The sequence below is a fragment of the Camellia sinensis genome, chromosome 10, assembly GCF_055761805.1.
Source record: "Camellia sinensis isolate YWXY chromosome 10, ASM5576180v1, whole genome shotgun sequence".
Taxonomy (NCBI): domain Eukaryota; kingdom Viridiplantae; phylum Streptophyta; class Magnoliopsida; order Ericales; family Theaceae; genus Camellia; species Camellia sinensis.
In genome coordinates this window covers 180,745,108-180,817,196 of record NC_138970.1, presented here as the reverse complement: position 1 = coordinate 180,817,196, position 72,089 = coordinate 180,745,108, and the positions used below count along the sequence as shown (strand labels likewise).

Here is a 72,089-nt window from a genome sequence, read left to right as displayed (position 1 = left end):
TCAATATGATTGTTATTGATTTAAACACTCAATCTCATCAACAGCATGAATTGCCTATCCACACAAAAACACTTTTATTATAACACAGACTTTTTGTTTCATGATGGACCATGAATTTCTCTGGAAATTTATGCATTTTAAAAGGATGACAATAAACAATTATAAAATACTCTACCACTATTAAAAAGTTGTGTGATTCTTTTATAATTGTGCACCTCCTTTAAATTTTATTTATTTATTTATTTTTTTTCGGTGGTTCAGCTGTCGTTATTCATGCAGGCAAGGAGATTTGTTTATTTGGTTTCATAACTCAGGATTTATTTTTTAAAAAAAATTTTAAAAAAATTTTGTATTTTTTTATTTTATTGAATTTTTTTAATATTTTAAATAATTTTTTTTATTTTTAGATATACCTAACATAAATACAAGTAAAAATATAATATTTGTAAAAAAAATCTTTACAAAAATTCATGAAATATCAAAAATATAAGAAAAATATAAAAATTCAGTATATTTTTCGTGTTCTTGTGTATTTATTGATTTTTTATAAATATTTTACATTTTAAATATATCTAAGTAAGGTATATCTAAACAAGTAAAAAAATTATTTAAAATTTTAAAAATACTTACTAAAAATAAAAAAAAAATTAATTTAAAAAAATTAAATTTAAAAAATTAAAAGTAAACACGGTAAATATTACCATGAAAAGTGAATATTATTACCAGAAGAGTTGTACGAATTTCAAAAGTAACCACACTAGGATAGTATTAGCTCAGTAACCAGATAAATAGACGTTGGTTGGTCGCAAAATGTATTTGTTTTGCAAACGTGGCATCTGGCCCCCACAAATTGGTTTTCCCTTTCATCACCTTAACCTCTTACGCAAACCCCCCATTTGCTTTTTTTACTACACGCGTTTGTACCTGCTACTTAATTCAGGTCTCATTTGGCAATTTATTAGTGTTTTAATTTAGAACTTAAAAAATTATTAAAAGATTAAAAATCTAACAATTTACATTAAAAAGTTAAAAATTTTATTTTATCTCTATATTTTATATATCTTTTCTTAAACAATTAAAAAATCATTTTAAACATACTAATTTTTTTACCTTATATTTTGACCAAAAATAAAAAATTATTCAAATAACCTGTTCGAGTATATGTGAGAGTTGGGCCATGTTAACAATGTTAAGTGGCCGTTTTGCAAAAAAAAAAAATTAGTTGATTTTTTGGAGTTTGGATTTTTTAACTTGGGATTAAAAAGTTTGTTTGGAAATTTTTTTTATCTTTTTTTATTTTTGTGAGGGAAAAAGTAAAATAATTATACTTTGAATGTAACATTTTGTCTTATTAACTTATTTAACCTTTTTTGTATTTTGTGCTTTTTGAGTCCCAACTAGAATAGCCAACGAAGTCTAAACCACAATATAAGAACATGTTTGTTTGGGCGGATTGGATTAGGTTGAATTAGCATTCCCATGACTAATAGTCCTAAGATTACCAATTTCTTTAGATTGTGTATCATATCTTATGTTTGGATTGAGTTAGGATTTTAAAGAGAGATTAGTAATCCAGACTTTGGCTTAGTTTTTGAATTTATATCTCACCTTCTTTTGTAGGATTGAATAATCCATCATATATGGGATATCATACCCGGATAGATTGTTAGTCCATACTTTGATTGTTTAACCAAATATTAAATTAATAATTTTAGTGAAATATTAGTCCAATCTCAAGCACATGTCTACCTAAACAAATATGGCCTAATAATAATATAATAAAAAGTGGACAGTTTGGTGATCTCAATACAAGCATTGCCTTTGACCTAGAGGAGGATGTGAGAATTTTCCTATACCTAAAATAAAATGAAAAATAAAAAGTGGGCATAGTGTAATATGTATGGAATAAATAGTGGTTACAAGGTTAATTCTATTTCTACACACTATTTTTTCTTAATTTATGATATAAGCTGAAAGGTACCACGTTGAGGCCATTTAAGTTATATTTATAGTTTTTGAATTTTGGTTATTTGGTGGAGATGATGTATTTTGTGCACTTGTACAGATTTGGCAAACAACAACGCCAAAATTTGATAGGTCATTTCACACACCAAAAATAAACATTAAATTATACCAAATTCTTTAAAATAACGGTAAGTTCAAGTATCGATCCATAGGGACAAATGAGAAATTAAAATAATTTAATTCTTAAATTCTTAAATTAATTTTGATGAAAAAGATGGTTGTTCATAACCTAATAATAATTAAATTAAACAAAACGAATAAACTAGCAATTATAAATAAATATGAAATTACTGATTTTGGAAAAAAAAAATCTAGGGTAATGAATTCACTACTAGTTACATAAATAAGGTTTCAATTTGAGACTCAATTATGTTACGGTTCGAACTAAATAATACTTCGCAACTACAAGCTCGAAACATTTATCAAGAGAATTAACACGTTCAATGTATAGACACAAACCATTTCAAGTAGTACGAGTCGTTCGCCCTAAACTAGGGTAGCAAAACGACACGTCCCTCGTAGTATGGCTCGTCTCATACCTTGAACATGAAAGAATAGAAAACGATTGTATGGGAAGCATTCAACAATTACAGAAAGCAGAATACTCGAAGAAATAATAGAAAATTATATTATAAAACTTCTTGAGAACCATACAATTGTTCAAACCATTACATAAAAGAAAATCAAAAAGAAAACCTATTTACTTGGCTAAGGTTTCATCAAAACCCTAGAAAGAGGAGCTTAGCCACTCATGGAGGAGTGACAAAAAGTAGAAAAAGAAGAACCCTCCATGGAAATTGCTCTTGAAGCTTGAGAATCTCCTTTTTCCAAACCCTAGTCTCTTCTCTTTTAGAATTTTCAGAACCCTAAGAGCAACCTTTTTTCTTTTTTTTATTCCTAACAGAACAGACTGAAATTTACATGCACCCGACCCTATGTGGGCCGCTCGAACAGTCATAATTTCTGCTGGAGCGGTGTTGGGCCGCACGTGTGGTGGAGCCTGGCCACACGTGCAGTGAGGTAGCAATCTGAGAATTGTCACTACTCGCACAAAGAATCTGCTTTTGTGCCACTTTTTGCTTGAATTTGCGTGCTACTTGCCAAATCTATAGAAGTGCACAAAACACATCATCTCCACTAAATAAACAAAATTCAATGATTATAAATGTAACTTAAGCGGCCTCAATGTAATACCTTTCGGCTTACATCAATTTACACATTTAATGAAATTTTTTCTTAATATAATTTTTCTTAGAATAAAGCTATCAAAATATCCTTATTTCCTTCTACCCAAATCCTAATTCTAAAACACCACAACTATCCTCTATCACCATCGCCACCTCTCTCATCTGCCATTCCCTATCGTCGTCTCTTTCTCCTTTCACCTATGACACTTTCCACAATGAACCATACATTTCCACAAGCTCCCCGCCACAAATCACCCACTTTTGAGGTTAATTTTGGAGGTCTAAGATGGAAGAGAGTTGGAGGGAATGGCAATGATGGTGACAATAGATGGTTGAGAGTGGTGACAACGATGGCGAAAAAGAGTGGATGGATGAAAGAAAAATTAGGGTTTTGAAACTGAATGTGATGGTATTATTGGAATCAAAATGTGTAATGAGATTTTTTATTTTTTTTGTGTATACTGAGAAGGTGTTCATTAAGTGTATGCATTAAAGAGAAGTTATGTATGGAAATAAAATTACTCTAGGTACAAGCATATGTGGTAAAGCCAGTGGAAATACATCACAAACCCCCGCTAATGTTACCACATGTGCTTCTACCCACTATTAATTCAATAAATACTATAATTAATTTTAATTTTTTAATTTACCCTCCATTCACACTATTCATATTCAAATAATATCAAAATATCGCCAATCTTCTTCAACCTCAAATCTTAACCCTTCCTACCGCTGCTACGATCCTCTTCCCTAGTCTGTTTCTGTTTGCGATCCCTCTCTCTTGCCCCGTCATCCCTTGCTCACCCCTCCTCCGCTATCCTCCACCCTCTACGACCATCTATGTCTCCTCACATTTCCACTAAAACCCTAGATTTCTCTCTCGCAACAGGGTATGCGTCGTAGGTGGTAGGGGTTGCAACGGTGAAGGTCGCAAATAGTGAGAGTTAAGATGGTGGCAATGGTTACAATGACGATGGCTATGAGAACGAAAGGTGGTTGGTAGCTAAGAATAGCAACGGGAGATGGCAAGTCGATTGAGGAGGGCATTGATGGTAATGGTGATGGTGACTGGGGTAGTATATATTGAGAAATTAGGTTTTAGGTATTGTTCAAAAAAAAATAATATAATTAAAAATTAAAGAAAATGACGTGTGTTGAGATCAATGGCAGGGTGTAGATAAAAATTTTCGCATCTAAGATTTTAATTCACATGATACTTAACTCCTTTTTCATTAATAACTCATTGGTTATATAGATGAAAAATTAATTTTGTCATCACTTTTACATTAAAATGTATAAAAAAGAATTTCATTTATCTTCATATTTTCACACTGCCTATATTAGTTTCAGTTTCTTCAAACTTATTAAAAGAGATATATTCATATAGTTTTGAAATTATAAAACTTATTATATTTTTTCTAAACTACAAGGATGTCCAATAATTTTATAGTAATGCTAAAAATCATATCAAAGGCTATATTTAAGTGTATATATATACACACAATATAAAGGTTCATTATCGTCAACTTTAAATGGATTAATACACCGAAAAGTAACAAAATCAAAGGTAAGGTATACAAATCATTACCTTTGTCAATTGAGCTATATCTAGTCATACTCACCTTTGGACTCGTCATTTGTAGCTGATGACCTCTCCTCCTCGCATACCTTGTTCCACTATTATACGAATAGTATTTCCTATTGCGGTTTGAGCGGTAAAAGATATCCCTTTTCTTGTACCCGTAAATCTACAAGTACCGGTAAAGGATCAAGAAACTACTCGACTTCTTACATTTGTAACCGTCACGATAGAATTATTGAAATTTGCTTGAACATGAATACCTTCCTTCAGTATTCTGTGTATTGTTTCGTCAATCAATACGATCATTCTTACGTGAACCAATTCTTAGTATAGTCTTTGTCATTTTTTATCATCTCAGAGATAAGAGATATATGGATATATCTATTTGCGTTCAAAACAAATCCGATATTTGTATATCAGGTCTTTTAGATTGCTTAATCACAAGTTGTATTTCAATTTTTTTTTTTTTTTTTACAAGTATATTAAAACTTATTAATTCACTTTGAGATGTCAATTTCCATAAACTTTGCAACTTCTTTGAATTATATGCTTTAATATCTAAACAAAAGTAACATTAAACTTTACAACTTATACTAACACTTATTAATTCATTTTTTAATTGCAAAATACTTTAAAACATAAAAAAAAAAAAAAAAAAAAAGATAAAAAATTAATATTTGCAAGCGGGAAAAAAAAATCTCCAACACTCCATCCACACAAGAGGTAGTTGGAGCCTTTTTGGTCCCCAGTACTACACTAAAATTCCACAATCATTACAATTTTCTTACCATATATAATAAAGAAAACGTTTAAATTTTTTAAAACATTATTCCTAAATTTATCGTAATGATGTAGATTATTGTATATTAAAAATTATTCACTTAAAACTCAACCTCTGTCATGTTAGGATAAATAAATTTTAAAGTAAATTTTAGGAGACCCTAAGGCCCCGTTTGTTTTGGGGTTAAATAGATGGGAGGGGATTAGGATGGAGGTAGAGTTATTAGTGTTGTGTTTGTTTGTAGAGTTGGGGAGGGGATTAGGATGGAGGAGGTGACATAGATGGAGGTTGGAAGGGGGATTGAGATGGAGGAGGTGGAGATGATATTAGAAAAATAGTGAGGGGATTAGAAATTTTTTATTTTTTTTATTTTTTATATATTGGAAATTTTTTTTTAAATATTAGTGTTTAATTTTTTATATTTTTTTATTTGTTTTATTATTTTATATAAAAATAATTTAACAATTCCTACACTAACAACTATCATCAAAACAAACACAATTTTACTTAATCCCCTCACTATCAATCCCCTCACTAATAATCACCTCACTATTAATTTTCTCACTATGAATCCCCTCTATTCTAACTCTGAAAACAAACGGGGCCTAATATTAACCTATCACAGATGTTCAATGCTCACAATTATAACTCACTACCATATTAGGCCGGTTGAATTGACATAACTCAAATCTAAAAGTATTAGAACTCAAACCGCATAAATTGAAATTTTCAACATATATATTAAATATTACAAACTATTGACTATTTTCTCACTATTTAAATTAAATCATATTGCAACATAATATATATTTTATTATTTTGTACACAATTTAAATTATTTTTTTATTATATTTGGCCTTTGTTTTATGTTAGATATTTTTTTAATAAAAATGAAATACACGATTGAAGAGAAAGTTTGAGCATTTAAATTTAGGCAACTTCAGCCTAACTCGATTTTTTTGAGTTAGACTACAACTTTGGTTAAGTAAATTCAAACAAAAGCTAGGCTCAGGTTTATACCAGAGAAATCTCTCTACATTTGGAATTGACCCCTCAACTCAGTCAAACTCATTCAAGTACAGCTGGCTCAATTGTGAGCGACCCAATCCAAATTCATTAACCCTTCGTTTGGGAGCTAGGTTAGTTTTTTGGTTTTTTTAATTATTTTAATTTGAGTTAAAAAGTTTAGTTAGGGAAATTTTTTTTAGTTTTTTTAACTTTTTTTGTGAGAGAAGAGTGTAATGATTATGTATTAGATATGATATTTTGTTTGTTGTGACTAAAATAGCTTATTTTATTTTATGTGACTATTTTAGCTCCAAAATCACTTGCCAAACGCCACCTAATATAATTTGAATTAAACTGTTTAACATGTAAAATACTATGATATCACGTCACAAATTACATTGATTGAAATCATATGATCTAGTCACATATATATTAAAGAAATTTTTTTTTCTAAAAAAATTTGGTACTAACTAAACTATCAATCTATCTATTTTTTTATTTTTAAGTAAATTATCTCACAAATTAAATGATTCAAATTATTTTAAAGAAGGAGTCATTAGCTATCGTGAGTCATGGTCATATAGTTCTCCAAAAATATTGTAATTTGTGGTAGGAGAATAGCATCAAGGGCATGTGATACTCCAATAACTTCTAATAATTATTTTTTTTTTTAATGAGCTTAAAGTGAGACTCAACATAAACTCAAAGAACGAGCTCCTCAAACCTTGTTTGATTTTGAAACTTTCAAAATAATTTTTAAATTATTAATTCGTATTTCTTAGTTTTTGGTGATATTTTTATATTTTAAACAATTTTTTAAAAAAATTTATTAAATCTAAATACACTTAAAAAAAATAAAATGTCAATTTTTTTTTATTTTTTCAAAAATATTTTATTTTTAAGTATATTTAAATTAGATATATTTAAAAAATAAAAATCACTAAAATAACCAAAAAAAAAATTAATTGAAAAATTCAAAACCAAAAGGGTTTACTACACTTTCTACTCCTGAACTCTCGTCAAATTGTCTATTTAATCCTCGATCTATCGATTAAATCTATTTAGTTCTCAAACTATCGATTGAATCTATTAAATTCTTAAAATAATAAATTTAAACCTATTTAGTCTCTAAAATGATTACAAAAATAAAATATTGTTGACACCAGAAATACTATTATTATTATTATTATTATTATTATTATTATTCCAGTACACGTAACACTTTCTTAATCGATCAATAGTAAAGAGTGTTACCCAAAAGACAACCTAAGAGGGGGTGAATTAGGTTTTTACAATTAAAAATAATAATATCCTAATAAAAATTATGACTAGCACAATAGATAAATATAGTTGATGAAATAAAAATAATTAAAATAAGTGTTCTAACAACTATGTCAATTACTGATTTTAGCTCAATAAAAATATGAAATATAGTTACAGCAATTTAAATAAAATAAAGAGATAAAGGAGAGAGAGGCAAACAAATTTATAGTGGCTCAGCTTCAACTCGGCTTACGTCCACTCCTCAAGCTTCACTTGAGATTTTCTACTATACTCTAGCCTCACGGGAGTGCTAGCAATCTCTTTAAAAATGGAGCAATCCTCCACAGATTTTACACAGACTTTCTAAGTCAAGAACACTGAGTGTACTACACTCTTACAAGGTTGAAACTAATGTGTTTTTGCTTTCACAGAAAGTTACAAGAATTATCTCTCAAAGATAGATATAAAAATGAAACTCTGGTTTTTCTATAAACCTCGCACAGGAAAAATGGGCTTAAAACTATACGTCTCAGTGTATAATTTCTAAAAGAGGATGTAAACAAAAATTGAAGAACTTTTCTTAGAGAATTTTTCAGAGAATAGATGTTAGTGATTATAGATCAAAGAATATTTTCTGATTTTTTGTAACTCGTTTACATTAGAGGATTTGGTATATATAATGAAAATTATAACTGTTTATAGCCGTTGTACTCCATCATTACTAATTTGAATATTTTCCACTTAAACCTTTTGAACTATTCATTTGAATTTATAGCCGGTGTACTCAATCATTTCTAATTTGAATATCTTCCACTCGATCATTACTAATTTGAATTTATAGTCGTTTATAGCCTTTATACTCCATCATTACTAATTTGAATATCTTCCACTTGAACCTTTTGAACCTTTTGAGTTATTACTGTGCTGGGCTGTTTGAACCTCTATTTTTAGGCTGTTTGAACTCCTGATTTAATCAAATATTAAATACATTCTAACAATATTTAGGATAAAGGTTTAGATGAAAAATAATGGGACAAAATAAATTTTGATTTTATTTTTCTCTTTCAAATAAATTAAAACATAATTAAATAAATTATCAAAATAAATTTTGGATTCTATTTTTCTCTTTCAAATAAATTAAAACATAATTAAATAAATCATCAAAATAAATAAGTCTAACAATCTTCCTGTTTTTTTATGATGGCACACAATGATGTTTTGATTTGATTTGGAGTAAGAAAAGCTCCCCCTCAAGTCATGCTCCCTGAATTCATTTCTAAAAATATAGGTTAGCACATGTGTAATAAATAAGTTTTAATTAGAAACATAATATGAGACTAAGATATCAAACTATAAATATATAACATCAGATTAGTTTGAAAATAATACCATAATCTGAAAATAATATCATAATACATAACATCATAATTTTCTCCCCCTGTGACATTATCAAAAGGAGATCATAGGTCAGAATCTGGAGAAAGATGAGGAATATGATAGTGATAAATGACATCAAAAAAATAGATAATCAAAACATATATATATATATATATATACACACATACAACTCTCCTGCGTCTCTCTTTTTCCTTCGATAAACGCGTTTGACACGCGGCCTCACTTTTGCGTCATTGGCCGACAAAAGCAGCTCGCTTCGATTGCCGCCCGCCTCAGCTATCTCTCCCAACTTGTCTTTTTATCTTCAGCCTCTTCTCTTCAGCCTACTTCTTAATCACACTCGTCTGTTTCTTCTTCTTCACCATTCTCTTCTATCTCTTCTTCACCACTCTCTTCTGTTTCTTCGCAACTCATTTCCTTTACACATCTCACCTCTAAACCATGGCTTCCTCATCTCGTCCTCTCACTCTGTTTCTAGACCTGAACGATCCCTCAAGTGCTGCTGGGCCGAGTGCCCCCGCGCCTACTCTTCTCAACCTTCCTGTAATGTTGATTGAGCAAATAATGGTTGTGTAATCAGATATTGAAACCAATCATTTCACATTGACGTCATGTATGAAGACAGTGACTGCAGTCACAAAATTGGCGCATCGACTGCAGAACAGAACGAATGAGCTCCACCAGGTCAACGCCCAACTCTCTCTGCTCCAAACATGTACAAGGATGCGCGAGCAGAGATTTGCGCATTGAAGGCCGAAAATAAAGAGTTTAAACGGAAGACCACCTCCATGGCCCGATTTGGAGCAACGTCGTTTTTGGCTTTTGATAGTCAGTGGGGAGTTCTCACTCTCGACGAAAGCATGGGGGCAAGACCTTCAAGGGCCTCCCAAGGTGATAAAAAGAGGAAGAAAACGATGGAAGAGGCGAGTAAGTAAAATCGGCATATGACCGTAAAACAAATAATTTTTTTTTATGTAAATATTTTTATTTTGATCGGCGTATGGCCAAAAGGAAAAAAAAATGAAGGGTGTTTTTTTTTTTTAATATAAATATTGTTATTTTAAGTTTGTTTTTGTTTTCTTCATTTCGGTTTTTATTTTTATGTATATATATATATTTTAAGCACGGAAGATGAAATTAAAGTGAAGAAAATAATAAATAAAAATTAAGCATAATGGCAAAACAGCAAATAAATAAATGAATAAAGGAAATGAAGCCTATTAGTGAAACGGGAAAAAATAAATAATAAAAATAAAAATAAACGAAATTAAGCCTAATAACAAAAATAAAAAAAATCAATGTATGCAAAATTAAATTAAGCTCAAAATGCAGAACAAAAATACATAGTTGTGAATATCAAACTGTTAAGGATAATAAATGTATGAAGGACTTGAGAGCATTCAACTGATATAAATGTTTCCATATCAATGTAGCAATACACATATATCATTTTAATAAAAATTCAAGTTTCACAGTCATAACAAAACTTTTTAAGTAGAAATCGACATTCCATGCTCGCCACGAATAAAATTGAAACGATCCTCGCTTAGGGGTTTTGTGAAAATATCTGCCAATTGCTTATCGGTGTTTATAAATTCAAATACAATATCCCCTTTTTGAACATGATCTCTTAAAAAATGATGTCGAATTTCAATATGTTTTATTCGTGAGTGTTGAACCAAATTTTTGCTTAAATTGATAACACTAGTATTATCACATTTAATAGGGATACGATCATAATGCAAATCAAAGTCCTCCAATTGTTGTTTCATCCAAAGTATTTGGGCACAACAACTTCCGGAAGCTATATATTCAGCTTCGGTCGTTGATAAAGCAACATAATTTTACTTTTTGCTAAACTAAGATACTAATGAGTTACCAAGAAAGTGACAAGTGCCACTGGTGCTTTTTCTATCAAGTTTGCATCCAGCAAAGTCAGCATCCGAGTAACTAATTAAGTCAAATGCAACACCTCTAGGATAAAACAGTCCCAAATTTTGAGTGACAACAAGATATCTAAAAATTCTTTTAACAGCACTGAGATGCGATTCCTTAGGATTTGATTGATATCTAGCACACATACAAACACTAAATATAATATCGGGTCTACTTGCAGTTAAATAAAGAAGTGAGCCGATCATACCTCGATATTTTGTTTGATCAATAGACTTACATTTTTCATCCTTGTCTAGCTTAATGGATGTGTTCATAGGTGTTCCAGCTATTTTTGAGTCATACATACCAAACTTTTTGAGTAGTTCTTTTGTGTACTTAGCTTAGTTGATAAAAATTCCTTCCTTACATTGTTTGATTTGAAGTCCAAGAAAATAATTTAGCTCCCCCATCATGCTCATCTCAAACTCACCTTGCATACATTTAGCAAATTCCTTACACAAGGTTTCATTAGTAGCACCAAATATAATGTCATCCACATATTTGCACAATAAGTGAATCATCATTTTTAGTTTTAACAAAAAGTCTTGTGTCAATCGTTCCTCTAAAAAAATTATTTTCAATCAAAAATTTACTTAATCATTCATACCATGCACGGAATGCTTGTTTCAAACCATATAAACCTTTTGATAGTTTAAAAACATGATTTGGAAAAGCATGACCTTCAAAACCTGGGAGTTGTTTAACATAAACTTCTTCATTTATAAAACCATTAAGAAAGACACTGTTTACATTCATTTGATAAAGTTTGAAATCTCTAAAACATGCAAATGCAAGTAACATACGAATGGCTTCTAATCTAGCAACCGGAGCAAAAGTTTCATCGAAATCAATACATTCTTCTTGATTGTATCCTTGTGCAACAAGTCTAGCCTTGTTTCTTATAATTGTGTCGGATTCATCAAGTTTGTTTCGAAAGATCCATTTGGTACCGGTAATGGTATGATCATTAGGTTTTGGCACAAGTTCCCACACTTTGTTTCTCTCAAATTGGTTAAGCTCTTCATGCATAGCTATCATTCAATGTTCATTGAATTCGGCTTCTTTAAAGTTTTTAGGCTCAATCTGTGAGAGAAAAGCCAAGTTACCACAAATGTTTTTAAGTAAAAAACGAGTTTCAATACCTTTTGTAGGGTCACCTAGGATTAAATCCTTAGGGTGATTATGAACAAGCTTCCATTCTCTTGGCAAATCATCATTGTTTCCTCCTTCTTCTTGAGGTGGGAGAATAAGTTGTTCAATCTCTTTGTTCAACTTACATGTTTGGTTCTCTTTTTGTAGATATTTGAATCTTCCACATTTGGTTCCAAATCTATATTATCACTAACAATTTGTTTTTGAGCAGAGATGTTAGTTTCATCAAATGCCACATGTATAGATTCTTCTACAACAAGAGTTCTTTTATTAAAAACACGATAAGCTTTGCTAGTTAAGGAATAGCCAAGAAAAATTGCTTCATCAGATTTTGAATCAAATTTACCTAAGTTATCCTTACCATTATTATGCACAAAACATTTACAACAAAAAACATGCAAGTAACTAATGTTAGGCTTTCTATCATGCCAAAGTTCATAAAGAGCCTTTTTGAGAATAGGTCTAATTAATGCACGATTTAAAATATAGCATGCGGTGTGAACGGTTTCGGCCCAAAAATATTTAGGAAGATTATTTTCGCAAAGCATTGTTCTACTCATCTCTTCTAAAATTCTATTCTTCCTTTCTACTACACCATTTTGTTGTTGGGGTTCTAGATACTAAAAAATTATGTCCAATACCATGCACATCACAAAACAATTCAAATTTCTCATTTTCAAGTTCTCTACCATGATTGGTTCGAATATTAGTAATAAGAAAGCTTTTTTCATTTTGAATTCTACGACAGAGTTTTGTGAAAGAAGAAAAGGTTTCATCTTTGTGTACTAAAAACATAACCCATGTAAATCTTGAATAATCATCAACAATAACAAGACAATAATGTTTACCACCTAGACTAAATGTCCTTGAGAGACCAAATAAATCCATATGCAATAGTTGCAAAGGTCTAGTTATGAAAATATGAGATTTTGATTTAAATGATGTTTTAGTTTGTTTTTCTTGTTGGCAAGCATTACAAAGATGATCTTTTTCAAATTTAATTTTTGGAAGTCCAATGACCAAATCCTTTTTCAAAAGTTTAGCAATTAAATCCAAATGAGCATGACCAAGTCTTCTATGCCATTATTAACATATAAACATTTAACATCACTAGCATAGAGATCATTAAGATGAAAAACATAAGCATTATCATGGCGATTACCAACGAATAAAGTTTTATGATCATTTGTGTTTTCAATTGTGCAATGTGATTTATCAAAAATAACTCGATTACCTTTATCACATAATTCACTAATACTAAGTAGGTTATGCTTAAGTCCATCAATAAGTAAAACATTTTCAATAGAAGGGTTAGGAGAAATACCGATACTACCAATACCGATGATTTTTCCTTTCTTGTTGTCTCCAAAAGTAACAAATCCTTCATCTTTCGATAATAGTTTAGTAAAGAATGATTTTTCTCCGGTCACGTGTCTGGAACATCCACTATCAAGATACCACTTTGTAACAATCCTCATCACTGTTTACCAATTAACCACTGATTACTGCTAAACTGAGACTGATTGTGATTGATAACTGAAGTAATTGATTGAAATACTGAACTGACTGATTGAAATCTGAAACTGATTGATTGACTGTATCTGTTTAAATGCATTTTTCTATATGTTGATTGTTAATTGATCTGCTCGTGTTTTTATGTTTAAATTGCGAATTAAAGGCCTTATCGGCGGCCGAATCTGAAATTGATTGATCTTCTATGATCGTTAGAATTAATGTGAATTTATGGCATATTTATCTGAAAATTGATTTGGTATGATTAAATTAGATTAAATATTGATAAATTGCATAGTTGGCCTTATTTACATTGGTGCCACCTAGTGGCCCACTACTTGGACTATTGTTGAGCCTTATTACACTCTAACAAGAACATTTCCTCAGCCCCTTTGTCCTTGCTAGCCGACCAAGAGAGAGTGATAGTGAGAATAGTGAATTCAACATAGAGATTTGGCTTGAGTTTTGAAGAATTGAAAGCTTAAGTGCATAATTGAGCCTCTAGACTTGTAATTGAGGAACCTAGGTATGAATTTCATCCTTTTTATTGTGTATTTAAGTTCCTTCTAGCATGGATCATGGTAGTTTAAAGAGCTAAGTCAAGAATTGGTTCATTAATGTTGGATTGGAGCTCATTCCATGCATGCATGTTTGAATTGTTGAATTTTGAGTTGATTCCATGGAGAATTGTCTCATGCATGCTCATGGTTATGTTAAGTCCATGTTTTCATCTTGTTTTTGTAAGAGTTAGCTCATTTGAGCTTGTATTTAAAGCTTTGAAATGATTTAAATTCATGCATGTTTGCATGTTCTTCATATTCATGGAAATTGGTTTGAATTGGATTTATTTGAAACACCCTTGGGCTTTGAATTTACAAATTGAGCTTTGAATCATGTTAAAGTATGAGTTTTGGGATGTTTTTTGGAAAATTGGCCCAAGAGGATCGAAATTTATGGTTTCAAACTTGGTTTTGAGCTTGAGGTTCAAATCTGGAATTTCCAGAATTTGGATTCACGCGCGAGCGGGGTGACTGGCGCTCGAGCGTGGAAATCGTGCTCCCAGCATTTTGTTCTGTTTTGAAATCGGCTCGAGCGGAATAATTGACGCTCGAGCGTGATGTTGTGTTTTATGCTCGAGCGGGTGTCGAGCGCCCAATCGAGCGTGATTTTCACCTATCCAGCACTTTTGACTGTTTTGCAGAACGCTCGAGCGGGTAATTCTACGCTCGAGCGAAAACCTTTGTTTGCATGTCCGCTCGAGCGGAGTAACCTACGCTCGAACGTGACCCCTGTTTTCTGAAAATTCTGAAAATGCTTTTAAAGTGCATCTTTGCATGCTCATCTCATCCTAGGCATTATTAGACCTAGTTTAAGGCATCTTAATGAGGATATAGATGTAGAACCACACCGAGGAAAATTAGGGATTAAGTTGTTATCTTTCCCAACTGTGTAGCTTAGTGTGTGTTCGATCTGTAACTGTGTAGAGTTGGCGACTGGGGACGCGCTCTAGCTTTACTGTAGCCCAGAACTCTGTGAGTAACAACTGTGTAAAGATATGTTCAAAATGATTATCTTCTGAACAATTGAACTGTATTGCTTTCTAAACTGATACTGTTAATTGAATGAATGTATGTCCTATATTCTGAACTGTATTGTGGCATCCTTAGCAACTACTGTTTACTGTTACTGTTACAGAGATCTTTGTCGGTTCCCTTGTTGGAACCACTACTGTTACTGACTGATGGCTATCATTTACTGTTCGGTCTTTTAAGACCTACTGTTTACTGTACTGTTATGCTAATAGATGTACCATATATGACTGAATGACTGAAATACTGATTTAATGAACTGTTTTCATTACTGTAAAGACATTCATTCTTAACCCCTTTACGCATTGTGTTATTCACTGGACTTTAGCTCACTGCTCATAGATATATATAGGTGTACAGGCACCAGACCGTGATTAAAAGCGTCGGGGTAAGCTCCAGTTTTGTCAAGCCAACCACTGTGCCTCACTGTGAGGTTCCGAGCCTGTCAAGTTTTGGCTTAGGGGTGTTTTTAATTTCCCCCTTCTGTCTCTGTAACTGTTTTGGTTACTGTACTGTACTGTTTAATAGGGTTTAGGTCCCTGAACTGAATGATTGTATATATGTACATACTGTTTTTGTTCGACTGTATATATTTGAATGAAAAGTCTTTTTGCATACAGACTGTCACAGCTCATTGGACACTGTTTATTTACTGTATTGGCTTCTGCCAGCCCCTGTACTCTGTATTACTGTATTACTGTTAAGCAGGCATTCGGTAATCTTGGATTACTGGCTAGTTACGGTGCTAAACCCATAGGGGCGGGTTTGGGTCGTGACACACTTCCATTCTTTAGCTTTGGACTTAAAACAAACCTACAAGATGACAATCAAGTGTTGGTTTTTGGTACCAATAGTTTCTTGGGTCCTTCTTGATTATTTTTGTTAGATCCCTTAACAATCCAAATCTTTTTAATTCCCATGTTTATATTATTTTTGAATGGACAAGAAGATATATAATGGCCTTTCTTTCTACAATAATGACAAGTAATATGAGGGTGTGTCATGAGAGGTGCCTTTTCAAAAATTATATTGAGATTATTTTGTTTCTTAATAGGATCATATCCAATGCCCGCTTTATCGAAAACACATCTTTGATTTCTAAGAAGCATGTTGAGATTATTTCTACTTTTTACAAAATTTTCAAGTGTTTTTGTTAAATCATCAACATTGTTTTTTAAATCAGTTTTCTCATTGGAGATGGTATCAAAATCATTTTTCAAAACAATTTTCTCTTTCTTTAATTCTTCTATATTACTAGATAAAGATGCAACAGAATTTTTTAACACCTTATTTTTGGCACAAACTTTTCTAAATTCATCTTGTAGTTCATGGAATGCACTTTCAAGTTCTTCATAAAGAGTAGTTACCTCATCTCGAGTAGAGTCTTCATCTTCAAGAGCCATGAGACATAAGTTGGCTACTTCATTTTCAATTTCATCACTTGAGCTTTCATCTTCACTTTCTCCCCAAGCTGCTACCATGGCCTTTTTGTTTCTTTTGTAATCTTTTCCATGATTCTCCAATTTTGGACAATCCATCTTCATATGTCTAGGATTTTTGCACTCATAGCAAATAATAGGCTCTTTCTTGTTATCTTTGTTGTACTCTTTCTTGAAAGGTCTTCTTCTTCCATAATTGTTTTTCTTGAAGTGCTTTTTGAGATTTCTACTAAACATGGCATAGCTTTCATCCTCACTGGAGTTTTCATGTTCTTCTTTATTTGATGAGGCTTTGAATACAATTTCACTTTTCTTTTTGTTTTCAACATCCTCATGTCTATTCATGGTGATCTCATGAGTCATAAGGAAACCCATAAACTCATCCAATCCAAGTGTGGCGAGATTTTTGGTTTCTATAATAGCGGTGACATTTGCTTCCCAATTCTTTGGTAAACACCTAAGAATTTTTCTTACCAACTCACTGTTAGTATAAATTTTGCCAAAAGATTTCAAAGAGTTTACAATTTCAGTAAATCTAGTAAACATACTTGAAATAGATTCATCAGAATTCATTTTAAACAATTCATAACTATGAACAAGCATATCAATACGAGATTCCTTCACTTGGTTTGTATCTTCATATATTACCTCAAGTTTGTCCTAAATTTCTTTTGCCGAATCACAACTTGAAATTCTATTATACTCCTTAGAGTCTAATCCACAAACAACGGTGAGTTTGGCTTTAGCATTGGCTTGCAATAATTTGTGATCCTTCTCATCACATTCGTCTTTTGTTTTAGGTACACTAATGTCGTTTACTAATTTGGTAGGAATTTTTGGAACTTTGGTGATAATAATTTACATAGCATAATCAGTGGCTTGTAGGTATAAGCTCATCTTATTCTTCCAATGACTATAGTTGTTTCCGTCAAACAATGGTGGCCTATTTGTGGCTTGTCCTTCAACTAAGGTTGCCATGGATCGAAACTCCCAGATGGTTAAATCTAAAACAGGAGTCTAAGCTCTGATACCCTAATAAAATTATGACTAGCACAATAGATAAATATAGTTGATGAAATAAAAATAATTAAAACAAGTGTTCTAACAATTATGTCAATTATTGATTTTAGCTCAATAAAAATATGAAATATAGCTACAGCAATTTAAATAAAATAAAGATATAAAGGAGAGAGAGGCAAATAAATTTATAGTGGTTCGGCTTCAACTCGGCGTACGTCCACTCCTCAAACTTCACTTGAGATTTTTCATTACTAATTTGAATATCTTCCACTTGAACCTTTTGAATCTTTTGAACTATTCATTTGAATTTATAGTCGTTGTACTCTATCATTACTAATTTGAATATCTTCCACTTGAACATTTTGAACCTTTTGAACTATTCATTTGAATTTATAGCCGTTTATAGCCGTTACACTCCATCATTGCTAATTTGAATATCTTTCACTTGAACCTTTTGAGCTATTACTGTGCTGGGCTGTTTCAACCTCTGTTTTTGGGCTGTTTGAACTCCTGATTTAATCAAATATTAAATACATTATAACAACATTTAGGATAAAGGTTTAGGTGAGAAATAATGGGACAAAATAAATTTTGATTTTATTTTTCTCTTTTAAATAAATTAAAACATAATTAAATAAATCATCAAAATAAATTTTGGATTCTATTTTTCTTTTTCAAATAAATTAAAATATAATTAAATAAATCATCAAAATAAATTTTGGACTCTATTTTTCTCTTTCAAATAAATTAAAACATAGTTAAATAAATCATCAAAATAAATTTTGGATTCTATTTTTCTCTTTCAAATAAATTAAAACATAATTAAATAAATCATCAAAATAAATAACTGTAACAAAGAGAAGTTACAAAGTTAGTGGTCTTGCATGGTGGAACATGGAAGATAAGGTGAAAGAAGTTAAAGTCCATGTAAAGAATATGATGGACAAAGTGACTTAGTGGAAGATATGGAGGGATATGCAACATTATAGGAATGAAAGTGGAAAAGTGGGTAGTTTTAGATGGTTATTGGGTAGTTATTGCTAGAAGTTTTTTTCCTATAAATAGCCATTGATGGCTACATTTACAAGACCCAGAACCAAATCCAGAAATCAGTCTATTTTACCTCACATTTTTCTAGCTATTTACTTTACAGTCCTTTACCTTCCAGTCCTTTACTTTTCCGCACTAAATTTTAGTTTCTTAAGAGTAGTTCTAAATTAGTCTGTTCAATACTGTAATCCCCTTCGAAACTGTGGAAGTGCAAAAGTACAATTGTAAATGTTTATTTACTTAATAAAATTTATTTTGACACTGTTCTCTCCCTCCTTCTTTTACTATTGTGATTAGTTCTTCTAAATTTTCTCCTAAAAACAAATCACCAGTAAAATTCATCTTCATAGAGGCTAAAAGAATTTCGAAACAATTGTTTGATTACTTGGCTGGCATTTATTATTTCTATAAGGACTTATTGATCATTGCTGATACACTCAAATTACATTTTTAACCTTCGAAAGTCAAAAAAAAACCAACATATATATACCCATACATATTATAAATTAGTAAAAAATTCTCCCCAATTAAAATTTCATTACAGAAAAATCTTTTAAATTTTTATTGTTTTTAAAAAATATTTTATTTTGTTGTGTGTTTAAATTAATATTAGAGTCTAATTTTTCAGTTTGGCCAATAAATTATAGGGCTCTCGGGCCAAAAGTCCAAAAAAACATTTTCTTTAACTAAAAATTCAAGCGCAGAAATAATTTGTCCATAAGAACAAGTTGAAGCAAAATGACCAAAATTTCCATCTATGTATTTATACTAATCAACGCATACCACTCTCAAAAGAAACACACATCTCTCTCTCTCTCTCTCTCTCTCTCTCTCTCTCTCTCTCTCTCTACCCTCGTGAGCATAGTTCTAAATATCGACCAGTACGTACCATACCGGCAGATTCGTACCGGAAAATCATAGCACCGATTCGGATATCGACCGATACACCGGTGAGAATGAAATTCGCAGCCGTAGCTTCCGAGTCCCGGTATGTAGCAGCCTGAAACCGATACATTGGGCGATAAGGTCCGATACAGCTTGGTTGTCGCCGATACGGATAAAAATCAGCGCAAAGAGCTACTCGTGGCTCCGATGTTGTTTCTGGTTTTGGATTGCTGGTCTTCGCTAAAACGGGAGTGCAACTATGAGGTTCACAAGGAGGTCGTGATGCCCTTTGGCGGCTTCCGGCGTGTTTCAGAATGCTTTCTGGGTCGTGCACTGTTGAAGCTTTGAGGCTACAGCAGCAACCTAAGTACTGAGTATATCTTTTATATTTATATTTTATATAAATGTATATTGATAGTTTTGGGCCAATATATTTTACTCAAGATAGTTGGTGGGTTGTTTTGGGCAATCTTGGGCCCATATGTTTCTTTAACCAACTCGTGGGTCTAGTTGATATACTGTCTAGTTGGCATACTATTGTGGATTTATTTTAAATGGTAGATAATTGAAAGTTATAATTGAGACTAAAATAAACATATATCATTTAGTTAAAAATGAGTTAAAAGTGCTCTTATATATCAAAATTTTGATTAAAATGTGACAAATTAAGGTTAAAAGAGTAAAAAAAATGTATAAAATTGATTTTTAGAAGGATTGTTAATGATTTTTAAAATTTCACGACCGTGACACCCCATTCCCAATACGTACCGACCGATACTACCGATACCAATACTCCGCAATCGATATCGATACCGTTACGTTACCCGATACCGCGATTTAGAACTATGCTCGTGAGTCATCTTCGTCACCACCATCAATGCGTCCCTTCCGCCTTTGCCGTTACTGTCTCCTCTCCGCCACCAGTACCTCCACCACAGTGTCTCCATCACCATCAACTCAGCGACGAGATGAGATTCTGATTCACCATCAAAACCCTCCACCATTGCATTTCAAAACCCTCCACCACTGCATCACCGCATCGATCACCTCAAATCTAAGATCATCGCCTCATATTTCCACCAGCCTCAGATTGCCGCCGTCCAAGGCCTTTGGTCATTCGTCGCCAAATCTACTGATCAAATCAAATCGACCCTTTTTGGTTTATGAGAAACTGAAGAAAGAAAATTAAACAAAATTTTGTATTTGGGTCTAGTTGAGTGCATTGACTTATGATCCATTATTTGTTGTGAAGCATTCAAGGTTTCTACTTCCTATCATTTTTTGATTGTATTTACCAACGAAGTTTTTAAGATTTTGGTTCAAATTTTAATATGATTATCGTATTTATCATTTCCATAACTATAGCAATTTAGGGTTTGGAAACAATTGATGATCTATCAGAGGTTAATTTATTGATTTTTGGTGCCTTTTATTTTATTTCTAGTGCATCAAAATTGAATTTTTGTAGTTGGTGATTGATTTGTAATTTCATGTCAATATATTAAGGCCTCCGGTCGTTCATTGTTCGTCACAGTCTCTCTCTTTTTAATTTTTTTTATACACACACACACACACATATATATATATATATGTTTGTATACATGTAGACGAAGAACCATCACAATAGATAACAAGTTTTTATTTATTTTCATTGACAATCTATTCAAATTTGTTGTTATTGTTAGTGTTGTTGTTTTTGTAAATCTTAGCGTGTTTTTTTTTTTTTTTTTTTTTTTTTTTTGGTGTAGTTGTAGTTGTAGTTGTAGTTGCAGTTGATGTTGTTAATGGTGGAACGAATTGTTGTTGTTGCTGTTGATGATGATGATGATTGCAATAGATAAAATAAAATCTATGGTGCAACAAATAAAAAAAAAGATGACTTGGTGTATTTCATACCATAAGTTTGAATAGATAAAAAAAATTCAGGAAGAAAAATTGAACACATAAATAGAATTTAGGGAAAAATTTAACAGATATATATAATTTAAGAGAAAAAATTGAACAGATAAATATAATTTAAGGAAACAATTGAACAGATAAATATAATTTAGGGAAAAAAATTAAACAGATAGACAAAAAATTTGAACAGATAAAAAAAAATTAACAAATAGATATAAATTTGAACAGATAGTTAATGAAAAATCAAACAGATAAACAAAATCAATAAGTAAAATTGTAAACAAAATATTCTCTAGGATTTCTGATCAAACTATTACACAAAGCGTGGACCTCTCATCAATAAAAAAATATCCCTTGGACCAAATGTCTTATATTCTCTTTAGATTGGATTTATCACCAATTAATCCTAAATTTTATATAAATATTAGATATACTGAAGAAATAGAATTAGATGATTTAAATAATAACACTTCTTTACTTATAGTAATAGAACAAAATAATACATTAATTAAGTAATAAAAACAACTTAGTAAAAAACTTAAAAGCAATCAAATAGAAATTATAAAAAAAAAAGGTAAGCACATATCCATTGTAGAATATAAATAAGAAAATACTATAAATAATTACCCTTATCTTATAAAAGAAATTCAATATATGAATTAATACCCACTTTTCAAAGACAATAAAATTTTAAAATTTTAATTAGATATGGTCTTTTACTATTTATGAACTTATATTTTATTTTTGTAATCCTTTTAAGTCTCGTTTGTCAATTATATATTTTAGTCAAAAAGTTATTATAAATTGTCACATTATTCTCTCTACTTTTTTACACATCTTTTCATAAAAAATCAGAAAATATTAAAATTGTCTATTCTCAAATGAAGCCTTAGAGATTAAATAAGTTTGAATTAAATATTTTAAAAACTTAGGTCTCGTTTGGCAATTACATGTTCTAGTCAAAAAATCGCTAAAGTTGTCACATCACTCTCTCTACTTTTTTGTATTTTTTTTGTAAAAATTGAAAAAGTTACTAAAAGCTCATTTGGGATGTGGATTGACTTTTTGACTTTTTAACTTTTTGGTTATTTTAGGAGTGATTTGAGATGTTCTAAATAAGTGCATTTTTTTGACTTTTTATGAAATATGAGTTGAATATGGGTTGGGTTTGAAGTGATGTAGTAGAGAGGTGATGTGACTTAAATAAAACGATGTGACTTAAAGAGCATAGTAACTTTTTTGACTTTTTTACTATATGCCAAGCAAGGCCTTAGTGTGGGGCTAAAAAGTCTCATTTGGGATAGAATTTTTGGCTTTTTGACTTTTGTAAGAAAAAAATAAAACAATTATAAGTTAAATGTGACATTTTGTCTTACAAATAACATATTTTGGCTTATGTAGTTATTTTAGCCTCCAATGTTCTTTTCAAACAAGGTCTAAAATAGCTTGTTCCAAAACAAAGCTTTAATGGATTTAATCAATAATTTAAGGACTAAATAAATTTTGATTTATATATATTTTAGGGACATAATAAACACAATCGATAATTCAGAAAATAAATAGACAATTTAATGATAATTTAAGAGTATAAAGTGTAAGAAAAATGCTTGGGACCGGCTTTTTTTAGAAACCCTACAATCCTCTTTGGATCTCAACCATTAATGTAAGTGTGAAATTCACACCATCAATGATTGAGATCCAAAAAGAGTTGTGAGAGTCCAAAAAAAGAAAGTCTCAATCATTATTGAAAGTGTAATAAGCTCGAATGAAAAATTGTGAGGATTACTTCAAAGAAAAATGCTAAAAATTCTAAAAAATTGAAATTTTTTATTACTAGTGGTTGTTTGGAGTGTTTTAAATAAGTACACTTTTTGTCTTTTTAGACCAAAAAATTGAAGAAAAAAATATAGATACTTGAGTTAACTTTTTGACTTTTTATGAAAAAATGTGTATTAAAAAATTGTATAAATTAGTATATAGGTGAAAAATAAAGATTGAAAGTTATACAGCCATAATTTTTAACTTTTTGTGAATAGTAATAACTTTTTAACTTTTTAAGAAAAATCTTTTAATTTTTTTTCAACTTGCCAAACTTAACCTAAATATTTCCCACAAATATAAAACCCACATTATTTAATAAAATTTTTTAAATTTCTAACATTACGCTACCTCAAAATACAAGGCAGACGAATTAGCCCAATCAGCCTATTTTACACTTTCCAACTCAGCGCGTGGAGCAAATCAAGTCTACCCTAAAAACTAAGATACAGTGACCTCTCCGCCCTTCCGTGCTCATTAAGAAAAACAAACCTATCCTCTCTCCCCCTCTCTCTCTCCTCATTGCCTCTCTCTCAGTTACAGAGAAACTCACCAAAAACTTTCCCCAAATCGCCATCCATCGCAAGAACATGAAGATGAGAAACAAAGGTAAGGTATACCCATCACCTTCTTCATCATCATCATCTATGTGCTTTTATACTGCAAACAGAGATGCTCTCTCAGTACTCAAGCTCTTACCAACTGCGATTCTAGCTCTGGTTTCGATTCTCTCTGTACAAGACCGAGAAGTGTTTGCCTACATGATAACAAGGTCTATCAAGTCATCAAACCCATCTTCAATTCTCGAAGAAAAGAAGAAAAGCAACAAGAAATCGAATACCCATAAGCCTCCGATCTTCGATTGCGATTGTTTTGATTGCTATACGAGCTACTGGTTCAGGTGGGACTCTTCGCCTAATCGCGAACTCATTCACCAAGCCATTGAAGCATTTGAAGAACACTTGGCTAGCGGCGAGAAGAGAGAGAAGAACGGCAGGGGGAAGAGGAAAGAGAAAATGGGGCGCCGTGGGAATGAAAGTAGGGAGGTGAAGAGAGAGGTGGTTCTGCCGGAAGTAATGGAGGTGGTGCCGGAAAAAGGTGGAGAAGAAGAGGAGGAGGAGGAGGAGGAGGAGGTGGTGGCGGCGCCGGAAGATGCGGCGGTGATGCGGCGGAGTGTGGCGGAGAACAACAACCACAAGGGTTTGGTGAGGAAGGTGCTGCCGGACGTGGTGGGGATATTGAATTCCCGTTTGTGGAGTCTTTGGAGTCCGAATGTTTAGTCTTTTGAATTTTTCGAGAAAGAAAGAAAAAAGCTTTAGTAATATTTGGTGTTGTTGGGTTGGGTTATATTCGAGCTCGAATATATGAATATTAATTGTTAAATATCATCTATATCTATATTATTATATAGTATAATATTTCAATGGTTCGTACGTTGATCATTTTGTCTTCTCACTGTCTCTGTTTGTTTTTTTTTTTTCTTTTTACCCTCTCTTTTTTTTTTTAAACTCATTTTATTGGTGCTTGAGCTGATGGCGTTCACCGATGGGAAGTTATTTTCCCGGCTATTTTCTAGTCTGGATATTTTCCTGCAAAATGTGTTTATATATTGTACAAATGAATTTGTTTTCAATAATGCTTTTATGATCAAGTTTAATTTTAAATAGTAATGTTATGGTCAACAAATTTGAGTGTTAAATTAGTTAAAAATTAACAAATCAAATAAAACTTAAATTGGTCAATGCTAGTCATTATTGGTGTTAAATTTTAGATTATCAATGTAATAATCAAATGTTTATTTTTGATTTGTTTTGATTCATTTACGTATTCTAGCCCAGTTGAGTATGACCTGCACCAGTTATTAGTGTGGTCAGCAGTTTTATTTTGTTGATATAATGGGATTTGAATAAATTAAAATAAATTAGTAATTGATTCAAATGAAATAACACGAAGTGAAAATGACTTCAGCCTTAAAGAGTAAGATAGATTATTTATTTATATTTTTTTAAAATATTTTTTTGAGCATATATTGTTGCAGAATTAAATTATTCGCAACAATCATAAACAATCCAATGTGTCACTTGGCCATGTCATATGAAGATGGAATAACTTCTCCTTGGTATTACTCACGCTATTGGGAAGGCGGATGGTTGTTGTGTATAGCTCGGTAGTAGGGCTGAGCAAGAAATCTGTAAAATTCATAATCCGATCCAGTCCAGTCCAGTCCAATCCGATAGGTTTGGATTGGTTTTTCGAATTCGTGGTTCGGTTCCGGATTGAAGAATTAAAAATCCGTCGTCCACGGATTGGTTCCGGATTGAACCTCACGGTTCCAGATTGGAACCGATCCGGACCGTATACAAATAGTCTATATTTTTATTATACATTCTCCCCTATAGTATCTTCTCTTATTCTATATAAAATCTAAACTCAAACCTAAACCCCGTATAATATCTTCTTTTATTACTTTTGTTTTTTAGTTTTTAGTTTTAATTTGTAATGATCTAAATACTTATGATGAAACTAGTTTTTTTATGATTGTTTAAATTCTAGAACATTATGTCGCTATTATAAAAAAATATGTTGCTATTGTAGAACTAATATTGCGCTATGTTTATATTTTTATAAAATTAAAGTATTATATATATATATATATATATTTTTTGTTATTTAATTATGTGAATCCGTGGTCCTAAACCGATCCAATCCGTGTTGAAATGGATTGGTTCGGATTGGTTCCAAGATTTAAACGGATCGGATTGGTTCCGATTTTTCAGGAACCGTAGATAACGGATTGGTTCTGGTTTTGTCCCAATCCGGTCCAATCCGGACCATGCTCACCCCTACTCGGTAGGGCTTGTCAAGGCCAATTTTGATAATTTAAATTGTTTATATTGTAAAATTTATTATTTATTAAAAAATTTAGATTAAGTAGACATTTAAGAACAAATTAATTAACTTAATTATTTTTTTAAAAAATAATATATTTGACAAACTTTACAATATAAACAATTCGAATTATTAAAATAAACTCGGAACAAAATTCACAAACCCAGATTCCTTTGTTTCGGGGGTGAAAGGATACTTTTCCGTATGTAATCTCTAAGGCCCTATTTGATTTCAGGATATAAAGGTTAGGATTGGATATTATATCTTGTGAGGTTCACATATCCCATGTTTACAAAAAAAATTTAAAGAAGATATAATATACCATGGGATTGTGTATCCCTCAAAATTAGAAAATATACAATACCATCATCACCCCATTATATTATATCTCCTGAGTTGGGATATGATTTAAAAATCTAATTTACCGTCTTGTCTATCTAATATATACACAGACTAAGGCTCAAGAAAACATATGCAGCTCATACATCAAACAGAGAAAAAAACTCTGGTTTTGCAAGTATAGATCTACTCGATTTTGTGACCAATTTCCATTAACAAAACTTCTTTTCGGTGATAATCATCATGTCCCTCTACTTTGCTCCCTTTTTTCAGATTTTCTGGTTTTGAGTTTCGTTTGTATGATTTTTATGTAAACCATTTGTGATCCTTCCACTAATTTTGCTCAATCTAAACTTTTTAATCATAGACAAGAGGGCCAAAAACTTTCTAAACCCAAAAATGGATTTTGTACCTAATTTTGTTGTAATAGTTGGGGTTGTAAGTAAGCTTGTGGATATGCATATATAACATATGATATATGGTGACAATCATGATGCTTAATATATTAAGTTGTCTATTGTAAAAAAATGTTATCATTTGTTTAAAATGAATGATAGTTATTTTTAATTATAATGGCTTGGATTATTTTATAAGAATGATAATGCACGATAAATTAATGAATGAAGATGTTCTTTTTTTTATTCAATGATGATTATTTTTGTAAGATAGAATTTTTTAGAAAGAATATTAGTTTTTTTTTTTAGTAAAATTATTGAATTTAATATGAACATTTAATTTGTTCAAATAAAAAATAATATGAATTTTTAATTTGTTGATTTACATTAGTTTTTCCTAAACTGAACAATCTAGTTTTGATGGACATAAGGGCAATATGGGTATTTAAAATATATTATGAGGGCAATCTTGGAAATTATTTGTTTATATCTTACAATATATTTTATAAAACAAACATAGATAATATATATCTAATCTTATATATCAAGTCAACAAACATAATTTTGAGAATCTATTATCCAATACATATATCATATTCATTATATATCCTGATTATATCCCACATCATATTATATCTTCTATTTTATATACAGTGAAACAAACAAGACCTAAGAGATTGTGATTCTCTCCATTATAATTTTGCAAGTATAAATTATTGTCCGTACATGTTCAATGAATCCTACAATACAAACAATTCAGATCAAGAGAATAAACTTGAGACAAAATCCCCAAAACCTAACAACTTGTTTAGGGGGTGAAAGGCAATATCCATGTCCATATGTGGTCCTCAAGAGATTCTGGCACTCCTCATTTGCAAATGCAAATTAATGTCCCTATGTGTAAATATTGATTATATCCCTATTGCATTTGTAATATGACAGAAGCAATTTAATTGCCAAATCTATTAATACTGATTGGAAGATTCATATGTTTCTATAGTGTTATTATGCGGTAAATGGTTCAAAGCATGCTCAACTCACATTTTCATGAGATTTGTGAAACCTAAAACAGTTTGATCGTGAGAAAGAAATTTCAAAACTAAGTCTGATCGCGTATCAAAGGATGGGCAATTGTTTTTTTAATAATTTTCCCCAAAAAAGAGGGTAAATTACACGAGTAAACCCTATAATTTAAGTGACATGTCACTTTGATCCTCCTAATTTCAATTTGAATGCAAAATTAAAAAAATCAAAGTATAGTTCAAAACAAACTATGAAAATCACCGGTATAATGAATATATTACTCCAATGATCCCTATAATTTGTTTTCAATTTCACTTTGATCCTTTTACTTTTACACAAGATCTATTTCTATTTTAAATTCTAATAGTAAATGATAAAAAAACGGCATTACAACAAAATTGAAAAAGTAAAAACTAAATTATTCATATTGAAAAAACAATAACTAAAGTAACACTTCACTTAAACTACATAAATTAATGGTATAAATCACCCTTCTTTTTTCCATTTTTAAATCTAGAAGAACTGTTGTGTTCATTAATTGTCACATTTTTTTTATAAAGAAATTATTTGTTTTAGCTAAATCAAATAATTTTTTTATTTTTGATTTTTTTAAATTAAAAGGTTTGTTATTTAGAACAAACCATTAAGTTGGAGATTTAAAATAAACCATTAAAAAATTAATAATAAACTATCAATAGGTCCTAATAGTTAAATTTAATTCTCATCAAGTCTTATTAAAAATAAATCTTAATAAAATCGTCGCTAAATAATGTTTTGTAACAATTTTTGACATATGTCGCTAATAATTGACAATTAGTAACTTTTTTTGGTACAATTTTTATAAATTATTGTTAAAACTTATAATTAATGACGTTTTTCTGTAATGAATTTTTCAAACTGTTGTTAAAATTTAAAAATTAATAATGCTTTTTTTGTGACGATTTTTTTAAACCATCATTAAAATTTATAATTAATGATATTTTTTTTAACAAAAATTTTAAATTATCAATAAAAATTAACAATTAGTGATATTTTTTAATAATATTTAATAAAAATATCATTAATTTTTATAAAACTTATTAAATAATAAATTTACCAATTAAAACGTATAGGTATTTCCTCCTAAAATTAAAGGTTAACATCGGATAGTGACATAAAAATTATGCCCAAACACATTTGCAGGCTAAGCACAACTAACTTTTTTCTGCCACGCTAGATATGGGTCACGGGCTAAAACCTTAAGCCTAACCTTTTCCAATGGATTTGACTCCAATATGCTCGATCTATTTCTCACCAGCCAATAGATCGAGAATCAAGGCTATATTTTTTGCTTTTTTGGATTATTTTTTTTCCTTCATTTTTTTTTTTCTTTTTTATCATATTTTCTACCAAGTTTGCGGTCAGGCTGGTGGATAGGCTGACGATCAACCTCTCACAAGCCAACACACCCGACCAACCAAAAGATCAAGTTACAAACCGTAGGCCCAAGACAAACCCAAGTCTCATTCGGGCAGAGCCAGCTGGTTCAAGATTCAAATTTGGCTAATTCCCCACCAAGATACAGGCCGAATGAAAAAACAATCAAAATTAACATCTCTTTCAATCATACCAAATTTGCCAAAGTTGAAGTCTGCGAATTCCATGTTAGATTTAAGCAACTAGGCCAGATCATTTTTAAAATAACTTTGTCTATTATATTTGCCTAATCCAGATATAAGATCATCTCATTGATTGTGCTGTTCATTTGGAACCTTTATCTATAAGGTTGGATTCATTTTCATTTGTCTTTACCAAGACGGACATACAGACAGACAATATGTAGAAATTGAATGCACTATCCTTATGCAAACGGAAGAGATGTTTATTTATTTACTCTCCTCTCTCTCCATTCATTTAGTTCTCTTTGTGCCTAACCACATCAATTTCCCGCTATAGCATGAAATGGTGAAAGGGCCACTTAACAAACTCTTACTATAAAGGTGAAAATCGTACATGACATGGACAAGTTATTTAGTTCAAACTTGTTTGGTAATTATTCCATTTTCAGTTTATATTTATAAAAATTTAAAAAACTGTCATAAAAACTTATTTGATAATTTTTTTAGTTTATAAATGATTGTCTCAGTTTATAAATTTGAGAAAAAAACGTAAACTCAAAAAATGAGCTTACGTTTTCAATTTTCAAATAATTTTTTTTCAAATTTTTTTTTTCGCAATTAAATTTTTTTGATTATTTTTTTCATTTTTTCAATTAAATTTTTTTTTTAATTTTTTTTCAACTAATTTTTTTTTCAAATATTTTTTTTCCCAATTAAATTTTTTTCAAATATTTTTTTTCCAGTTAATTTTTTTTTTCAATTATAATGTGTGTGATCCCATTGTCATAAATAATAAAAATAAATATAAATATTTTAGCATGAACAAACATATTTTTTAATTTATGTTTTTAAAATTTTTTAAACATTTTATTTAAACCAAATGCATTTGTAATTTATGTTTTTCTAAAAATAAATAAAACTTAATTTACAAAATTTTTATAAACATAAACAAAAAATGTAAACACTACCTTCATGTTTGGTATTCAAACGAGTACATGTGTGTTCATGTTTGTTTTGTTTTAGTTTGTTGAAATTAAATGTTATTAAGCAAAAATTCCCATTACCTTAAAAGTGACTTTATTGTTTTTATAAAATAAAATTACAATAGTGTTTCAACTTACAATCCTATTATATAGGATTAGCAATGCCACCCTGAGAATGCTAACCCTATTCGAGGAATTCATATGTTTCATGTCATTATTTTACAACCAAACATGATTCAAGTGAGACCTGCACAGTATTAATCCAATCTTATTGCCCATAAACGGAAAATGCCCCAGACCTCCTTTCTACTCCACCCCCACATGGGGGTTGGTGATTGAAAAAAAAAAAAAAAAAAAAAAAAAAAAGGGGCTAACCAATGAAATGCCAGTCGGGGTCGTAGGGGTGACCCCCACTAGGGGTCTCTATCATTGCCGCCCATAAACAAACATGACCAAGGGTCAAGCCTGGCTCGCCATTTTTGAATTTTTCATTCATCTTCTATTTCTTGAAATACATTGATATTGGATCGTCTTACCTCAGTAGCATAGGGTTTTCTATGTTGACTTCCTGTTTTAATATACTCCTAACAATTGAATCATAATTGAAATTCATTTATTTTAAAATTTTCAAATAATTTAATAATTAAAATAAGAAAAATAAATAAATAAATACAGAGAACCTATTGGATCATTAGGTCTTAGATAAGAATTCTTGGGCTTTGACAGCTCACCTTTGTTTCCACTTCCCCAATCAAATACTGGGTTAGTATGATAATCTCTTGTCCACTAATCCAACTGAAGTGATGTGCTAAGAAAATTTAAATAAGACAAATGAAGTGATGTGCTAAAAATAATTGAATAAGACAAAATTTGTTCTAATTTACTAATCTGCATTAGTCAAAAATCCAATAATAACTAATCCATTGCAAATTTGTTCTAATTACTGAGTCCTAACCTAATAGGGACCAACTACTAGATTGACTATCAAGCAAGCTATCTTAGATTATATGATAAGTTGTTAGTGCTTGACAAAACAACGAACTAAAGCTAAAACAGCCTTGTATTTCATATCAATCTAGTGGTCAACCCTTTTTTTTTTAATCCAAATTTGATGCAATCAGGCTTGAACAATTTAATACTTAGCTCAAACAAACAAAATTTAAACACATTTTAAAACTTGTTAAATGTTGAAGCCAAAGTTTAAATAATCTATTATTAGGTCAAATTTCTAATCTCCTATATTATTATTTTTTATGTTAATTAGCCTATATTAAATAATATTTCAATAATTATTTAATCTATTAAAACCCGACTCAACTCACTATTTGTCCGACAAATTTCCCATAACTTCATTCTGGCTCCCACAACGAAGGAATCCTCGCTCCGCCCCTCTCTGAGATTATGAAATGTCAGACCAGGTAGTTCAACTAGACCCTCTCTAATACAACGGGACAGTGATATTTTTCTTATTCCATTCAGTACCATTCATCACCTGGCTGGTTTTGGAACTGTCCGGGCAAACAACCTGGAGGATCCTGGTGTAATAACCCTACCAGGCATAGGGTTAGGCCCCTAGATCATGTGAAATTATAGCACTCCATAAAAAATAGACAAAGAGAAAGAGCCCAGTAAGGTAAGTTATGTTTTGCACTGACGAAAATTGATCCTGAATACTTTTGGATAATGCACAAACACAAACAGGTTTTAAACCCAAGGGTGTAGTTTAGTTGGTAACATTTGGGGTTGTAACCTCTAGGTCTCTAAGCAAAACAAAGGCTCTTGCTTTTTGCTCGGTAATGAGAAGTGGTGCATCTCATTACCCCCAAGTTTGGGTATCCAATCTAACTAGGTGGGGATCCCATAGGTGTCTAATCTATAACTTGTAAGAGGTTGTATTGAGTTTTAAAAAAAAAAAAAAAAACAGTTCTATTTCTGCAAAAATAGAACTGTGAAAAGGAAGAAGAAGAATAGAAAACTTGTCCAACATTGGTCATGGCTCATTTTGTTCATTTCTCTTCTGAAACAATCTGAAGTATGTAGTTCTTTTTTCCCCCAAGGAAGAATCAACTGCTCAGATCATCAAAGCCTCGGGTCTGGAAATACAAATCAGAAGTTACTATCATTGCCTAATTTGACATGGATCATCTAATGAGCAAGTTTGCCTACAAGCAGAGACGGAACCAAAATTTTATTACTGGAGGGACCAAAAGAGAAATAATTTTTTTCACCATATATACAAAGCACACATGTATGTATATATGATATATAAATTATATATATATATATATATATAAAATTAAATACCATAGAAGTAATTTCTAATAAGATGAAAAAAAAAAAAAATTTATGTAAAATAGAAAGAATTCAAAACGGAAGAAGAATGACATTTTTTTATATTGGTTTATATATAAAATGATATATATATATATATATATATTTAAAGTTCTATAACAAATAATAATATTCATAGAAATAAGGGGGTCATGACCCCCATAATCTTCTCCTAGTTCCGTCCCTACCTAGAGGAGCGCGTGGATAGACTATGGTCATTGTCTAATTTGCTACTGTCTAAACCATATGACAACACCATCCCTACACACCATACAATCTTGAGGTGTCAAGCCATCACTAACTGGCATCCACTAGAGAAGGAGGCAAGTCAAGGTTAACCTTATATAGAATGGTCGAGAATCAATCAACACCATCGCCAAAAATCCAACCAAGTGATTCTAAATTGATAAATGAAGAGTATGTTTGACACCATCTACATGCCTCCTTTTGATGACACCTGATATGCCTGCTAAGAGATCATTTTATTGTGATACTTAAAGAGAAGCATGTACGCCAACCTCACACCACTGCACTTTTAAGCTGAGATGGCATTTGAGTCAATCACTTTCTGACAAATGACCCACAATGGCCACTCCATGTGTCAAATAATCGGTGCTGACCCATCCACCAATTGCAAGACCCCTTTGCCGTATCTATATATATGTTATACAAAAATGACATTTTAACAAAGGTCTTTATTTATAAGAACTGGATATCATCTTAGTTCAACAAAATTCTATGTCCAAACCACAGTTGTCAAATCTAAATTCGTATCGGGAATTGAAATGGCCTCATACCGAATCGAATCGAATCGAATCGTGAATCGTAAAGATTCGATCACTTTTTTTAAATTACTTAAAAACATATATCTACATATTTAGATATTAAATATATTTTATGAAAATAAAATATTTAAACTTAAATCTATAAAAATGTTATTTTAACTGATAATCACGTAGTTTAATAGATAAGAAGTTAACAAAGATTCTTGTGTAAAATCACCATCTTACCTTTTTCTTTTTTAGATATTTCTTATCAACCATTCTTAATAAAGATTATTGAAAATTGGGTCAGATTTGACCCGACCCATAACCCATGGAGCATCCACATGGATTGTAGATAATTCACACTATTTAATAAATAAGATAATTAAGGAATTATCTAATGAAGTATTTGAGTTGTTGTGGGAACCTACAATTCCATTTCTATCTGCAGAGATATATATCATATATCTGATATAGAGAAGATATACGTATTATTGTTGTGAGATTTTACCCAAAAAATCTTTGCAGAATTTTTCTCTTTGTTCTTCCCTCTTAGGTCACCATTGTAAAATCTAGGGATTCTTAGGTCACCATTGTAAAACCCCTAGGGATTTGGAGTGTGAATGCAACATTGAGAAACTCTGGTAGCTTCTTAATTGACGGAAAATTTTTCAGACGAGACTCGTAATTCAAGCATCTGATCCAAACCGTTTCCAATTCAAGTAATATACTTACCCACATATTTTCTTTCAAAGATAATAACCAAATAGATTTCTAAAGTAACAATAATTAACAACGATATTGATATTTGAACAATAAGCATACGTACTTTTCTAAGTAACAGTGAGCAAATAATAAAAAAGAATTATTTATTATCTTTTATTTTAAAACCTAAAACGTTTTAAAAGTTATAACTGATCTCACACATATAATATTCAATTATATTCAATTTAATAAAATAGCAATAGATAATTCATAGTGTAACTTTAATCTTAAACATCTTTAGAAGATATTGTTTTTTTAAAGGGAAAAAAAATGAGAAAAAATGTTAAAAATACATTGGGTCTGACTGAATGTAATTGGATTCTATTAAAAACTCCATGATCATCAAAATAACAACAAATCATATATATATGTTGGTTATTTTTGTATTAAACGCTATCAAAAGTTGTATTATGTCATTTTCATTAAAAAGATGAAAAAAAAAAAAGTCAAAAATATACCGGACACAATAATTTCAAAAATTGCATGAATTATAAAAAGTGAATCGAATCGTGAATCGATTATGAATCGTGCGATTAACTAGAGATTCACTTCCAAAATAAATTCGTATTGATTTTGCAAAAATTACGAATCACAAAATTCTGATAATAGAGATCCAAACTCCAAAGCATGACTTTATACCACCAACCAAGCATTAAATATGTTGGAACATTTAAAGAAAAAATATAGATCGTACGATTACTCTAAAGCTAACTTTTTAGTACATAACTTTTAGATAATTCTCACTTTATGGTGTGGTGTGAACCCTCTTGTCAAATTACTCTTTTAAATTCATTTCTAGTGCCCTGAGAGATGCCCTGTTGGACTTCAAAGAGAATAAAGGGAGCATAGCATATAGATGAAGTTATAAATACCTTCAGATGTCTCGTGGAATGGTCCACTCATGTTATTAGTAGGATGTTGTCCTCAATTTGAACTTTAGTTCATTGTTGCCTTCTGAAAAACAGGATGACATACGCATCCAGGGGCCTCTGCAGTTTTCAACTGCCCATGTCTGTCATTAATCATTTCCATCCAATTCATAAGTTGGCAACTTGGCAAACGAATTCTCATAGTTTCCATAATGTTGTTGATGTTCAAAAGCTCGTTTGTATTAGCCCTGCAATGACATTGTGGCATATGGTCATGAAAAAAAAATACAAACAAAGGAGAGAGAGAGAGGCTAGAATAAGATAGGAATACAAGTGCAACCATACAAAAGGCTAGATTAACATGGGGTGTTGCATAGCACAGCAATAAAAATGAGCAAAAAAATTGACAGGGTTCTAATTTCACGAAAAGATAAAGCACATGCACAACACAACAGAATCAGAAGGAAAAATTGTAGTCACCTACAAACATCATGGCAGTTTTATCAGTAATCTATAGCAATGGTGCCAAATCCCAGGTTTTAGGATCTAATATCAAATACCTTCACCGTATTCCTACAATGAATCACCTAGAGTTGTGAAATGGGATACAAATCTTCTTAGAGCATATTTGTTTTGAGAGATAAGGGTGTGAGATTGGACTATTAGTCCCACCGGACTAATAGTCCATTGTTTGTTTGCAAAATTTTGCTCCGGACTAATAGTCCCCCGACTATTAGTCCCACCAATATGAGACTATTCTATCCCATGGGGGGGTGTGGGATAGAAACCATGGGATTGGTATCCCATAGAATTATTTGGTGAAATGTCCATTTTACCCTCCATGCTATTACTTAGTAAACAATTAGAAAGGGTAAAATAATCTTTTGAACATTTATAAATTATTTTTTTAGTGTTGTTAATTTAAAATTATATATTAAATAAAAAAATTAAATTATAAATTATAAATTAAATTTAATTAAAAATAATAAATTAAAAATTATGGCCTTATAAATTAATTTTTTTTAGTGTTGTTAAAAAATTAAATTTACATATTTCTCTAAAATTATTTTTTTAGTGTTGTTAATTTAAAATTATATATTAAATAAAAATTATAAATTATAAATTAAATTTATTTAAAAATAATAAATTATAAATTATGGCCTTATAAATTAATTTTTTTTAGTGTTGTTGAAAATTTAATTTATATATTAAATAAAATTATTTTTTTATTGTCGTTAATTTAAAATTATATATTAAATAAAAAATATAAATTATAAATTAAAAATTAAATTTAATTGAAAATAATAAATTAAAAATTATGGCCTTATAAATTAAATTTTTTTAGTGTTGTTAAATTATAAATTATAGATTATAAATTTAAGATTATATATTAAATAAAAATTATAAATTACAAGGATAAAATAATCTTTTGAACATTTATCCTTATCCAGTCCGTCTAACCGAACATTGGATTCATTAAAAATAGTCCAATCCAGACATCTAATCCCATGACTAAACAAACATAGGATACAAATCCAGTCTAACCAAATAGTCCGGGGACAATGTATCCCGGGACTAACAGTCCGATGGATTACAATCTCCCTTATCCAGTCCGTCCAAACAAACACACCCTTACAGGTAGCAATGCAGATAAGCATTAAGGAGATACAATGCCTATTTAAATCAGTTCAAATTCTGAAACAACATTTCTATATCATTGAAATAAAATGCATGCCGCTCTATTAATAGTGAGCTGAGTCTACCATAAACTAGCCAATGCTTCCGCATCAGACGACCATTTGTTTGCTTGAAATATGATTAATTAAATATATAGCTTATTTATTTTTATTAAGGTAACCTCCTGATCAGTTTAACTATAATGCATTGCCTTTGCCGATATATGAAAAGAAATTAACTGGTAGGATCACCATCAAGGCTTTTTGTTGTGAAGCAAAGTCCCACATTGCCCGAGTACTAAAGTAATGTTAAGCATATAAGCGTGAGGGCACCCTCACCTCTAAAGCTAGCTTTGGAGGTTGAGTTCTATCCAAGACCGTGTAACATTTGGAACTACATATAAATTGCCTAGTAGGATAACAATCAAGATTTTTTCCAACTCAGTTAACAGTAACTTGGTCCATCAGCTTTGGAAAGGCTTAATCAACACCCATTCCAATCTAACCCATTTATGTGAACCTTTTGATTCATAAATTAATATGCTATGCTTCCTGAAAGACACCTATGCATGCTTTCCTCAAATCTTCTTTTTACTATTTTCTTCTGTCTTCTCTCCTAAGTCCACCAACCACTAGTTCACCTTCAATAAATATTCATAATGACATAAGTAGTACGAATACTTAGGCCAAGTTTGGCTACAAAGGAAAAAGTGCACTTATTTCATCTTTTTATCTTTTTTGGGTCACATCAATCAACATCTCCTCTCTACTTTTTCTACACATAATACAAAAAAAGTCAAAAAGTGCACTTATTTAGTCTTTCCAAACTAGGCCTTAATCTAGGCTTTTTCCAAAGCCTGATTTAATATGTTCTCCTAAGAGAAACAATACCTGTTATTATCGTTAGTATGTATGGAGTATCAAAGGATGTGTCAACTTGTTTAGATCTACCTATTGTTATTATGGGATTATTTTTAATGAACAAGGAACATGAGATTTCCTAGTGGTGTAGAGATAGTGAACATGATACCAATTATAGCATCAATAAAAGAAATTTGTGTCTTTATTCCATAAAATAGATTGTTAAAGGGACATTAATCAATAAAAACAATTTTAAAAAAGATGATGTTTACGGTTACCTAATCAACCAGAAAAATAAAATTTCCTACTGGTGGAGATAAAATCAACCATATCCAATGACCAATCAATTATTTGGCACTAATTATTGTCCTTGTCATGGCATCATCAATTATGTTTGTTAATTTTAGGCCACATTCGTTTCATGGCATGGGATTAGAGGGGATGATGGCAAATGAATACACCATGGCATTAATATATATCATGGGATTACTGTACTATACTGATTAGGGTAGGATACAGGAGGAAGTAAGGTTTGAAATTTTTTTTTTTGGCTATTTTTTTATTTTGGGGGCAAGTATATTTTTTTGGCTATTAGATGGAGGTTGGCAGATATTCCATAGGTAGTAGGGATCAATTATCCAAAGCTGAAGTGGGATTAGTTATCCCTCATTTTGGAGGAAAACTAATCCAGTATGACTACTAATTCACCCAACTTTGACCAAGCCAACCAAACAAGGGATTGGAAGGGATTGGGGAACAAGAGGAGAAGACGAGGGAGCAGCTGAGCCCCACACCCTAATCCACCTCCTTATCCCAACAAACAAATGTGGCCTTACTTGCAATAAGATAGTCAAGATTGTAAACGGACATTATTTAGTGGAACCAAAGGTTGTGAGTTCGAACCTAAGAACAACCACTTTATGCAAATAATACTACAAGGTTAGGTCTGTACCCATTCTTTCTCTCCAAGACCTTCATCTAATGGAGGCTATACTGGTGTAACTTTTAAAAGGCAGCTTGGTACAATGGCATGGCTTGCTGTTAGGTAGTGCAGGTTCAAATCATGGAAACAACCTCTCTAGAAATGGGAGTAAAGTTGTATATATTTTGCCCTTCCCAGACCCCGCTTTAGCGGGAGCCTCGTGCACTAGGTCTTGCTTTTTTAACAATGTCAAAACATGAAAGAGTTGTCTTTATAGGTCAAGAGGCAAGTAACAGCTCATTCACATCCATAGGTCAAATTTTGGATTTGGGAGCTATTCAGGCCCCATTTGGGAATTTGCTATTTTAGTTGAATTTTTGGCTTCTACGAAAATATGTACAAAAAAGTAACGAGAGTGATGTAACAACTTGTAGTAATTTTTTGGCTAAACCAAGGTCCCCAAATGGGGCCTCAATATCAAAAAATTCAAAACACTGAAAAGTACTGGGTTTGGATTTAGAGAGCTTACAAAATAGATTTAAGTAAAAAAATGTGAATGCATATTTCCTCAGCTACTCTTATATGTAGATGTTATGGCAAAGGCGAAGATGAGAAAAACTAAAGCAAACCAAATACACAAGCACATGAGGATTTACAGGATTCAATAATAAGCCTACGTCCAAGGGCGTAGAATGATGGCAGAATTTAACTATGACCGTGGAGATTACAATGAGCCAGCTCTCTCTCTCTCTCTCAACCCTCTATTGAAAACTCACAAGATCATCACAAATCCTAGAACCCTGAAATAGCCTAATATATGCAAGGATTTGAAAATAGCAAACCAAGTCAAAATAGACCCAACTACAAATATTGGGTCGGCCTATCATTAATAATCCATGCAAGTCATCAACTGGTTATAAGCATCATCCAGGTCGAATTCGAGACACACCCACAACAATAAAGTTGTTTGTGGGTTGCACCCAGTTCCTTAAAATGCAATAAACCTGTACCCGAAGGGGCCTCTTTTATGAAAAAGCTTACATTCATGACAATATGACTGACAGGCAATAAAAGAAGATGACCTGATCACATGTGGCAAGGTCATCGATCCAAGCCAAAAGAAAACATATGGTAGTTTAGTGGCAATACTAAACATTGATGGTAATGCCTAATAACATATTTTCACCAATCATGAGCAGAAAACGAGGTTATTGCTTATTGGGGTTGGGTTGTTACGTGCAGCTAATATATTGTAATGAAAGCACCACAGAATGCAACACAGCTTAAAGTGTTCAGTTATGATGTCAGAGTTGGTCAAACCTGAAATATCACCAAATCCAATCAGAGCATGGTCTGTGAAAAACCCAATAATACATAAGTTGGCTGCAAATAGAAACACATGCAAAAGTATTGTTGCTGTCATAGTTTAGCTGCAAAGATATAGTAATCTGTGAGAAGAACTAAAGACTAACACAAATGCAACACTGTGTCAGCTAACAGTACTTTTTAACACTAAAAATTAAAGGGAAAAAAATAAAAGAAAAAAGAAAAATAGATGAGGTTCCTTTTAGTTAGAACTTTCCTCTGACAGGTGGCCCTACCATAAAGCACTAGGATTGAACTTTTTGGGTCCCTAATGGAAAAAAGATCTTCTTTGTCATATTATCTTTGAATTGATTAGGGTCCAACAAAATATTCTCTAGACTCCATCTGCTCATGTGGGTAGTTCTGATTAGAATACTGAGAATGGAAATTCCATTGTAATGCCATGCAGAAATGCATGTGCATAAACATGACACATTGGGAAGGCCAATGGCATAACTATAAGAATTAATGCAAGTGCACTGGCAGATAGAATCTTCAGCTTGTGGGGTCTTGAACCCACTTCCCATTGGCCACATGATTTGGTCTACACAAAATAGCCAACCCAAATCTTGTAACTTTCTCTATGTTTCTCTCTACCTGCCTCAATCTCAGGCACTTATAGAGGCTTCCAAGACACATATCAAATAGTCACACCACACATTCTGAAAAGAGCACCTTCTCTCACTTCCTCCTCACTGCCAGAGTAATCTAAATCAAGTTCTTTGAAGAAAGATCACAAAAATGAAGGTAACACCAATTTCTGTTGAACTTTGGAAGACAAAAACTGTTTCCAGTATTTTATGACTTCATATTTGCATATCTTGATTGCAGTTACTTGGTTGGATGCATCGCAAGTTAAGGCCTAGTGAAGCACTCAAGGATTTTGCCATCGGTAAGTCATGTTTCTAATCCGACCTCTATGAGTTGAGTTGGTTTGGCTTTTTCAATATATTGGTTCGGCTCTAGGTCTTAAAATCATCAACCCGACATGAATGGGTTGGGGTGCTGTTTAAGCCACGCTTAAACTGAAGCAATCCAAGATCCAAATCTATATATATTGCATAAAATTCTAATGTCGTTGACATGTCTTTATGTAATTGGTCTATTGCAAATACTAAGGTGGACTTGATTGCACCTGATCATTTCATATATAAAAGAATAGTAACGTCTAATCTAATCTTTCATTTCCTACCTTCATCCACTACACTACTACAAGCTGAGCCGCTGCGGGTGATTTCTCTATTCTTGGCAATTGTCTCCGAACAATATTTTGTAAACAATATTAAATTTTGAAACAGTACTTTGTTGCTCTATGTCTGTGTTACGTTAAAATGTTTAAGATTTGTTTATTCTAATCATTTATTGCTAATTGATTCACTTGTTTTAGTATAGTGGAACTACGGTTCCGACCCAAACAAACCTGATGCTAAGTCGGGTTGGCTTGGTTTGGTTTTGGTTCCAGTGCATGATTGGTTCTGTCCTGCACCCAAAAACCTGGGACTGATCATGATTGGTTTTGTTCTGAGTTTAAGGCTAACTAGAACCAAAGCAACCCATGTGCACGCCTAATCATATTTATGCCAATGGTAGTCATCTTCAACTTTATCCCAATTATTTAACATTTCTTCAGTCATGGAATTCTTCTAATTGTCTTTCAGAGAAGCCATCACTGGATGAGCAGCAGTACGACATGAAGGCAAACTATGGTACTAAGACCTTAGGCTGTTAGTAATATTGATAGAGAGAGAAAGAGAATAAATTGTATTATTGATGGATATCTTGATGTATTACAAGATTGATTGTATAGATGTAGATTGATATATTACAATTCCTATACAATCTATATATAGAAGAAAATGTGGTAGTAGGTGTAGTGGAGGTGATAGTGGGTTAGGTGAAGTGGAGTGTGTGGTGAAGTGGAGGTAGGTGAAGTGGAGTGTGTAGTGGAGTAGGTGAAGGTAAAGATGGGAAAGTGGAGTGTGTAGTGGAGTAGGTGAAGGTAAAGATGGGAAATTCTAACAGCCCCCCGCAAACTCAAGGAGGAGAGAAACTAACCAACTTGAGTTTGGAGAGAGTGACAAAACAAGAAAATACATAAAAATAAAAAAGGATAGGAGACACTGTATGGTCGTGTCAGACCGTTGGTGAAGACACTGTATGGGGTGTCATAACGTTGTAGGGGACACTGTATGGTGGTGTCATAACGTTGTAGAGGACACTGTATGGGGGTGTCAAACCGATGTAGAAGACAGTTTATGGGGTCATGTCGGACCGTTGTAGAAGACAGTTTATGGGGTCATGTCGGACCGTTGTAGCAGACAATGTTGTGACAGTTGTTGTGACAGTTTACGGAGTCTTGCTGGACCCTTGTAGAAACTAACCGGAATCAATGTCGGGACAGTTTACAGAGTCTTGTCGGACCCTTGTAGAAACTAACCGGAATCAATGTCGGGACAGTTTACAGAGTCTTGTCGGACCCTTGAAAAAGCTAACCGGAATCAAATGTCGGGACAGTTTACAGAGTCTTGTCGGACCCATAAAGGAGCTAACCGGAATCAATGTCGGGACAGTTTACAGAGTCTTGTCGGACCCTTGAAAAAGCTAACCGGTATCAAATGTCGGGACAGTTTATAGAGTCTTGTCGGACCCTTGTAAAAGTGGCACCCTCAAAAGGTGTGCCCAATTTTGTCAAAAGGCGTGCCATCAAAAGGCGTGCCCAACTCATCAAAAGGTGTGCCATGAAAAGGCGTGCCATGAAAAGGCGTGCCAGGTTGTCGGCGTCAAAAGGCGCGCGATGCGCGTGGCTGCCTCTGTGTCATGGTCTTTATAAACCGAAGCGGAGGAGGCAGAAACTGAGACAGAAAAACTGAGAGAAATCTCTGAAAAATTCTTCATTCTGCTTAGAAAGAGAGGTTTTGCTGAGAAGAAACTCTGTAACACTCTCTATAACACTCTGTTGCCCAGAAAAAATGGCTTCGTCTTCCCGCGGGCTGCTCACCCTCTTTCCCGACCTCAACGAGTCCACAGGAGAGAGAACTGGTGCGGTGGCCAGTGAACCTCAACCAAACACCGCTGGTTATACTCCGTTGAACTTTCCGATGCGGTCTGTGGAGCAAAGAATGGCAGGGCTGTCGGATGTGGAGGCCAATCAGTATACTTTGAAGGCATGTGTGGAAAGCATGACGGCGGTCACAAATTTGTCGAACCGGCTGCAGAGTAGAACAAATGAGGTGCAGCATTTAAACTCCCAGCTGGCTCTGCTCCAACGCATGTATAAGGATGCGCGAGCAGAGATCAGTGTGCTAAAGGCAGAAAACAAGGAGTTGAAGCGGAAGGCCACCGTGATGTTCCGATTTGGAGGTCCACCATATGCTGCAGTGGAGGAGCAGGGAGTAGTGATCATGCCCAGTGGAGTGGGAAACACGGAGGCAGCACCGTCAAGGGCCGCCCAGGACGGAGGCAAGAAGAAGAGACCGGCTGCAGAGTAGAGAAGAAAAAATCTGCCAGTGGATGTGGTTGTTTTGTTTGTTTGTTTGTTTGTTTTTTTTTTTTTTTTTTTTTTTTTTTTTTTTTTTTTTTTTTTTTTGTAACAGTGTGATCGGGGTTGATCCCTGAGATGAATAAAATATGGGTGTTGTGCAAACTCGAATGGTAGGTGTGGTAATGCAGAAAAATCAACAGAAAAATTGTTGCTCCTTAAGTTGCTTGGCCACATCTTTAGCAGAAGATCCAGAAACCTCAATCCAAGTTTTTTGAGAACAGTGCACAGGCTGACAGCATGAACTCTAAATAGAAGAGAGCATGAAAGGGATTGGCTGCCATGTCTGCCAAGCTTGATGGTGCAGTGACATAGTAAGCAAGACCACCAACTGGGATAGACTGGCCTGAGGAACAAACATCAATGACTGGAATATGAACAATAGGGTCACACATTAGAGGTGTGAATGGTAGGATCTGGGGTGAACTTGATCTAGATAGTGGCAACCTGACCAGTGGCTCAGGCAGCAAAGTAGGAAAATCCAGAGGGGGGAGATCAGACACATTAAGAGGTGATATTGGTGTCAACACACTAGAAGACCTTGTAGCTGGTAGTAAAGAAGAAAGTGGAGGTAAAGATAGTGATTCAGTGAATGACATAGGCAGTTGTGGAGTGTATTGAAAAATTGATGCCATAGGAGGGCACCAACAATAATAGGGAGAAAAAAGGGATGAGCCCATTGAAGGTTCTTGAGATCCTGGGCATAAAAAGGGTGGTGTACCAGACTTGCCAAGTGATTCCAACAAATTTGGAGAGAATAAGCCCATTCCAGTAGCTTCTGGATGTTTATCCTTTCCAGAAAGATTTGAACCAGATGCATCCATGGGGCTTACTGGTGAAGAAGCAACAGACAGGTTATCAACAACTGAAAATTGGATGTCCCCACGTCTCCTCAGCTTTTCTCGGGTAACACTTTTCAAGGAAGTGGAGTTTCTGAGAAGGTAGCAGATTATGTTGCTGAAAATCTGGGAAAGAACATTGTGAAAGCACTTGAGACGAAGAAGATCAGTTAGAAGCAGCCATACATAGCGGCTATTTGGACACTGATAAGGAATTTCTTAGTCAGGGAGTAAATGGAGGAGCATGTGCAGCAAGTGTACTGTTTAGAGATGGAAATCTATATGTAGCGAAAATACTGTTTAGAGATGGAATAGGTAGAGGTCCGGCGGGCGGCCAAGGCGAGGCTGCCGCCCGCCGGTGAAGCAAAATGAGTAGGTTGTTAACCTTGCTCTGATACCATGTTAGTAATATTGATAGAGAGAGAAAGAGAATAAATTGTATTATTGATGGATATCTTGATGTATTACAAGATTGATTGTATAGATGTAGATTGATATATTACAATTCCTATACAATCTATATATAGAAGAAAATGTGGTAGTAGGTGTAGTGGAGGTGATAGTGGGTTAGGTGAAGTGGAGTGTGTGGTGAAGTGGAGGTAGGTGAAGTGGAGTGTGTAGTGGAGTAGGTGAAGGTAAAGATGGGAAATTCTAACATAGGCAAATCACAGAAATACAACCATCTTCAAAAATCATTTGCCATAGAAGAAGATGACTTGGAAGAAGAGCCATCGGCTGCGATTTCTCAGCTCTTCCATGGCTTCTTTACCATTGGTACTCTTGGTTCAGACACAGTCATGGCTGACCCATCATCAACACCAACATTCGCCATCTCTGTTGAGAACATAAGTGAAAAAGAAACAGAAGTAACAGAGCATGATTTGAAGCTGATTAATGATGAGTTGGAGAAGGTGCTAGGAGTTCAAGGTAAACAAGATGGTTGCAATGACTCATCTGGGAGAAACAGTCATGTTAGCACCATTACACTTTGTGGCAAGACATTGGAAGGCACAGAGACCAGTGGGAACAGAACAACAATCTGTCCACTCCAGGGCTATCTGCTTGGGTCAGTAATTGAGTTGCCAGAAACAAAGAAGGAACATCGAACATCGCTTGGGGAGCTGTTTCAGAGGACAAAAATGACAGAGGAAAATTCTGTCACTAAATGCAAGAGCGGAGAAAAGAAGGCAGACAAGGAAACAAATAAATCTGCTATACGTCTCATGAAAAAGATACTGAAGAAAAGAATGGTCCATGATTCCTCTCGGACCTCCACCACAGTGACTGGGGGAAATGTTATCTCTGCTTCAATGGAGACGAAACTGCATAAGGTATGTCTACTTCTAGTACTGAATGATAGATCTTCTAGATGGGATATATGGAGCACTGCAACTCCTGACATAGTTTTGTTGGGATCATTGCAACATCATCTGTGATTTGCTTACAAAGAACATACTGTGAAGTGTGATCAAACCAATCAGATGATTCGCACCATCCAATCATTAACATTGCAAGATGGTTCCTCCATTCCTCTGGATACACTTCAAGTCCTAATATGTGCTTATAACTGAATATCTCTAATCCTACGGTCCTAGGAACATGAATTGTTCTGATACGAGAAATAGAAATGTGGTATCTAACATGCTCAGTACGATACCGGTTGACTTGTTTTGATCACACTATTAGTATTAAAGGTACTCAAAATGCTATATTACAAGAACTCAGGTACAGTTGTTGGCTTTTGAGCATGTGCTTAAGCTTCAAATTTGTCTAATTCCCATGTCCAAGGACATGAGAACATGGCAAAGTATGGCTAATTTTTAATATCCTCCTTTTATTTTCAGGGTAAAATAGTACTTACAATGTGACACATAGAATTTCATACATAATATAAGAGTTTTATGCATAATTATATGTAAACTCAAATTCCTAAACATACTTTTGAATTCTGCATTCAGTTTTTTAATTTTACAATTGGCTGCATGTAGATCCTCCACTTGTTCCACGAGAAAGTCTATCCTGAAAACTCAACTTCTGCATGGAAATCAGATAAGCCCCATAAGAATGAACCGAAGAACATCACCTATGAGGAGGGGTACTATAACGGAGATTATACGCACCCAGGGGAAGATATCATAATATTTCCCCATACAGCCCTTTCAAAAGAGAGCATACGATGCTTCAAGAGACACTCAAACCCATCACAACTCACAATCAGTGGAAGCAATTCAAATGGGAACAGCGAAAACTGGATCAATACAGATGCAGACTGTAAGTACACATATATCTACCTTTCCCAAAATCTATTTTATGCTCCAGACTTCATGGTGATTATAATTTGGTTATAGAGACTAAATTCTGAGCCCACAGAAGTTGGCATTTACACTATCACTTTTGGACTGATGAAGTTGTACATCCTTCAACTTCTATTCTTGATAAGGACAAAGGAAAGACCTAGTTTATGGGTTTTGTCAGATATAATGATCTCCTTCTAACTGGCCTCATGTATTATGGATTTAATTATTCGAGTTGTGCAACTATTTTGGTTATTAATCTGATTCAATTCTATTATTTGCACTGCAGACTTCGTGCTGGAGCTATAGAAGGAAGAAGCACTCTTAAAGTGCGGTTATGATATATTGGCATTAAACAGTAAGTAGTGTATTAAGGTTCTCATCGTGGGCAATTGTTGCCAGTAATATCCGGGTGGTTATTTTCTATTAAGATTGAGAAGGACAAAAGAATAAAAGAGGGCCCCCTCTTAATTCCAGTGAATAATCAATATTGATTGAGGTCTAGCTATGTTAGTGGACATGATTCAGTTATTCTTAATGTAATGTTTGATAATGTTGGTGTCATCCTTGATTTCCAAATGAATTCATAGTTATTTCATTTCTAAGAAGATGAAACATTCTATAACAACAATTGGAAAGATACAACAGAATCTTCCATGATATAGTTACTGATATGTTTGATAATGTTGGCGTCATCCTTGATTTCCAAATGAATTCTTAGTTATTTCATTTCTAAGAAGATGAAACGTTATAGAAAAACAATTGGAAAGATACAACGGAATCTTCCAGTGAGTAAGCAATATTGACTGAAGTCTATTGCTATGTTAGTGGACATGATTCAGGTATTCTTAGTGTAATGTTTGATAATGTTGGTGTCATCCTTGATTTCCAAAAGAATTAGTAGTTATTTCATTTCTAGGAAGATGAACATTATAGAAAGACAATTGGAAAGATACAACGGAATCTTCCATAATATAGCAACTGATCTGTAAAATTGGATTCTTCTTTGACAAGACAAATTACCTTATGGAAACAGTGCTGAAGTTTTGGATTGCTTCTAGCTAAGCAATCTTCCTTTCTCCTTCCTTTTTTCCCCCCACAATTAGCACAAATTAAACCAAGAAGGCAAATTGATATGACAAGGTAACAAATGCTTTAGCTGTTGACCTGAATATTTACATATGCGCGAAGCTTTCCTGGTGAATATTTTTTGCAAACGAGGCTAATGATTGAAATTGAGCTATCAAAAACAGAAACAAAAGCAAGCACGAGATTCAAAAACAAATTTCCTTTGGCTTCCTCAGTTTCTAGGCTACCATACTGCTATAAAACAATACTAAGGCAGACAAGAAATTTCGTTAATACAAACGAACTCACACACCACATTTTCCTATGCATCAAGCTTGCCTAGTGAATAGTAGTGCAAATCTCAAAAACAGACGCAAAAGCAACCATGAGATTCAAAAGCAATTTTCCTTTGATTTCCTCAGGCTTCTAGGCTACCAAACGGAAGGTATAAAGCAATACTAATGCAGTGGAGAACACATTTTCTTAATCATGATGCTTGCCTGATGAATATTTTTGCAAACGAGGCTAGTGATCGAAATTGAGCTATCAAAAACAGAAACAAAAGCAAGCATGAGGTTCGAAAATAATTTTCCTTCGATTTCTTCAGTTTTCTAGGCTACTAAACGGAAGGTACAAAGCAATACTAAGGCAGTGAAGAGATTTCATTGACGCAAACAATCGAACACACAACAACACAACACATTTTCTTAACCATTGAAGCTTGCCTGGTGAATATATTTTTTGCAAACGAGACTTGTGATCGAAGGCTTGAGAGAACTCTCCACCACAGCGATCGCATTTACCAAACTGTGATTTGGTTCTTCATTTCTCATTCTTTTGGTTCAAATTTTAGAACCCGCCTTCATAAAAGTGCTTTGCAAATTGTGCTTTACAAGTTTTCGAAAAGTGAAAAGTCATGCGGGCCATGCCTGCGGATGCAAAAAAAAAAAAAAATAATAATAATAATAATAATAATAATAATAATTATGCTAGAAGAACCAAATTTTTTACTAAATAAATGGCCAAATGTTACATGGGTGTGGGCCCATAAAATTGCAAACCCCACACCCATATGAGACATCATTTATTTAGTAGAAAATTTAGTATCCTAGCATTACCAAAAAAAATAAATAAATAAACGATCTGACAGGTCTTCCACAATCCCAATTCTAATAAAACTGGTTTGGTGGGATCGGGATTGGAAAAACTTATCATAGAATAGAAGTTCGCCTTAATGAGCTTATAATTTTATTAGTTACATATATATTATTTCTAATTTTTTCTCATATGTATTATATAAAATAATTAGGATGAATTACACTAACCTCTCTTAAGATTTATCTTAATTACAGGTGCCTCCTCTATAATTTCAAAAATAACACAATACTCTCTTACTTTTGAAACTAATGTATAAAGAGCTCGTTTGGAGAGTTAAGATTTGACTTTTTTGGCTAAAATAACCAAACACAAAAAAAAATAAAAAAATAATTTAGTCCAATAAGATAAAAATTACATTCAACCCATAATTATTACATTCTTTTTCTCACAAAAAATTAAAAAAAAAAATCAAAAAATCCTTCCTAAATAAGGCTTTTTAATCCCGGACTAAAATAGCCAAAAATTCAAAAAATCAAAAAGCTTGTTTTACACACAAAAAATAAACACTAAACTATACCAAATTCTTTTAGAATAATAGCAAGTCCAAGTATCGATTCATAGGGACAAATGAGAAATTAAACTAATTTAATTGCTAGATTCCTAAATTAATTTTGATTAAAAAAATTGATGGATATTATGACTAAACAAGAATTAAATCAAATTGAATAATTAAATTGACAATTAAAATTAGGGTTTGAGATATTAATTTTTGAAAAAAATCCTAGGGCAAAGAATTCACCACTAACTACATAAATGAGATTTAACATCGATCATTAATTGCAATCCAGTTTAAAATACCCAATATTTCACAATTAAAAGTTTGAAATATTGATTAAGATGGTTGTTGCATTCAACGTACATGCACGAATCATCCCGAGTAGCACAAGGCGTTTGCTTTAAACTATGGTAGCAACACGACCTATCTCTCGTAACATGACTCATCTTGTACTTTGAACACAAACACAAAGAAAACTAATGTATGGAAAGCATTAAACAATCACAGAGAGTAAAATATTTGAAGAGATGAAAAGAACAATTATTATAAACTTCTAAAACGTCCATACATTTGTTCAAACCGTTTTACAATCAAAGCTTAAGAAAAAATCTTTTTACATGGGTAGGGTTTCATCAAAACCCTAAAATTGGAAGACTAGCCACTTATGGAGGAGTGGAAAGAGGAAGAAAATGAGGAGGAAGTCCCCGTGGAAGTTATCCTTAAAGCTTGAGGAAAATCACTCTCTTGAAATCCTAACCTCCCATTTTCTTCAAAAAAAATTTGAACCCTTTTACAGCCCCTTTTTCTTCCTTTTATTCCCAACAAAATAGACTGAAAATTTCATGCACGCAACCCTCGGTGGGCCGCTCAAGCAGTGGTAGGCCGCACGTGCGGTGAAGCTTGGCGGCATGTACGGTGATGTAACACCCCGAAATAATCCAACATAGAAAATACATCAACGCACTTCCAAATAAGATAACAACCATGGCTCAAGGGATGCCGAATAGATATATTCACCATGTTCCTTTACATAGTTCCAAAAGTTATACAAAAGTAATCTCACATGCGACTATGCATTCATTGACAAACTAATACATGAATCAATAGCATGTAAAATCATTTAATCAAAACGAATAAGGCCCTCAAGGGGCTTACAAGTTCCAAGGCAATAGCTTGGTTACACAAAATGGTCTCTCGGACCCATACAAATTAGCCCTTGGCTTTACAAAAAAATTAACACAAATAAAAGAGCAATCTACTCTTCACCAAAAACATATCCACGTCCTCAGTTTGGCGGGATCACCACTTCTTTACCTGCACCAAATCCCATAGGGTTAAGCATAAAGCCCAGAAGAGAATTCTTACAAAGTATATACTGTTATGCAAAATCTCAATAAAAATACTAATGTCAATGTCATGCCATACTCTTTTAAAGAATTTTCATGTCATGCTCTTCTTAAGGATTACCATTTTTCAATAAAGCTTGCAATCTCAACACATTTCAAAATCTACAATTCTTTTAAATTAATAGGAGCGGTAAATATGACTCAGGTAATCCCTAGGTTGGTGTCTGCAAGTAGGCTCAACAAATACTATCAAATTGTCATTTTTACCGGTATTAACCGGAAGGCTCGACACCTATCCGCGCGGTTTTCTGGTCTTTCACCATGGACACTGAGGCCAACTTATCAAGTTCAACTACACCCCCTATCCAGACTTACCACGTATTTACCCCATACCACGTTTCCATAGTTCTTATTACAACACCTCTTTCTTTCATGAAGTAAATATTTTTCAATCTAAACTCACAATGTATGATAATAATAATAATTTGAAATGTGTATGCAATGCAATGATCTTCCCCATACTTCATAGTATTACTCCATTTCCGACTATCCCTACAACAATACCAATTTACCACGTTTTTCATTTCTTCTCCTCAATATTATTTCACAAAATAACCATGCCATCAATTTATAGCAATAACAATCTCTCATCATGCCAAATTCATAACAAGTTAGCCTCTTCCAGACTACATGTGATGTTTTTCAAACATTAACTCCAATGTTTAAAATTTTCACTATCCAAGATGCACAACCATTTGCCATTTCACAACAATACACTTTCATATGTTTAACAATAATGTTAAAACAACATCTCATTTCTCATATATCAAGTAAATTGCCATTTTGCTAAACATATGATGAAAGTTCACTCTCTTAATACAAAACAACAAGAAACCCTTAGACATGTTCACATTTTTCAAAAATCACCAAAATTTCTAGGGTTTTATATCAAAACCAAAACATCTCCCCAATTTCTTGGTGAACTCCCAACAAAACATCTTTCTCAAATTAATAGATGCAAACCTTTCAAAATCAACAAAAAGAAAGATAGACATTTGAGGTTTTAAACTTTTCATTTGGAAAATTTCTACTCTCTTGAGTCACAAACAAACTCTCAAAAATAAACTCAAGAGGAACATAAAAACCAACATTTAATCTTGCAAAACATATATATATAACTCAAGAATATCCCTACCTCAATGTTTGATGAAGAGGAGAAGATGAAACCCTAACTTCAAGGATGAGAAAGAGCTTTGATTTCCATCACACCAAGTGAAACTCTAGCCCTAGATCTTCAAAATAGTGAGAGATGATGATGATGATCTAAACCCAAGGATAGCAAGAATCAAAGTGTTTTAGTGTTTTGTGAGGGTTTTCTAGAAAGAATGAGGAGAATATAGGTTTAGAGTGAAAGGGAGAAGCCCCAAAATGAAATACAATTCGGCCAAAAAGAGGAATAAAAACAAAGGTTCGGGCTGCCCAAACGTCCCGCACGTGCGAAGCCTCACTCCCGCACGTACGGCTCCCAACCCCGCACGTGTGGCCCTCCCCGCACGCACCTTGCTCTGCACCTGCTTATATTGCAGTGTGCTACCCTAGCTCTTCCCTGAAATCCGCAGGTGCGACCCTCTCCCGTACGTGCGGCTAGCAAAACAGTCCAGAAAAAATGTTGGCTCGACCCCTGGCACTCCGGACCTGACCTCACGTTCTCCGGAACAAGTGATATTCAACACCGAACAAAAACAAGAACAAGAACGTTAAAATTTTTTTTGAGGACTATTCCCGGATGTTTTAAGCCCAATCGAAAATGAAAGAAGGACGGAGAGAAGAAAGAAAGAAAAGAGAAGAAAAGAAAGACCCGATCGTCACTTTCTGCATGGATAATCTGCTTTTGCACTCTTTTTGATTGAATTTGAGTATTTCCTGCCATATTTGTACAAGTGTACTAAACACATCATCTCCACCAAATAAACAAAATTGAAAGACTATAAATGTAACTTAAGCGACCTCAATGTGGTACCTTTCGGCCCACATCACATCCCCCAACTTACATTTTGTTAGTCCCCGAGCAAAACAATAGAAAAAAGAAAATTAAAATAACTCTAAGCCACTTTCGTAGGGATCACGATTACATTTAGCATATGCAACAGGCTTGTATACCACAAGGTTACCCCAAGTGGACAAGTATAGTCTCGCGAGGGTTTCCAGAAATGATACCAACAAACATCAACATATTCATATCTGCTCAACAATAATTAACCACATTACTCCACCTAACAATCAACTTATGTGCCACTACAATGTGATATTAAGACATGATGAGTCATTAAAGACATAGTGAACAAGCATGAAGGAATATATTGAGCCAAAATCACAATTCAGTTAATATAAAAGTAAAGTCCCATGTACTTGTGAATGCTAGTAGACACATCATCAGTACCCTCGGTGTAAAGTGCAATCTCCATATCAGTTAGTTATCCACTATAATAACCCAGTGTAACTCATAATAACACCCAACATATACAGAAAACTAAACTATTGCAACCAAGATTCTCAAATATTTTTTTTTGAAAGACTGTGCAATACCCTGATCCATTAAGCTTTCTAGTCAACCATGTAACAAACATTGGGCCAATGACTCCCAAACTAGATGGTTTTAGGGCACTAGGTGTGAAGACACCCCTATGGGCTTAATAATTCGAGTTGAAAAGGCTATGAATCCAAAAAGTCATTCTCCTTATTTTTCCTTAACTGTGCAATGTCTAGGTCCCTTAAGCTCTCTAATTAACTCATGTAGTAAGTATTGGGCCAATGACTTCTAAACCAAACGGTTTTAGGGCACTAGGTGTAGAAACACCCCTACGGGCTTAAGAATCTTGGCTACTTATTTATTCTTTTCTACAACCCTAGCCATTATTAATGATGTACGCAAGGGATTATAATAGAGAGGTCACCGTTATGATAGTGTGTTCATGTGAATCAAGACATACTCATGACAAGTGTACTAATACTACAAACACAAACAACTATCCTAGTGCAAACATCATATGTGAGTATTTACCCAATAAACCCTTTTCATATATGTTTCCCAATTAACATATGCTTATGTCACTACCATATTGGCACAAAGTGAACATCAAGTGAAGTGGTGCAATCAAGAGCAACAAGTACAAACATGTATTGTTTTTATAAATGCCCTCACCCTCCAACTACAATACAACATTGTCCTCAATGTAAGCAATTGTATAGTACATAGTAAAACGAGAGAGAGAGAGGATCTTACCAAACGACATCGGCACACATCCAGCGAGGTAAGGACACACCAAACACACACACACACCTTTTTTTTTTTTGAACTATACAGTATAAAAGGAAAAGAAAAAATTAAATAAAACAGAACAAAAATAAATAAATAACTAAAACAAAGAAAATATACAGATATCACTAATGTGGATCTGGCGGTGGTGGGAAATGTTGCTCAAATAGGGCATGCATCAACGTCCGAGTCACAAATGCCTCATCATGAATCCCAGCACCAAGCTAATCAAACCGCTATTGGCTTGACTCCTGGTATGCGTAGAAGTCAATTTGCAGAGATGCAACTGACTGCTGATATCTATAAAAGGCTATCTGCGAGTGATCTCGATATGCTTGATAGTCTACTCCGAGATCAATCACAGATTGCTGAATAGCGACTTGATTATCCAAATGAGCCTGATATTGCACCTGCGTCATATGAAATGGCGGTAGCGTTGGGGCTGGTGCAGTGGCGAGCTCTATTGGAACATCATTAGGATTGGCTAAGGCATCGGGGAGAAGTAGTGGAGGCGGCAGGTGAGCAGTGGTCTGGCGCCAGTGGGTTTTACCATAAAGCATTGGTAGCGAAAGCTGAATCTCATTAGGCTCGAGTGGGTATGTCCCTTGGCCTTTTATGAGTGCAGTAATGAGGTTGGCGAAAAGGAGGGCCCATGTAGAACCGTATCGGGTGTTACGCAACTTGGCTTCATTAAGGATACGGTTCATCTGGTTGAAGATCAAAATAGAAATGTCAACCCAAAATCCAAAATCAAATCGGTGCAAGGCACAGAGGAAGTCCCATCTCCGCTCTTCCTTGTGGCCTAGAGGGATGATATTCTTTTTAAGAACCACATCAAGGAAGAAGAGGCAGTGCAGTAAGTTAGCCCGACGGATGCTAGTGTGATTTTCATCATCTTATCGCCCTTCATAAAATTCGGTCACCAATGCTAGGACTATGAGTTCCAGAGTGAACATCGAGAACTGCTCTTCATCAATAGTGTCCATGGAACAATAGAGAACCTCAACAATAAAAGCTGGTGTAACCACTAACTCCACCTCATCAACAAGGGACAAAAGAGCTCTCGGGGCCTCATCACTAATGTACATATTCTGATAAAAGACTCGCATAATGCGAGGATTCGCCGGTTCAATGACGGTGCAGATGCCCAGGAGGCCCGGGTCTTCAAGTGGTCGCATACTCCACGCAGTGGGTTGATGGCTCCGAAAGAAGTCCACATCAAAGGATGTGTCACAGGCAATTGGTTTGTTGGCCCAGTTGTCGGTCAGTACATCCCTAGTGGCAATGTTGGCATTGTGAGGCCGTTTAGATGCTCGGCGAGATGATGTAGCCATTTCTGCACAAAATAATATAACCAACACAACCCAAAATGTAGAACCATTATATTAGACCATATCAAACATCGCATGCATGCATGAATCATGCAAATCCTCATTGCCATCACACTACTGGATTTCTTTTAAAAATATATATTTTTTTATTTTTTATTTATTATATATATATATACACTACAAAAAACTTAACTTACAGTAAGTTAGCATCAGACAAATTGACAAACACACATATGAACTACAATGAACAAATAAATAAGAAAATAAAATAATCTAAACTAGTAGAATAAAATAAAATAAAATAAAAATAAAAACTAAACCACTAAACCACTAAACAATTAAACTAACAATTGAATCACTAAATAAAAATAAAACTAAGTCACTAACTAAACAATTAAAACAAAAATAAAAGCAATCCACTAACCAATTAAACTAACAAGAACCACTAACTAAACAATTTAGACTAAACAATTACAATATATAAAAATAAATAAGTTAAATTATTATTATTATTGATTTTTTTTTCTTTTACTGTTTGGGCTGCACTGTAGACTCGACTTTCTTCGCGCCCCCCTTTCGGAGAGCTCGAATTGGTCTTACAGTTCGGACTCATGTCACAGTTCTGAATCTAATCTCACAAAGTGCAATACGAGACTGATAAACACCAAAGAGTCCAATCCGACAAATCATTTTGGAAAATTGATTTTAGATCAAACAATGCCAAAACTAGACTGCTTTTTTGCTAGATTACAGAGTCGCCACCTAAATATTTTATTTTTGAGAAATTTAGAAAATCCTGACTCGTGCCAAAGGTCACGTGTCTGTCATCACCAAAGTTGTTTCGGCTTGGGAACTTGGGTACGAGAAGAGAAGGTCCTGAAATGAGCACCCCCACTCACCCGATCACAGGATCAACCTCTACTAAGCAAGATATGTTGTTTTATAAACCTCATGTGTTCTTATCTAGTTATTAGCTAACTTTACTATGTGACGCACACAAGCCAGTAAAGACTAAGTCGCAAGACTTGGAACATTTCAACTCATGTTTGTTTTCGAAAATAGTTTGAAATTGCCACCCTCAAATGGGCTAAAGGGCAGATTTGCCACCAAACATGATGAGCTTAAAACATGGTTTGCCACTTCGCAAAGTAGGCTTAAAACTCACATTCGATGAATTGTTCCAATTCAAGCAATAAAGCCTTCATCCACAGGCATTCATGCAGTTAAGCAAATAAGCAAATAGCCTCAAGGCAGGTGTAACATGCCCGGGGGGTACCCGTGCGCGTTAAACAGTTCGGACCCCCAAGATCTCTTTGATCTATTCTCACGAGTGCAATGTGAAACATAGATGAGAGTCCAGATTTGGTAACTTTTATTGAAAATCCATTTCATTGCAATTTTGTCAAAAATGGACTGCGTCATCAGATCTCAGAGTCGCCACCTAATATTTATTTTGGGAAAATTAGGAAACCCATAACTCGTGCCAAGGCCACTGTTCGTCGTAACCAAGGATGCTTGGCTCGGAACCTTAGGTATGAGAGGGGAAGGTCAATAATGAGCACCCCCGCCCACCCGATCAAAGATCGGCCTTTACTAACCATGATATGAATTTTATTTTATTTATATGTTCATGTTCTGATTAATTAATAAATCCTAAAATTTACTATGTGAAGCATACAAGTATAGACTATGCCATTCATTTTGGAACAATTTGATATCATGCATTTTGAAAGAGTTTTGACGATGTACAACCCAAATAAATTGAGTTTACAAGCATGAAAAATCAACATCATTCCAAATTAAGCGACACAACCTCCATCCACTGGCATTCATAGAGTTATATCACATAAGCAACTAGCCTCATGGTAGAATGCTAGACATAGTAAGAAAAAACACACACACACGGGATGCTAAAGCATAAAAACTTACATGTTTGATGTCCCACGAACAAGCTGCAAAACAAAGTTAGTAAAATATGCATGATCTTATATACAAAACCCTAATGCAATTCACTCATGAGATGCAACTAAAGATTCGGCTTCTAAAATATGATATGTGAATCGCCTCAAGAACATGAGGTAGCGCACATAATCACATAGGAATTAATTAAATCCACAAATGCAAACTTAGTCGAATCAAGATGCATGAAACATGGATGCAAAGCATAACTATGATGAAAAATAAATATGATGTTTATGTACAAATAAAGAAAGCAAGTAAAAGAACGGGATAGAAAGAAGCGGGACGGGGAATTATTACAACATTTTAAAGAATAATTACAAACCAAATTAGAGAGGGATGAGGAGAATATTACAACAAAATAAAAACCTCACAATACACTCAAAATAAAATAAATAAATAAAATAAAAGCTTCATGTTCTTTAGAACCGCCGGCGGAAATTGGTCAATATTGGAAGATTACGCCATCTTGTTCGGAAGAAGCTAACCGACCGGCCAAATAGGCCGGCCGGCGAACTAGGCCAAGCAAAACCTGTCTTGTTGCGAAACCAAGAAAAGGAACAAACAAAAAATATGTAGGTGGCTTAACTAACCACTACCGGTTAGATTAAAAAAAAAGAAAATAAATATAAAATAAAATAAAATAAAAGTGCAAACTCACAACATAAACCTAAAGCAATAAAACAAATATAAGATAGAACATGCAAAATTACAACAAAACTAATATGAGACTAATACACAAAAAAAAAAAAAATTGAGGTAAAACATGCAAGATTACAACAAAACTAATATGAAATTAAAGTATGCGAATAAAAATAAATAAATAAATAATTATGAGCAAAACAAACTACTAGGATTATAACAACACATTATGAAATATAAAGTAAGAAAATAAATATGAGATAAACAAACCACTTGGATTATAACAAAACACAATGAAATAAGAAGCATGAATATAAATATAAGATATAAAATATTAGAAAATGAAAGATTAAAAATTCACCTTCCAAAGAAAAATTGAACTTCTTGATTTCCAAACTTCCTCTTGATCACCCTCAAGTGTAGGAAGTGTGTTCTCAAATCCTCAATTCGAAATTATGGAGTTTATGGAGTTTGTGGTATGGAAAGTGGCTAACTCTCTAGTTTTTCTCACTTTCAATCACTAAACATTCTTCCTTATGATCGAGGCAATTGATCTTTGGCTATATCAGAATTTTTGGAGTGGTTTTGGTGTATGGAAATGAGGAATTTCAGTAGCTATGGAAGGTATGGGGTGTATATGGAAGATAGGAATATTTTTGGCTAAACAACTCAAATTTTCTCTCTTTTTTCACTCTTTTCTCACTCCTTTCTCTTCAATTTCGTGGTCCTTTTCCTCTCTTACAATATGATCATTCTATATAGGCAATGAGGGAGAGTAAAGGTCAAAAGGAAGGTGGGAGACAAGGTGGGAGACAAGAATGTGATAGGAGGGCAAAATTTCAAGGTGGTTGCATGGGATACTCCTTTATGGATGTAAACAAAACATCTTTTTGACTATGGAGGATGGTTAGGTATAATGGAGGATGAGTGGATGCACTTTAATGGCTCAAATAATAGGTAAATGGGTTGTCCCAACCGAACCAAAACCACGAAAAATGGGCTATTGCTGTTTTGGGTCGAATCAACAAAATCTGCTTTTAAGCCCAACTTCAAATGGGCATATCTCCCCCATATGGACTTGGTTTTAGGCATTTCTTTGGTCCAAATTGAAGCCCCAGAAGTTTAATTTCCAATGGTGGTGGCCTCACATTTAAATTCCAAGTGTACAAAGAGATATGCCTAATTTAGTGAAGGTTGTCTCGGGCTGGGTGAACAAAATCTGCTCTTAAGCTTAACTTCAAATGGGCATATCTCCCTTATTTAGACTTGGTCTAAGGTGGTTCTTGGGTCTAAATTGAAGCCCTAGAAGTCAAATTTCCAATGGTGTTGGCCTCATATTTAAATTCCAAGTGTACAAAGAGAAATGCCTAATTTAGTGAAGGCTGCTCATTTCCTTCTTAATGATTTGATACTCATCCTTTTCCTAAACCAGCTTTCTTTCATCCCCTCCTATTTCCTTCAACTCCAAACCTATAAAGAAGATATTTTAAATATTTTTCAAAAATTTCACCTCCCTTCCATTCATTTCCACTTTGCCCTTACTCGGTTTACTGAAAAGTGCAATATTTTAATCGAAATGGGAGCCTCGGGATATCGTAGAAACATTTAAAAAAACATATTTTGAAAAGAGGGTTTTAAGGTCTAAAATAGTTTGGCCAAAAAATGGGTGAAGGTTGGGATTAAAACTTAAATTCCATCTTTCTTACTGAGAATTTTGTGAGAAACACATTCTAATTGTCATCATCGGGTAATCAAAAGAAAGCGCCCAAGTCTTAGGGCCGGTCAAAAATGGGGTATCTACAGTTGCCCCTCTTTGACAGAGCTTAAAGTCATTTCATGACGTGAGTGAATGTCAAAGCCCAAAGACGACCCTTTTGACAAGGCCGTAAGACTTGGGCAAACAAACAAGATACAATGCAAGTGGTTGAACCCGAAGGTTGCCTACGTATCCTTTTGCAAGGAATCAAACCAGCGTAGTTCAAAGGCAGAATGGAAGTGACATGCAATTTAAAGGTTGGACTTACACGCTTTGCGAAGCCAGTTGTTTGAAAATTCATGATTATGCAATGCAATACAATGCCATGGAGTGATGATAAAGATATGAAGATGACAACAATGAAGAGGCAAGCTTCGTGCAAATGATATGAAACATAACAGGGGGTGCATTGCATTAAATGTGCCACAAGATCACATACAAATGTGTCACAACATAATTTTAACCGAGTGAAACAACAGCCTAACGCGTCTCACGCGAAAGGAGGAAAGATGGTGTAAACACCAGACGCACTTGATGTTTTTAACCGAGTAAACTTGCAATCCCAACGCGTTTCACGTGATAGGAGGAATGGCGGTATAACCAACAAGCGTACCTAATCGTATCTCATACAGAGAGGAGGAAGGTTTTAACCAAGGAGAACAACAATGGTGTAACCAACAGGCATACCTAACCGTATTTAATACGGAGAGGGGGAAGGTTTTAACCAGGTAAAAAAAAATAATGGTGTAACCAACAGGTGTACCTAACCGTATTTTATACGGAGAGGGGAAAGGTTTTAACCAAGTAGAAAATGACAATGGTGTAACCAACAGACGTATCTGAACGTAGTTTATACGAAGAGAGGGAAGGTTTTAACCAGAGAAAATGACAATGGTGTAACCAACAAGCGTATCTCAACGTATTTTATACGAAGAGAGGGAAGGTTTTAACCAATGAGAATGACAATGGTGTAATCAACGGGCGTACCTAACCGTATTTTACACGAAGAGGGGGAAGGTTTTAACCAAGTAAAAAAATGACAATGGTGTAACCAACAAGCGTATCTCAACGTATTTTATACAGAGAGAGGGAAGGTTTTAACCAGTTAAACGTCACATCCTAACATGTTTCACGTGAAAGGAGTAAAGGTGGATTCGAAATCCAAACGCGTCTCACGCAAGTGGAAGAAGGTATGGTAGGATGACAAGGGGTAACCTCTACATGTAGAAGCCACCGATGCTGCTTTTCTTCCTGATCATATTCACAACTTTCCCTATTCTCCAACGGGGTGACAGACTAGGTTGGTTCAGTATTCAGAATTGAGGTGCATACATGCTACCTCAACCTATAGGGCTGTCATACAGATTTCAAGCCAAGGATACACCCCTGAGTATTTAAACCAGACTTTAGTCTCGGAAATTCTAAACCTTTTGCGTTCTAGGCATTGCCATTCGAACTCTAGTTTCCACCATTGCAGTTGGTCTCATAGGAACTCATTGCAAACACAGGTAGAATAATACACAGATATTTACATATAAATGCACACAGATATTTACAGACAAAATACAGACATATACACAGATGGGGAATATTCTGTTTACAGGTATCAGCGGGAAAATGCCGTTACTGAGAAGGCATATTCCGTTTGCTGACGTCGGCACACATACTCAAAACACGCAAAAAAAAAAGAAAGGAAAAATGCAAAATGCATGGACACGGGGGTACAGGGTTTCGAACCCCTGACCTTAGGCCTAGTCTTCGAGTCCTCGACCACTGAACCACGCCACTCTTGTGACAAGATATGCAAACAAATATATATATACTATACAAGACATATATATACATAAAACCAAAACAAAACAAAAGATACATTTGTTGTGGGGTTTGAACCCCTGACCTTGGGCTCAGCCTTCCAGCCTTCAACCACTGAGCCAAACCACTAAACCTAAGCCACTCTTGTGACCAAAATGTTCAAACAAATATATATAATACATAGATATACAATATATATACATATATGTATAAATATACAATTCTCCCGCCTCTCTCTCTGTTTTTGTCTCACTCTCTCTTCCGCCATCTTCTTCGAGCGTTGTGTCTGGCACACGATTTCAACAATCGCGGCGCCTGATCGACAGGCTATCCCATCTTGCCCCGATTGTCAATGATCGTCTCGAGCCTTCCTCCCTCTTTGTTTTCTTCTTTGGCTTCATCCTCTTCTTAAGTTGAGGCCTGCGAAAGAGAGAGGCAGAGCAAAAGCCTGCAAACTTTCTCTGCCACCACTCTACAACCTCTTTCTTTTGCATTGCTCTCCTTTGCCATGGCTTCCTCACACGGTTCTCTCACTCTTTTTCCAGACCTGAACGAGTCTACGATAGAGATGACCGATTCTGACTCTCCTGAACCTCAACCACGAGCTCCTCCTCCTTCCCCTGTTTTCAACTTTCCAGCGATGTCAGTTGAACAAATCATGGCGGTACAGTCTGACATCGAAGCAAACTCGTATACACTGAGGTCATGTGTGGAGACCGTAACAGCGGTCTCCAACTTGTCCCGTCGACTGCAGAACAGGATGTGTGAAGTACATCAGTTACATGCACAACTCTCCCTCCTTCAACGTATGTACAGAGACGCTCGAGTAGAAATTAGTGCGTTGGAAAAGCAGAACAAAGAGCTGAAACGACTGACGACCTCCGTGACTCGATTCGGAGTTTCTTCGCACAACCAATTTGATGGTCGGCGAGGAATAATCTCCTTTGGAAGCTCTGCTAAGGCCAAGGCAGAGTCTTCAAAAGCTTCGAAGGAGTAAAGATGAAACGAGGCAGCTGATGGCAAAGTCAGGCAACGAAGCTGTGTGCAAATGAAGTCAGTTGTAATCTTCTCCGTCGAGCTGCTGCTGAAAAACTGAGAAAATGCTACTCTCTCTCTTTTTGGTTTTTTTTTTTGTTTTTTTGTTTTTTTGTTTTTTTGTTTTTTTGTTTTTTTTTTTTGAGTCTCTGTAATCGGGGATGTCCTCCCTGACTTCAATAAAATCAATTTCTTTTTTGCTCATCACTGGCATGACTGGCATATCACTTTGAACTTGAAAACATTTTTGTTTGATTGAATTTGAGAGTGATTGAATTTTGAACTCTGAATTGAACATTGATTCTATACTGACCTGAACCAAAGAATGACTTAACAAAAGAAGAACGAAACAAAACGATTCAAACACACTTATATATACTGAATAGTATAAATACACCGATTGGTATAAATATATTGACTGGTATGAAAAGAACACACTTATATACACTGGCTAGTATGAATACCCTGTTTGGTATGAATACACTGACTGGTATGAATACACACTTATGTACACTGACTGGTATGAATACCTTAACTGGTATGAATATACACTTATATACACTGAATACCTGACTCGAGCGATGAGGAAGACAGAATCTCTAACTCGACTATGCCCCTAGTTCATTGCCCTGACCCTTTTTTGTCTCTTGATTATTTTATTTTTATTTTTTTTATTTTTTGTAAAAATGTTTTGATCAACATGAGAGTTAGTTTAGCATACTTATTCATTTTTCTGTTTCAAATCATGTAAGCTAAATTGTGAGCACTAAAAATTTTCCCTTTTCAAATCCAAAGAATGGTCCAAGTTTTGCAAAAATGGAACAATTTTTGAGAAAAATTAGTCAGCTTCATTAAAAGTCCTCAAAATCTATTTTCGCAAATGACCACTACTTGATCAACACGAAATCAACCCTTGAGATGTACAATGAATTCATCTTGTGACTGAACCCGTCATGAAAGAGAAATAGAACAACTGAATCAAATGGGAACGAGCCAATCAAAGATAGCCGAGTCGAATAAAGACACCCCAATCAAACATGGACGAGAAGAGTGAGTTGAAAAATGATTAAAGTCGAACTTCAAGATGAAGCTGCCTACGTATCCCAAAGATAGGAATCAGGCCATACATAGTTCCAGCTAAGGTTCACTCGGGTATTGACATTCTCCTTTTATGCTCTAACTTTTGCCAAGGCCGCCCTTTCTGGTTTTCAACCTTGCGAGCTTTTCATTTTATTTTTATATATATATTTTTTTTATTTTTTTGTTTTTCTGCTCTAACTTTTGCCTGGGTCGCCCTTTCGGGTTTTCGGCCCAGCGAGCTTCTCAAGGGTAGTACTTCTTCAGCTTGTCCATGTTGATTGGTTGTGAGAACTCCAAACCATCCAAATCCATGAGAATGACCGCTCCTCCTGACCAGATTGATTTAATGATGTAGGGACCCGTGCAATTGGGTCTAAACTTGCCCCTAGGATCGTGAATAGGAGCTCGGTTGTCTTTCAACACTAAGTCCCCTTCCCTCAAATTCCTATATCTAACCTTTTTGTTGAATGCTCTGGCAATCCTGTGTTGATATCCCTGAATGTGATATAACGCCTTCAACCTTCGCTCATCAAATAACAACAATTCTTCAAATCGGTTTTGTTGCCAATCAGCTTCTGTTATCTGACATTCAGCCATAAACCTCAATGAAGGCACTTCTAACTCAATCGGCAAAACAGCCTCCATTCCATATACCAAAGAGTAAGGGGTTGCCCCTGTAGATGTTTGGATTAATGTCCTGTATCCCCAAAGTGCAAAAGGTAACTTATCTGGCCAATCTCTATAAGTTTCTACCATCTTACACAGAATGTTCTTGATGTTCTTATTTGCAGCTTCAACGGCTCCAGTGGTTTGTGGCCTATAAGTTGATGACTTGTGAAAAGCCACGTTATACTTCTCAAGTAGAACTGCCACTTCTCCTTTGAAATGGGAGCCATTGTCTGAAATTAATTCGTTTGGCACCCCGTATCTGCAGATAATGTTGTTCTTGATAAATTTGGCCACATGTGATGCTTTCAACACTGAATACGACTGTGCTTCAACCCATTTGGTAAAATAGTCAATGGCAACCAAGATGAACTGATGCCCATTTGAACCTTTCGGTGTGACTGCCCCGATGACATCTATGCCCCAGACTGAGAAAGGCCAAGGCGAAGTCATGTTGTAGAGTTTTGATGGCGGGATGTTCACACGATTGGCATGGATTTGACATTTGTGGCATCGCCTAACAAAGTTGATGCAATCACTTTCCATGGTTAACCAGTAGTATCCTTGTCTAAGGATTTTTCTGGCTAGCATTATACCGTTCATATAGGCTCCACACTCTCCTCCATGGATGGCTTCCATGATACGTTTTGCCTCTTCTTCCTCTACACATAGCTTGTGCATTCCCAGATGCCCTCTCTTATATAACTTATCTCCACAAATGACAAACTGAGTGGCAAGACGCCGTATCCCCCTTTTGTCTTTGGTGTTTGCCCCTTTTGGATATGTACCACTTTCCAGGAAATTCCAAATATCAAAGTACTAAGGGTTTTCATCTTGAACTTCTTCCGTTGTGGCTATCATTTCATATGCGGGGGTGTACCTTTGTTCTATAAGGACCGGACGCATCTTGACCCCGACCGGTATATCTATCATTGATGCCAAGGTTGCCAACGCATCAGCAAATCGGTTGTTCTCTCTTACCAGGTGTGTAAAAGTCAGTTTTTCGAACCTCGGGATCAACATGTCTAAGGTTTGATGGTAGACTTTCATTTTTTCCTCTTTAACTTTCCAATCTCCGTTGGCTTGAGAGACGACCAAGTTCGAGTCCCCGATCACATCCAACCTTATTGCCCCTAGTTCCAGGGCTGCTTCCAATCCAGCAATGCATGCCTCATATTCTGCTTGGTTTTTAGATACCCTGAATTGGAGTTTGAAAGCTAAGGGGATATGGGAATCATCCGGCGCTATGAGCAACACGCCTATCCCATAGCCAAATTGATTGGATGCTCCATCAAAGTACAACTTCCAAGTGTCTTCTTCCATCTGCATGACCTCTTCATCTGGGAATGAGTACTCCACATCTTCTCCTCCTTCAATTGGGTGATCAGCCAAAAATTTTGCTACAGCCCTTCCTTTGACAGATTTGCGAGTGACATACTTAAGGTCAAATTCAGAAAGCAAGAGTAACCAACGAGCTAGCCTACTGGTAAGAGCTGGTTTCTCAAAGAGATATTTGATGGGGTCTAATCTTGAAACCAGAATTACCGAGTGAGCTAACAAGTAGTGTCTCAACTTCCTGGTGGCCCAAATCAAAGCCAAGCAAGCCTTTTCCAAGGAAGTATAGCGGATCTCGTAGTCAAGCATCTTCTTACTCAAGTAGTAGATGGCTTTCTCCACTTTCTCATCTGACTCTTGCGCAAGCATACATCCCATGGTTGATTCAGTCACTGATAAATACAAAATTAGCGGTTTTCCTAGCTCGGGCGGTGATAACACAGGTGGATTCCGCAGATACTGCTTGACTTGCTCGAATGCAAACTGACATCGATTATTCCATTGGAACTTCTTCCCTTTCTTTAGGAGACCAAACAGTGGTTCACAAGTCAAAGTTAGCTTTGAAATAAACCTCCTTATGAATTGCACATTTCCTAGAAAACCCCGCACCTCTTTTTCAGTCATTGGTGGTGGCATTTCTAAGATGGCCTTAATTTTAGATGGATCAACTTCGATTCCCCGTTGTGTGATCAAAAATCCTAACATCTTACCCGCAGTTACCCCAAAGGTGCATTTTTGTGGATTTAGCCTTAGCTTGTATTCCCTAATTCTCTCAAAGAATTTCTTCAATGCAGTGTAATGGCTTTGTCGATCTTTGGACTTGACAATCATGTCATCTACGTACACCTCAACTTCCTTGTGGATCATATCATGCAGAAGAGTGGTAGCAGCTCTCTGGTAAGCGGCCCCGGCATTCTTCAAACCGAATGGCATAACCCTGTAGCAGTATGTCCCCCATGGTGTGGTAAATGCTGTTTTTTCTCTGTCCTCAGGAGCCATAAGGATTTGGTTATACCCTGAAAAACCATCCATGAATGACAGTAAAGCATGTCCTGCAGTGAAGTCTACCAATTCGTCAATATGTGGCAATGGGAAATCATCTTTTGGGCTAGCCTTATTCAAATCTCGAAAGTCAACACAAACTCGAATTCTGCCCTTTCTTCGGAACTGGCACAATATTGGCTAACCAGGTAGGATATTCTGATACTAGCAAAAAACCAGCATTGATTTGCTTGGTAACCTCTTCTTTAATTTTTAAGGCCCAATCAGGACGAATTCTGCGAAGCTTCTGTTTGACAGGTCGGGCCTCAGGGTCGAGAGGGATCCTATGTTGTACAATCTCAGGGTCAATTCCTGGCATGTCTTCATAGGACCATGCAAAAACATCTTTGAATTCTGTTAATAAAGCAACTAATTGTTCACGTTCCTCTGAAGACAATGTAGAACCAATTTGAATCAAGCGAGGATCTTTTTTAGTACCCACATTTACAGAAACAATTTCATCCACTAATGGCTTAGCACGCCTTTCTTCCTCCCAGTCGATTAAATTTTTCAAAGCCCGAGGAATTTCTTCATTTTCGTTTTTATCAAAATTTTGAAAATTTTGGTCAATATTATGAACTATGGGCACAGAAAAGTAAGCGGAAATCACATCTTCATTCAAAGCCTTGGGCTCACAAGTTGCAATAGACTCAAAAGAGAAAGAAAAAGAAGACTCAGACATGTTAGACAAACTTAAATCTGCTTCCAACCCCACAGGCCCACCAAACTCAGACTCAACAGCCAATTCAGAACTTTCAATACAACTCTTTTCAAAATGCCAATTTATTTGTGAGCCATTCACCGCATCCATGATGAAGCTTGAACAGTCAGCAGGTACCTCTTCCCCGATCACGGCAATGGTCATATCCCCCAAATTCATCGGTTCAGCGCTAGTATGTGATTCCGTCAATAAGTCAGCCAGTGTTAGACCCAGAACTTCCTCTGTGCTGCTTTCTGAGCTGACTTCTCTATCTTGTCTGATGTCGATACTAGGATCTACCCATTCCTCATCACTGTCAGAAAGCTGATGATCGAAGAAGATCTCAAACCTAGGGTATCTCTTTTTCTCCACTTGATCAATCCAGGGCTCAGGGAAACCACAGAAAGGGAAGTCTTCTCCTTGGCGGACAAAGTGTCCGTTCAAGGTCCCACGAATTGGCTTATGAACTAACTCAAACTGCCGCCCCGGTTCTCTTGGCCTTGATCCTCTCCCTGATCTCTTCAGTTTTCCTTTTCCAGTCATCAGCCGTGGGTGCATACCCCAGTCCGAATGCATATGGGTTATGAGGTACTTCACTGGCTGTAGTAATACTTTTCCTGCCACTTTGTCCCAATCCCATCCCTGGAATGTGACCTAGTTTACTCATGAAATAGATTGATTGGGCACTGACGTATACACCTTCATCTTCTGCCATGAGCGTTTGAAGTAGCTGGGCCTCTGCCAATGTAAAACCTGATAGGAACACATCTTCTTCCCCATGCTGTATTTCTAGCAGCGGTGTTGTGACTTCTGGGAGAGGATGAATGGATGAATTTCCGAAGACAGTGGCAATTCCTCTGCCATATGGGTACTTTACCAATTGATGTAGTGTGGATGATACAGCTTTCATCTGATGAAGCCAGGGCCTTCCCAATAGCAAGTTGAACGTTGCGAGAACATCCATGACATGAAATTCAGCTTCATGCTCAGATGGACCCACTGTTATTTGTACTTTGACTGTCCCCATCACTTCCCGACTAATATTATCATAGGCCCAGATCAATTGAGTAGTGGGCGTGAAATCTACTGGCTTTAGCCCAATTGCATAAGCAGTACGTGTAGGGCAGACATTGATGGCTGATCCGGTGTCAATCAGAACAATCGGGATCCATTTCTTTCTGCATTCCAGTGATATGTACAGAGGCTTATTATGTTCTGATCCTTCTGTTGGTAGCTCTTTGTCAGCAAAAGTTATTGCTGGGATGGTTTCTCTTGGGGTGATTAATGACACTAACTGCTCGGGAGTGGTGTCAATTGATAGCTTAGCCTTGTTCAACATTGATAACATTGCTTGTCGATGTTCTCGGGAAGCCATGTGAAGTCCCCAGATGGAGATGTTTGCTTGGATCTTTTTTAGCTGTCTTAAAACCAGGTTTTCTTCTGTTTCTTTCTCTTTCTCTTTATCAATGTTAGTATCTTTGCCCGAGGATTCGCCTTGGTCTAGTTGTGGAGGTTTAAAGTAATGCCCACTCCTAGTTAGGTGATCAATTTCTTCAGAATACCAAGTCTCATCAGGCAAAGTACTACCCCACTCATCATCGGTGTGAGCGAGTTGCAGATCGCTATCATCCCACCATTCACCTTCGTTAACCAAAAGACAGTTGTCAGGCTTTACATGAATCATTCCCACGTTATACTCTAACAGACTTTCTGATTCTTCTTCTCTCTTGGAATCCCTTTCATTGCCACTGCTTTCAAATTTTTTGGCTTCAGTTTTTGGTTCATCATTTTTTCCCTTAGTTTTCCCATCAGAACCTTCATCATCACTTGCCCAACCGTGAGTAGCATTGAAACTTCTTGGATCCCACTAGCTGATCTGCACATTTCCCAAATCCAATTCCTCAAAGAATTTGAGATTGTCCAAGTCTTCTTCTAGATTGGTCAAGTCATCTAATCCCTGTTCATGCATATCTTCTCTAACAACATTGATGGTACATGAGTCGGGTAAGATAACTTCCAGTTTCAACTGGCCAACAGGTACTATGTATTTGTTGGGATCATATCCTTCTTCCAGTAGTTTTCCAGTCTCAATCATTGGTACTTCGGTTATGTCTTCTTTGGATCCTTCTTTTGATACAGCCTTTTCTTCCTCTGTTTGTACCACCACCACCACTATGGTCTGTTTTAGCTTTGGCTGGGTTAGAGGTGCATCCATCATACATAAATCAATGCTCTCTGGAATGTATACCTCGGGTTTGGGTAGATGGACAGGTGTGATATATATACTAGGGTTGAAGGTGGGAAGGAGTGTATGGATATGGTTGAGGTGAGGAGGTGGTCGATTTTTGTCATGGGATGGCAACGGGTTGGTGGTGACATTGGGTTTTTGTGGTTGTGGGGGAGCTATGATCTTGTTATCAATGAGGTTTTAGATTTCATGGTGAAGGCGAAAACAGTAGTCAATGTCATGTCCCGGTTGTTGATGAAAGGCACAGCATTTGGTAGGGTCGTGTTTGGCTGGGAGAGGATCGGGAAGAGGCCGGGGGTCTAGAGGCTTGAGATACCCTCTTTCTATCAAGATTTTCATAGCTTTGGCTGGGGACATGTAGAAAGGGTTAAAGGTTCTAGTCGTGTTTCAGGTTGAGTTGGTTGTTTGTGGACTGGCATTGGCAAATGGGTCGGCCATTTTGGCAGTGGTGGTAGTGACTGAATTGACCTCAGAAGGTCTTACAACTGTACTATTATTAGTAGTAGCATTGGAACTGCGACCAAAAGGCTTCCGAACGGGTTCCTTATCATCCACAATGATTCCTTGTTTGATGGCATCCTCTATCTGGACCCCTATTTCATGTAAGTCATTAAAAGTGAAGAGTGGGAGGACTATCATTTTTTGTAATATCTTTCCATGCAGATTTCTGACTATCATACGGATTTGGTCTTTTTCGAGTGGTCTGTTGGTCATCATTGCTGCTTTTGCCCTCCATCTGGTGACAAAAACTACAAAACTTTCATTAGGCTCTTGGCGAGTTACCTCCAAATCCCGAGTAGTTACCTCAATCTGGGTGTTGTAAGAATATTGGGTGATAAAAGCCTCAGCTAACTCCTCCCAATTTTGTTTCACTAAGTCTTCTAACTTGGCATACCAGATGACAGCCACTCCTGACAAAGTTCGTCCGAACAAAGAGAGCTTTTGCGGACGAGTCAAACCCATAGGCTTTAAGACATCAGAGAATAGGCGAATGTGCACCATTGGGTCACCGGAGCCATCAAACCTATCAATGTGTGGCATTTTGAACCGTTCTGGCAACTTCACAACTGTCTCAGTGTACCCGTCTTCGATGTCTGGGATTAAATTGACTCCTTGTGACCTTTTGAAAAGTTTTTCCAACTTGGACAGCTTCAACATAGTTGGGTCAGACTCAGGTGCTTCGGAGGGAAAGATCCCTCCCGCTGGTTGCGGAAGGGGAAATGATCCTCCTGAAGTTTGTGCAGGAACCCTCAGATCTTTTGGTGAGTTAAGTTCGGCAAACTCGTCAGTTGGTGGAGGTGGAGGTGGAATTGGATGCGCCACTAGAGGTGGTTGGGTAATGGACACCCCAGATGAGCGTTGCAGTTCAGCAAGAGTATTGCCTTGAGCGGCAAGAGTAGTGCCTTGGGCGGCAACCGTAGTGACAACAATATCCATGCTCCGTTGAATGGCCAATAGTATGTCTGCTATATTTTTCGGAATCTGAGCCATCACTGATTCTGGTGAGTTGAGTGGTGATGATCTAATAGGTGAAGAAGGGGTATTCTGGACAGTTGATGAAGCGTTTCTTTTCTTCGTGTAACTGGCGGCAAAGAAACTAACACTGGCTGACCCTAAACCAAATCTGCACTTTTGCAAAGTCTACCAACGCGAGTCCACAGAACTTGGGGGATATTAGACCTTTCGGAAGCTATAGTGCTCGACTACCTTGCTGAAACAAAATGGGACCCCTAATCAGAATTTCATCAGCATCCCAGCTCAACTGATTACTACTAACTCATGTTGGAAAAAAACTGAACTCAACTCCACAAGCTGAAATGACTGAACCACTCATCTGAATCTAAGAATCCCCATACATTGCGCATAACACATAGCATGAAAGAGAACAAACACCCCTATGGGGGCTAGGGTTACCCTGTCCTAACTTTGAAATGATCTAGGGTTTCACTATTCAAACAAGCGGCATCATACATCCTAGAAATGGGAGAGCATCCTGTCCTAATTTTGGAAGGTACTATAGCTCATTATATGCACAAGGTTGGCTCTACTCTAGGGGTAGAAGTCAAGGTGATGTTACCAAAGAGTCCTTTGGGTCATAACCAATAA

General features: G+C 34.8%; 2 protein-coding genes and 3 long non-coding RNA genes across 6 annotated transcripts; 3 read left to right on the top strand and 2 right to left on the bottom strand.

The window, feature by feature from the left end:
• The first annotated feature begins 23,863 nt into the window (after nt 1–23,863).
• On the top strand, nt 23,864–24,985 carry LOC114321233 (uncharacterized). Its single transcript, XM_028268417.2, has one exon. It carries the CDS (start codon nt 24,134–24,136, stop codon nt 24,821–24,823), a length of 690 nt encoding a protein of 229 aa, XP_028124218.2. The 5' UTR covers nt 23,864–24,133; the 3' UTR covers nt 24,824–24,985.
• Nucleotides 24,986–30,736: 5,751 nt separating this feature from the next.
• LOC114321241 (uncharacterized) lies at nt 30,737–48,990 on the bottom strand. 2 transcript variants are annotated; one of them, XR_014343018.1, is made up of 4 exons: nt 48,018–48,990; nt 40,279–40,388; nt 35,503–35,747; nt 30,737–32,863 (listed from the first exon to the last, which is right to left on the bottom strand). It is a non-coding gene; the product is annotated as an uncharacterized LOC114321241 (long non-coding RNA). The 2 variants fall into 2 exon arrangements; XR_003650208.2 differs by lacking the exon at nt 30,737–32,863 and having other exon boundaries at nt 35,164–35,747.
• LOC145801460 (uncharacterized) lies at nt 40,398–42,046 on the top strand. Its single transcript, XR_014343019.1, has 3 exons — nt 40,398–41,070; nt 41,155–41,215; nt 41,982–42,046. It is a non-coding gene; the product is annotated as an uncharacterized LOC145801460 (long non-coding RNA).
• Nucleotides 45,342–47,558, top strand: LOC114321240 (protein LAZY 1). Its single transcript, XM_082893275.1, has 3 exons — nt 45,342–46,031; nt 46,689–46,971; nt 47,284–47,558. Exons 1-3 carry the CDS (start codon nt 45,342–45,344, stop codon nt 47,301–47,303), a joined length of 993 nt encoding a protein of 330 aa, XP_082749401.1. The 3' UTR covers nt 47,304–47,558.
• A 5,231-nt stretch (nt 48,991–54,221) lies between the features above and the next one.
• On the bottom strand, nt 54,222–59,174 carry LOC145801461 (uncharacterized). The gene is made up of 2 exons (XR_014343020.1): nt 58,672–59,174; nt 54,222–58,200 (listed from the first exon to the last, which is right to left on the bottom strand). It is a non-coding gene; the product is annotated as an uncharacterized LOC145801461 (long non-coding RNA).
• Nucleotides 59,175–72,089: the final 12,915 nt, after the last annotated feature.

What these genes read in the sequence shown, in the direction of transcription:
- LOC114321233 (XM_028268417.2), top strand. Translation starts at nt 24,134, where the DNA reads ATGAAGATGAGAAACAAAGGTAAGGTATACCCATCACCTTCTTCATCA.
- LOC114321240 (XM_082893275.1), top strand. Translation starts at nt 45,342, where the DNA reads ATGGGAAATTCTAACATAGGCAAATCACAGAAATACAACCATCTTCAA. An exon ending in TGGAGACGAAACTGCATAAG is followed by an intron (nt 46,032 to 46,688) that starts GTATGTCTACTT and finishes GGCTGCATGTAG; the next exon opens with ATCCTCCACTTGTTCCACGA. An exon ending in GATCAATACAGATGCAGACT is followed by an intron (nt 46,972 to 47,283) that starts GTAAGTACACAT and finishes TTTGCACTGCAG; the next exon opens with ACTTCGTGCTGGAGCTATAG.